The following is a 72089-nucleotide window of genomic DNA, read 5'->3' on the forward strand; positions in this document are numbered from 1 at the left end:
ATTCTTGCACAGTGTACATGGACAACACAAACAGACAATCCATAAATATGACAGTGCACTTCTGAATAACAGTGATGGATTATAAGTGACAGGGTTACACACCATTGTAAGAAAGTTGCAAGTGTAACCACTGGAGTGCAGACATGCATTACTAGATTAATTTAAGTAAGTAAACATCACTCTGAAAAACATATACCTTGGTTTCAAAATTCCATTAACATATACAGCAGTTGTATAACCCACTCACATATTTTTTTAACTTTCTCCATAAAGCACATCACTGGCAAGCTCATTTGCATGGCTGATAGCAAAGGAATAGCACATTAGTAATCATATGTTGAGGTGGTGAACTTAAAATGGGAATTAACAATAGCCTATTGTGTTCTGCACCAATTTTTGCACAAATAAGCGATATATATACACACATACAATCTTGTTTGAATTTGATGGAATACAAAACAAATATGTGTTATGGTCATGTTTTGTGTGTCACATTTTAAACATTTGATATAATAGCTGCACTCCTTCACTTCTTGTATGTATGATACAGGTGTAGTGTAAATAGTACAACAGGTAACACACAAAGGCTGCGGGCTCTATTCTCATACCAGGTAGATCAATTACTGACATTGCACTGCAACATAAGGAGGATGCTGCACTCATGAGTGTATTGTACTTTGAATGGGATATTAAACTGAGGTCCCATCTGCTTGAGTTGGTGATAGCTCAGGTGGATGTAAAAGTACCCACGACACCTATCAAAAAGAGTAGGGGCCCTTTATTTATATATAAAAAGAACTCTTATTTAAAATATATTTACATATTTATAAATATTTACAAATGTACACATAAATAGATAAACAAATACTCATACTTTTCCTTACAATCATACTAAATGTTCATCCCTATTAGAACCCCAAATCCTTTTTCCATAATCACCATCTGATTTTTACTTAATATTGTTGCTAAAATCCATTTACCATAATTTTATTTTTTCTTTAATTCCATATAACCTGTATGATATAAAATTACTGTTTGTCTATTCTTTTAACATATTGTTTACTTTTGTACTTATAATATCCATATTTAATAATATCCTTGTTTATTTTATCCAATTCTCTATATCTTAGAAAAAAAATCTTGTTTACATAGTTCCCCCATTACTTTTTTACCCATTTATGTTTCAAACACAAGTGTTCAGTAGTTTCTTCTTCTTGACAATGTAAACATATTCAATGACTTTTCTTTCTATATGGCATATTTCCTTTTACTGGTAATTTATCTATTAACAGTCTCCACAAAAAAAAAATCTTGACAAACACACATGTTTCAGTGGGTTTTTTGTGCGTGTTTGCATGGTGCACCACTGAGCTGAGCATGACCTTTCATGGGGGCATGTACACTAAGTGCTGAACACTGTCTACCTTCACTGCACGTGTCTACATGGCATGCCGCAGTACTCAGCAAGGAAGGCTGTTCAAAAAAAATTGGATGAGAAAGACAATAATATCTTACTTACTGATGGCCCCTACTCCAATAAAACTAGGGCCATTAACAGTCCTTACCGATGTACTTGGCAGATGGAATGCATCATAGGTAGCCATTCACAAAGGCTGCAGATCACTATAAAGGCTGCAGAAACCCTTCAATCTGATTTCACCCCCATACTCCGCACCAGCAGAGAATAGACTTGGGACTTTTAGCTGAAGATATGCCAGGGGCTTCTGCAGGTCTGCTACATATGTATGTGCTAGATGCTGAGGTCAATGCTGCTGTTGCTGCTGCTGACCATAGGCCTGGAGGGAGAAGGAAAAGAGTGTTCAGGCCCAGGGTAAACTTCTAGGGGCTACATCAGCTGGAGATTGTAGAGAGCTGCAGGGTAGACAGGGACATACTACAAGAACTCATTGAGCTCTGCCACCCTCAACTCAGACCCAGAGCAAACAGAGGGGAACCCATCCTGGTGGAAACAAAGGTATGTGCAGCTCTTAGGATACTTGCTAAGGGTACATTCCAAAGACCAACTGGGGACATGATGGGGGGGTCTCACAGGCATCAGCATCCAGGGTACTCCACCAGTTCTTGGATGCCATGCTACTGCATGCCAGTAGGCACATTTATTTTCCCTTCACCCATGAGGCGAGGGCCATCAGTATGCAATACTTCTACTGTGTAGCACACTGCCCTGAGGTACTGGGTGCCATAGATTGCACTCATGTACACATCAAGGCACCACCAGTTGAGGAGGGTAGAATCTACATCAACTACAAGGGGAGCCACTCCATCAACTGCCAGGTCATATGCAATGCCCAGGCATAATCATGAATGTTTAGTGTGTTGGCAGCCCTGGCAGTGATCACAACTCTCATATCTGGCATGCATCACAGCTGTATCAGATGTTTTCTAGGGAGGACATCCCACAGGGCCATTTACTGAGGGATGCTGGTTATGCACTGGAACCGTGGATGATGACACCCATCAGAAATGCACGCGCACACACACACACACACACACACACACACACACACACACACACACACACACACACACACACACACACCGAAAAATGCCATAATGAGTTACATGCACAAACTAGGAATATCATAGAACATGTGTTTGGGCTGTGGAAGTCATGGTTCTAGTGCCTCGATATATCTGGGGGAGCCCTGCAGTACTCTCCAGCCACATGGGCACACAAGTTCACAGTATGTGCCATGCTACATAATATGATCTGTGAAACTAGCTGCAGCAGGATCTGCAAAAGGAGGGGTACACAGCCCCCCACCAGTGCCTAGGCCACCACAGCCACACCCACAGGGGGATTCCGAAAAGGAAACCCCCAAGATTGTCCCTGTAGGCAGATGTAGGTATGCCCTGGCCTTCTCCAAGAGACAACACATAGCACATGCACTGACAACCTGGGGCCCTAAGGACTGACACCTTACTCCAACTTGCATACATATTAGTAAAATGATGCTAGCCAGCCCACACAACCTGTACCTAACCATGTATTGGCTGTGTACTGCATGCATCAGACAGAATCAGCCCCAAACTACAGGTCTGACAACTGCTGCAGTTGCAAGGTAAGTCAAAGATCTATTCACCACTTGTAAGGGGCTCTAGAATATGGTAGCATATGTATGTACCTGCCGCATGTATGCAGGGGACTATAGTGGGCTACTGGGCTACTTGGGAAAGAGCTAACAGCCACTTGGGACAACAGGTACTCTATCCAATAGTATGTGATCCATAATATGTGCTAGAACACATGGCTGAAAAGTCTGCTGCAATATTCAAGGAGGATGGCCAACATTGGGATATCACAACAGTCGCACAACTCTGTATGACAACAGAGCATGAGCAGGTCATCCCCCACCCCTAACTCATCAGTATACCACACAACTACTGCAGCAGTATATCTGGGGTCTATATCAGTTCAACGAAACAGCTCATCATCGAATACAACAACCTTGAACTTCTAACCACAAAGTCTAAAAGCATCAAAAGCTCAGAAGAGCAAATTTTTTTCCCTAGGAAAAAATTCACTGTTCTGAGAAACACACACACAACACAAGCACACCAAAAAAATAGCAATCCACACACATTAACTTAAAATCCTACATCTAACCCTACACTAAACTGTACATACAGTACTATCTATCTACTATCCTTAACCCAAACCTAACCCTAAGGTCTGTCACTATCGCACACTCACCTCACCCACGCCCTAACCCTAACTCACATACACTGCCCTAACCCTAAAGTATGTCACTATCGCACACTCACCTCACCCGCACCCTAACCCTAACTCACATACCCCACCCTAACCCTAAAGTCTATCAGTATCGCACACTCACCTCACCAGCACTCTAACTCTAACTCACATACCCCACCCTAACCCTAATGTCCACACAATCGCACACTTACCTGAACCCAACCCATAACTTTTCACCACAGTGCTGAAAATAGTGAAGCCACAGAAACGGACAACCAAATTCTTTCCATAGGAAAAAATGTGGTTATCTGCAGCTTTGCTATTTTCAGCGTTCACTGTTTTCAGGTCGATATTAGACCACTCAAAGTATTAACACTTCGATGATCTAATATAGACCCGTATATCTGCAATGATATATCAGCAGACCACCCAATTCCAGGACTGTGGCATACAACCTGGCCACATGTTTTATGTCTCACATAACGCAGGGTTGACAATGTATGTCTATATACTGTTGACTGTGTGATGAATTATGCATCCTTGTCTAGTAGCCTGTGTGGCTCAGTAGGCTAGGGATATTAGCATGGGTGATGGTGCTGTTGGTTTGAATCTGACAGTAGCCACATCCTTTGCATTTGAGGTAGTTGTAGGGTGGTATTCCCATAGATTGTCATAACCTCTCAATCTGTTAACTGCAAGAAAACTGGACAAATCCAGAGTGAATGGGGGGACAAAGGGCCAAACCTACAGACAGACATTATCCATGCTCTGGGTAACCTAGAAGGTGGCTAGTATAACAGCAGGTTGCAACAGGTCAGATTAGCTGCAGGATATAAAGGCCATCACTTAAATGTGCCAGTAGTTACAACAATTCAGTGACTGCATTACGCAGTATGTTGTTGTTTGTCTTTCAGCTTTTCCCGGTTAGGGGTCACCACAGCAGAACTCCAGTCCGCTAATGATTGGCAGTAGATTTTCATGAACACCGAGGTGTCAGCTTGACGTTCAACCTTCAACGAAGGCACACCCATTTACGCATGTCTTTTGAATGCCCACCTAACTTCGGGGAGGACATGCAGACTCCACACTCCCTGCACTGCAGCCGAGAATCGAGCAAGAGAACCTCTTGCTGTGAGGCAACAACGCTACCACTGCACCACCGCAGATGTCTGACTGAATTATACAGTATATTAACTGGAAAACCACAAATGTATGTGGAACAGAGCAGACATGTGGGGCAAAATGCTGGACATTCTGCAAAAACATGTACAGGCAGAAGTATGCAGAGCATGGGGCCCAAGGTCAGATGTGGCTCTAGTAGCTGATGGTGACTGCTGTCTGATGGGCTCATGTCTCCCATGGGACTTTCCAAGACCATGTGCCGATGGCCTGCCATGTTGTGGTGTAGACAGCACATTTTCATCTGTAGCACTGGAGGTACTGCCACTATGGGAGCATGAGTGTGTATGGCCACGTGGACTCTCAGGAGAAGATGTTGCTGACCTTTGTCCACGTGTCCACCTCCCAACTCCAACCAGATGTTCCAGCAAAGACAATGTGCTGTCAAAGGCAGACACTGTCACAGCCCACTGTCTGTCTACTACATTAGTGAACCTATCCAGGATATCACCAGTGCAGTGGAGGCAATCATGGATGTCAGACTCTGCTGCATACATAACCCTAAGCAGCCATCTGGTGTTGCTTTCAGAATGTGCCTGTGCCTCCATGATGGCCTGAAACATGTGGAGAATGACTTGTGTTGTGACACCTGTGACAGTTGGTGGATGGGCAGCAGTCCTCCTTCAAGCACCCCTGTCAATCTGCCTGTGTGGGACCTCACCAGCTGTCTGGCTATGGCCAGTTTCTACATTCACAGATGCCATAGTTGTCACACTGTCCTGTGCAATATCACCACCCTGTGACTATCCAATATCTGGGGTCTCTGGGGACTGGGTATGTGTGGGCATACTGACTGTGTGCAGGGTCAATGAGGTCAGAAGAGAGATGTCAACCGCTGAAACAGATTCAGCCCCCAACAACCCTACCTGTGCCTCATTATGGCCACCAGCATCCTCAGAGTGTGATGAGACACTGACATCAGGTTGTGAGGAGGACAGATGCCAACCCCCCTTGTTCACCTGTGAAAAGCAAGACAAAATCAGTACATTACCACCTGCACTATTATGTATGGTAATCCACACAGACTCATATATATGAGGATCTACAACTGCATGACACGTGCTACATCTTCTCATCTCTGATCCCATGCATAACAGACAAACTCACAACAACATACACAGACAAGCCAGGACCTTTATAACATGCACTTCAGCTACATCAAGCTAATGTTGCCAGTACAATGCATCTTTGAGGTATGCAATATGACAGTGTATATGATAGAACTACACATAAAACTCAGTACACCTATCTTGAGAATGATATGCCAATAGTAGTATCTCTCCCTATTGTGTTTGAATAGGCATTTTGGAGTAATAGCTTCAGTACAGCAGGCTGCATAGTCACTCATAACTACAAGTGCAAACATGTTAATGTTTGTACAAATACAGACCTGTGATTACCCAGTCTATGCACTCTAGTTAACTGTTCCAGAATGGAACATACAAATATTCTACCCTGGCTAAGCACAACAGTTGTACATAGGGCAAAATGGCAGCCCTTAACTTTCGTAGGGTATATATGATCCTTAGAACAACAGTATCACACTTACCAGGTACAGGATCATGGACTTCGGCCACACCTGACAGACCTATGAAAAGGTGAGGGAGAGGTATTGTCAGCACCACCAAATGTTGCAGCGCTACGAGATAATATGTCCATATATCCACATGTACAGTAGCTACTGTGATAATGGCTATATTGCTGACATTCTGAGTATGTGTGCACAGCTGTGCATAAAACCCAAACCCCCTCAATGCAGATAGACTTGACACCCATGTACTGGTATGTACAGTCTGCCACGACTGATACTGTATTACACTGATGAACACAGTAAGCTTACTTGGATGCTCCTCTTCTGTGGATGCTGTGGCACCCACCTCCAGGTTGTATGGTGTGATGGATGCCTGGGAGCTGTTGGTTGATCCTAGGTTTACCAGGAATTCCACTCTGGCCGAGAGTGGTTGTTCTGTTTAAGGTCCCCCACTGGTGGCAGCATGATCTCTGGAAACAGCAGCTGCCATTTGCCATGCAGCATTCACCATATCTGTGGCCCAGTGTCAGACCTGCTAATAGATCATGTCCTGTTGTCCAATCTGATTAACAGCCCGCACAAGTTCTGCCTACAATGCTACCTGCTGTTAACGATTGTGCTGACCCCTGGAAAGCAAGATGTGATGGTGGTGTCTGAGGCCATCCATTATGATGCCATTCTCTGCAGTTGAGAATGATGGATGTCTCCTAAGGTACATGGTTCCTGAAAGTGAACAACAGGCAAACACATTGCAGGACCAGATACATGGACGTTCACTATGTACAGATCCCATAATGGCCTGCACTACCCACTGCTCCCTCACATGTCATACTCCATAGTCTGGAAACACACTACATGTGTAGATATCATCAAGATAATAGCAATACTGGATTATGTCCCTGTGTGCCATCACTGATTCTGCTGTATTTCCCTACACCCATCACTGCAGTCTACTGTGGTGTGTCCCCTATGGGCAAATTCACACTAATATGCCATACAGCCACTGTCAGACAAATAGCAGTGTGCTATTACAACAACTATATAGAGGCAGTCCAGCAGCACCAGTGTGTCACAATGACAGAAAGCAATGCAGACCTGCTGTAGTATATGCTCCCTGTAGTCATTACACCTCTCAACTATACAGATGTTTGCAAAATGTCAGGATGTTTGCCTTATAAATGTGGTCCTTTTTACACAAACTTGTGGATGTCTGACAAATGGTTGGCCAATCATTGATGGTGGATGTCATAAAATAAAGACAGAATCTGACCTTCACATGTCATACCCCTCAGAAAATAGTTATATTACAGTAATATTGGTTAGTCTATTCATGTCCTTATTTTGTACTGGCAATATTTATACTCTGTCACTGAGTTTAGGCCTTTGGCCTCCATTAATTATGGCTTTGTCCTGATTTCTTGCTGTAGAAGGTTGACAGGTATGTTAGGTATAGCTCTCAACCAAACAGGGACAAATGTCAATGAAACAGGGACTTAGGCAGAGTACATCAGGGACATTCAATGACACTTTTACAATGTTAGAACTATTTAGTTGACACATTGATAGAATGAGAGGAGGTGAATTACAGTACATCATTTGATGTTACAGGAGTGTACACACTTAGTTATTGTCACTATGTATTAAGTGTAATCCACTAGATTTCCAACAACAGCCAACCCTTGTATGATGGTTTGACAGGAACAGAGCTGAGATGTTATTGAAAGATGGAACAATTGAGAGGCATGCCTGTAGCTGTAGGACAGCAGAGTATCAATGACATGTCAATACCATAGGTCTATGACAAGCCTAGTGCTGTAATACTTATTCCCCATACCTCCATCCTCCCATCTGCATCCCATTATATGGAGAAATCTATTACATACCAGGTGGAGTGCAGTATTCCTTTTTTAAATCTTTCCTATAGAAATGCTTTGGACATGTTCCCATAACCAGTTGCTTGCCTTCTAAAGGCAATTCTCATTTACAGATAATTGCCTCTCCACCAATCTGTGGCTCAGAATTGTTAAGTGCAGCCAAAACAGCTGAGTTGCACTATCATTAGCCAATGACTTGCCACCACAGTGTAATATACAAGGCCTTAATCTAGGCCTTGCACCCTTTCTTAGTTTGTGAGATGGACATTACTGAGGTATGAAGACTACAGCATTGCAGTGTGTAGGTACAAATACTGTCCACTGTAGAGATTTATGGCATATGTCCACAATTTTGCCTAATATGTTTGGTCAGTGTCCCATGACATTGTGGTCATCTGGCAGTTCACTGGCAAACCTTGTAGGTTGATGTCAGTAAGGGAAGAGAGACATGTGAGTGTCGCACTTCATACCCATCAGAATATGCTTGCTAATGCAGTAGCTGCTATTCTATCAATTTACAATTTTTGTAGGAGAAAACTGTTAAACATGTCCCTATCTCTAGGCCTTTGCACCCCACTATGTATGGTTGACTCCAGACCCCTTGTTCAAGGGGGTTGGGAGGTATGGTAGTTCTGCATCAGCTACCTTAACATACAGCTGTGTATGCTACAGGCTGCAGCTGCTGCTGCAGCCTAGAACACATAGCGGGAGTATGAAGATTTTGGAGGACAGCAAGCTGTACGTGTAACTGTGGCAGTTGTGGCAGCCCTGTTATTACAGCAGAGCCAGGGTAAGGGTACCCTTTACAGTCCAGTCAAGGCATGTGCTTAAGGTACATCTGTTATGCAACAGCACCAATAGTTGGTGACATATAGTTAGGCTATATGGATATGTGTAGTGTGTCCCTACCTGCAGGCCTTTGACTTAAAAAATGGGTATCAGTAAAATGTGGAGATTAAAATTGCATGACTCAGTCATTACTATCTGTCTTCACAGAATGTAATTGAAGTGCAACACAACACTGGATTTGAACCCAGGACTGTGTGGCAAAATGTACTGCATTCAAGGCATTTAACAGACTGAGCTACTGAAACACTGCACAAGGACATGTATTTGCAAGATATATATGCACATATACAGGCTGTGAGAAGGATTTCTACATCCATGAGAATTTCTGTGGCTTAATATGGATGAATTTCTGCACCAGGGTCCCAGTTGTACATGTATTTTGCCATTGCTGCCTTAGCAGGTGTCTTTCTACAAGTTACTGATGAAATGGCACAAATACCTGCTATCACAGGCCTCACTTACATCCATTAATGTATGTCTTTCTTATTATTTAGTATTGCACCAGAGTCCAGGGTACACTCCTGGTTTTCACATGAGTGTTTTATTTCAGTTACATGCATGACTGCAATTAGCAATCATTATGTTATGCTGGAAACACTTGTTTAAGCTAAGGTCTGTGTAGAATGGTGGGTTAATGGAGTTTGCTATAAGAGGGGGCCCATGGCCGACACTTGTCAGATGTGTTTATTTTCTACATGTGAGTGACAATGTAATAGACACATGTTGTTGTTGTTGTGTCTTTCGGCTTTTCCCTGTTAGGGGTCGCCACAGCGGAACTCCGGTCCGCTAATGATTGGCAGTAGATTTTTACGTGCTGGCTTGCCGGGCCTAACGCACAACCTTCAATGAAGGAATGCCCATTCACGCATGTTGCACACAGAAGACGCTCTAACTGAGACTCGAACGGGCAACGTCTAACTGTGAGGTGACAACTCTACTGCAGCACCACCACCGCGGGTCCCAATTAAATCTCTTTAAAGCTCATTAAAGCTCATTTAAGCTGAACTAAGTGAAGCGGTGCGGTGTGCTGCACCGCTCCTCACAAACCCATGCTAAAAAAATTTAAAGAAAACAAAAAGGGGGTGATAGGAAAGTGGTAAAATGGGGGCAAGCAGGGGGGAAAACAATGTGAAAGGCAGGTAGAGATGTGCAAGATGGGTGTAGGAAAGAACCATAGCTATCCATTTCTTGTACAGCATCAGCTGTGCATTTTGACAGATTTTTCTAGGTGAATTTGGACTCTCAAACCCCAGAGAGAGGGGGGTGAGGACAATATAATTGCGTTGTCAAGCCAGTTAGACCAAATTTGCTATGCCCAGTGGACACGTGTGGAAAATGGACAACTATGTACGGGGCAATATTTCTTTTTTTGTGGGACAGGTGCCCTTTTTTTAAAGAGAGAGTGGAATTTTGGGGAAGGGACATAGGTACATGTGGGGAGTATGCTGAGTAGGAGAGGATGTGATAGCAGACAGACAAGACAGCAGACAGGGATGGTGTGTGACATATGAGAGGGTAAACACCTTGAATGGGGAGCATGCTGTGGAATCAGAGTCACATGTGCCTCCAGACAGCAGAAGCATGACTGAAATTCCCACCCATTGGCAATCGACACTGCTCCTTCACTGGCCCAAAGGTGGCTGTGCTGGAGGGTGGGCACCAGGACCATCCTGTCCTTCAAGGTTGGTCAGTGTGCCCACAATTTGGCACAGGTGATGTTCATAGGACCTATGAATGATCTTGTACACCATGTCCAGCAGTTGCTCTTGGGTGACTGCAGCCCCTCCGCCACTGCTCCCAGGGGAAGACCAGGCCCTGTCCCCTGAGGTGGTTCCACCCAAAGCCACACAGGTGGTGCAGGGGCAGTGGAGGGGGGACTAATGGCCTGGGATCCATATGTGCTAACATCCCGTGCCATGGCCAGTTGAGGCAAGGTAGGGGGATCACCAGGAACCGGCATACCCTGACATGCTGTGGTGATGGAATTATAGCAATAAGTATAAGCTAGTTATGAACAAAACATACTTAGTAATAACAGCATGCCAGAACAGTGGAAATAACCCAAATACATATCAATGCATATTGTGTGAAGCACAACAATAAATAACAGAACAGTCAGTATGTTAACAGCATGCCAGTAACAGTTACTGCATAAGGTCAACATAATAGATAATTCAACAAGATATATTAATATGCAATCATTATAATACATAACAATAATAATACACATGCCCCAAAATACAGTTAAGTTAACAACATATGGTTAATAGTAAACCATAACAAATATATAGCAATAATAAATAAATGAAGATAAGGGGTGTTGAGAGAGAGAGAGAGAGAGAGAGAGAGAGAGAGAGAGAAACAGTCCATTAATATAATTTTAGGCTATTTACTTGACAACAGTGCTAATCTTTACTCTACTGGACTGTCCTTTCTTTATGTGTACAAGTCTCCTACAGCTGCTGTAGCACCTACATACCTCTCAAGCTATTTGCATGGGACAGTATGGGCCAAGCAGTAACAACTGTGGTTACACAACTGTACAGAACACTTGCACATCATGTGGACCTATATAACTAAACTACCAAGGTGTACTATGGGCTGATGTAGTGATGCTTTGCAATTTAGGTAATCATTTCAATGGTAATCCTGTGACAGGTGGATTACTCACTACTAATTACATTATGTGAAAGTGTGACACTTGAGAAACATATATATATGTGCAGTACAGAAACTAAACAACTATCATGCCTTGCTTGGTAGACATGGGTATAGAAACCAGCAGCAGTGACTGCAGAGGACATCTGGTGGAATGTATGAATTGGCTGCAGCAATGTTTAACAGACACTCCAGATATAAAGCCATGCCAAGATTACACATTTTATTTACTTAATTTTACATTATTATTATATTTCCTTTATGCTATGCTACATTTTTACATTCTTGCTAATGATTTTAACAGTTTGTAACATCTAAACACACAACTATTTGCTTATAATATGGACTACCTCACCTATTTTCCTGTACTTCCTGTGGAGATAGAATCTGTAAACATTACTTGACTGATACTGTAATATTTAGTGCTGCATAGCAGTGGATTCAAACCCTGGTATGTGTGTGGCAAAGTGTACTACAGACAGAGCATTTAACAAACTGAGCTACTGAGTCATTGCTGATCGCCAATTGACTGATATTTGCCTAGAGCTCACATGGAACCAATATATGACCTGGTAGTAGTATTACAGTTTTATACTAGACTGCAGTGACAGTAGAACACACATGCATGAAATACAAGCATAACAGAGATAGTAGGTAGTCTATACATTAGTATATAGAATGCAGGTATACACAATATATTGTTATTGGTTTGAAATATCTGTGAAGCCAATAAACAATATCAGATCATGGGGTGGGCTACCTCATCAATATACCTTTCTTACCTGCTGCTTGTGGATGACAGAGCATTATGTGAACAATAGTGGCCTAGAAACAGCCTTGAACAGTATTGCATGTGTTAAACAATGCATTTGGCAGCCATTACATTTGCATTCTACAAATATTACAGCATTATACTAGACTGTAGCACCTTACCTTACAGTCTGAATGCATACAGCTCTACTGCAATGGTTAAAACAAGATGATACTGGTGCACAAAATTTACTTTGGTGTTAGTGGTATTGGTTCATGTGTTATTGCAGAACAGTTGGCATTAATTTCTTGAAAAACAGCTCTAATTCCACACTTAATTGCACTGCAGACTTTATTGTATATATATTTTAATTCTGTTTCTCGTATTGTTTTGAGTTTTTATTGGACAACAGTTGTCATTATTTAGGTATTGCAATACAGCTCTACTTCCACAGTTATTGCACTACAGACTTTATTATATATACTTAATGGTATTGTTTCATGTTTTTAGTGCACTACAGTTGGCATTATTTATTTATTGCACTACAGCTCTAAGTCCACATTTATTGCATTACAAACTTTACTGTATATACTTTATTTCAGTTAATGCTGTACTCTTTCTTGCTTATTTCATTACAGTTAGCATAAGACATCCGTACTCACCACACTCACGGTGCAACTTGGCCAAGCACCTGGCATGGGCCTCAGTGTTGTGAGCCCTCTCCTCTGCAGCTGTTGGGAGAGAAACACACCACTATGTGTTGCAGTTTAACAGACATTCAGATTAGATAAACAGGGTAAAAGTACTTACATACTTGTGGGGCATTCCCTGCCTGAATGTCTTGGACACCCCCCTTTCATCTCTTCAGGTTATAATGGTGGTTATGACACTGCTGACCTGTGTGGGGGATACCAGTAGCACTGGTGAGTTCCCTTGCCATCCAGTCCCAGGCCTCCACCTTACAATCCAAGCCCTGGAAACCTTCTTGCAGAAACCAGTAATCATGTTTTTTTACGAGGAGTCCAACCATGACCCTGGACTCCAGAATGCCCTAACGCTGCACCCAAAAGAACAAACACTCACAGATGCCTGCCATAGTATCCTTCAGAGACAGAACTCCAACAGATTATGCTGTATACCCTCCTATTGGACATAATATAGTCAATTTTCCCACCCTTACATGCCATTGGGCAAAATTTAAAAATGCAGCACATCACTTAGCAGTGCACAAACCAACCGAGCAGTGCATAACAATTTTCAGCCTCTATTGTGTTTATGTGGTGCTTAACAGTTCTTAGTAGAGCTTAGCGGAGCACTGTGGGCCAAAATTTTAAAATAATTAGCATAATTTGTATTTCAAAAATAAACATTTACTTTACCTTCCATGTATTCAAACCCTTCACCTACTGCTCATGAGGCCATACCTCTCCCCATTTAGCTACAAGGATGCATGGAATTTTGTTATACATTTACATATACCACTAAGCTATCTATAAGCACTGCTGAGCACTGTGCCACATCGTGCAAACCCGCTCAGCTATGCTTACACATGACATTTAACTAAATAATTAAATGCATCTGGTTTCTATTTTTAGATGTGTAGCAAGTGTCTTGGCACTACGTAGCATTGCTGAACTTCATGTGGTGCCATGCAAACATGCCTTTTAAAAAAAGTAACACTGGAATAGTATGATTGGACAGTACAGGGAGTGTCTTACTCATCTACGGACACAGTTGGCACTACACTCCAAACACTGACTCAATAACCATGTTCCACAGCTCTCCCTCATCAATGTGCCATGATTAATATGTATGGTATGCTGCCAAGTGGGAACTGTGTACATGGACACGAACATTCCATGTAAGCTCTACATAGATTTTATTAAATCCTGAGGTATATATTTTCTCAGTAACATTTTTTTTCCTTTATACAATCTTTTACTCTTTTTTACCATACTCCAAAATGTATCATACTTATGTTTATATAATTTTACTACTAATCTCGTATCTTCTTCATTTATCCACTTTAACACTTTGTACAGATTTATTGAAGCAGTATATACCACTGGGTTAATTAAACCTAAACCTCCTTCCTCTTTATTTACATTCAAAACCTTCTGTCTTTGCTAGGTTTAATCTAGAACCACATATAAATGAAAAAAAAAAATCTGCAGTAAATCCTTTTCAAATACTGTCGGCAACATAAATACACTTCAAGTAAGCATGTTTTCCCATCAGAACTGAATTTAAAAAATAAGCCTTTTTTCTGAATCATAATTTATTTTTCTCCAGAAAAGACAGGTGTGTTTCATTTCTTCTATTGTTTTTTTACTCACTGAATTTTATTCACATCTTTATTCCCAAATTTTATAACTAACAGAGACATTTTATTCACTGCAAAATATATACCTATTATCTTTACTATATCACTGAAACCCTTACTTTTCTCTTGATTTAAAGCCACCTCTATCATCTCTATGCACACATTTGTGCAAATTATTTCTTTTATCCAAATGCTGTTTTTGCGATTATTATAATGTCATCTGCATATTTTTACAGAAATTGAATCCTTAACCCTTCAGGTGTTATATATCCCACTGTCTCCTTCATTTTGTAATGTATTTTACATGCTATCACATTCATAGGTAATACAAAGAGTACACAACTCATTGGGCATGCCTGTCTTACCCCATTCTTCATATGCACCTCTTGGCTTAAGCCATTTACAAGTATTTTTACTTTATTATTGTTATACATTGACATACATAATTTCCTAACGTTCTCACTTATATTATATTCTTCCATTATTACCCATAAGATTTTATGTCCACTTGAATCAAAAACCTTATTAATGTCTCCTATCATGATCTTTTCTTTTTTTTTTCTTTTCATATCATCCACAATTTCTCTAGCTATCATTAATATTCTTGAAAACCATTCCCCTTTATGCTATATATATTATCTTCCATAATATTTTCTATTTTAGTTTCAAATCTCTTTTGTATTATTTTCATAAAAAATATTATAATCATTATTATTCAATACTATCACTCTCCAGTTTTGTATAGTCTCCTGCAAAATATTAACCATGATTTTGTCAAACTAAAATAGGGCTTATAGCATGTATGAAGTGATTTTGCATGATCATCTCTGAATTATGCTGATAACACCATTAATCATTGACCTTAGTCCATGCTAAAGAGCCTGATCCTGCTCATTGCTGGACTTGTACATCATGTATAATGTGCACATGCAAAACTAGTGCAAATTCTGAACATGGTGCTGTCATTTTACATTGTGCTATTGACCGTCTGGTTCACAGTACTGTTAATGCATTATGCTGCCTTTTGGCCTGTCGATGCAAAACATGTGCTGTCCACTACATGTGGCTATGCACACCATGGTACCATTTTTTTCCTGGCTTAGATCTTAAGAGTGGACATGGCATTAACAAGCACAGGATCTTTCCATGGCTCCAACCTGATCTAGGAGATAGTGTAAAAATCTTTCTTCATCAGAGGTAGATGTACTTTCCTTTGCTGTTTTAATTTTCTCCATTTATATTCTTTTTCTGCAGGATCAGATGTGGTGCAGGCAGTAGTGAGGCTGTGGTCACCATATAGTGTACCAGTCAATGTGCCTTCTTCTGGGTCACCAGTACTCCAACTTCTATATCTCTACAGGGTACTGAAGGTCTCCATGTTAAAGTTAACCTGGAAGACCTACTAGTGGACTCTGGCCACTTCTAAGTAGTGGTAAAGTCTCTGCATCTGAAAGATGTGAGAATGTACCCTTCTGCTTCATCTGGTTGAAAGTGCTTTAGCCGATGAGGACTGAGATGGACAGGAGGCTGGAGGCCTATATTAGTAATTTGCAGTGACCTCATGTGTAGTAGATTGAGTCATGCTCCTGGCCGGCAATATCTGTTTAGCCACCAGAGGTGTAGCCTGTCTTTCATGTCATTCTTAGAGGTGCCCAATTTCTGAGTGATTTCCCCTCTGGCTCATTTGGCAGGCCACTCTCCCATCCCACCCCACCCCCATTGTCTATCATGTCTGAATACTATTTTACTTGTGTAATACTGACTGAGCCACGCTAGGCTTTATCACTTGCTAAAGTAAGACATTTTAAGTTGTATTTAACCTTTCTGTGTTGTTGTTCTTCTTCTTTCGGCTTTTCCCGGTTAGGGGTCACCACAGTGGAACTCCAGTCTGCTAATGATTGGCAGTAGATTTTTACGGTGCTGAGGTGCCAGCTCGATGCCCAACCTTCAACTAAGACAAGCCCATTCACGCATGTCTTTCGAACACCACTTGACAGTGGGGTGACATGCAGATTCCACATAGAAGGCGCTCCGGCCGAGAATCGAACGGAGATCTGTGTATTAATGAAAATAGACGACAAATGCTAAGTTTAGTGTTATTTATCACTAACTGGCATACTTACTGTAAATAAAATGTTCATTTTGTATTCAAGATAATAGACATAATTTTCGGTCAGTAATGTAGCTATAATCTGATGTTTTTTTCTGGATAAAACTAACTGCTACCCCAACTGGAATATTTATCAGAGGTCCAGTAATGATAGGTACACCAAGATGTTGGAAAAGTGGTCTAAAATGCAGTAGATCTAAAACCCCATGGTTTCTGGGTCCAAGCGGTCTGCAGGTCCCTGACATAATTTAAAATGTTTCCTTGTACATCAGATGTTCATCAGAACAAGAATCCTTGTCTGCCATCTCACTTAACTGGCTTGAATAAACTTTTTAAAAAATCTTCTACAAGGTATCTTATTCATCTTGCTGGGAGGTCATTAGAAGCATTCTTCTAAATGTAAGAGCTAAGGTGATATCTCCTGGTCTTAACCTTGATACACACCTACTCTATCATTAGGGACATTAAGTATGACAAAGTACAGATGTGACCTACACATTCTATGCCCTATATGATACAAAGAACATTGGAAAAATAGAAACAAAAAAGTGGAAGTCACAAAGTACTAACTTATGGAATTAAAGCATCTACACGTAAGTGGAAAAATCCTAAATCAGACTGATACCACCTGTATGTTTACCTTTAAGAAGCTATCCAAGGGCTTGCACAAGTGTATAAATACTGAGCACATGCAAGCCTGACTGCCATTTTGTAGTAAGCTGTTGAGATGTAAGCATGCATGTCTGTGTAGTCTGTCAGTTAATTTGTTTATATTTTGTGCTGCTGTTATCCATCCTGATATGTTTCTGTGTAATAAAGCATATAAACGAACTACCCCAACTGTTCATCGTCAATTGTAATAAATCCAAGGCAGAACAAAAGATTGTGAGAAGCAACTGTTTTATTTGTTGAAACCACTTAAAAAGAAAACAAAAACATTTCATATACATTAAGTGCTTTTGTCCCTTATTGGAACTTCATCATCATGCCTTGGATTTGTTTTGGTTTTGGAGCCTCCTGGATTTTGTGTTTTAACCATCTTCAATTGTAAACTAAGATGAGTGACATGGTGTCAGAATGGGATCTAGATTCAGGACCTGAAAGCATTCAGTTAATAGTGGAGGAATATAGAGGAATAGATCATCCCTACTGCACGTATAACTCACAAAACAGGTCAGAAATTAATTTTGGGTACCAAAACTTGCTTAAATGATTTCTTATTCAAATATAAAACACAGCACTCAGAATGAATAAATTTCTAATTAAACTAAATGCCTGAAACTGCAACATATTGATAAAAATATTCAAAACAGTTACGAAAATGTTTGAAATAAAATCTGAATCACATAAAATGTATAAAATAAGGAAAACAACTAGATTTTTTCACCATGAGCTACTTTTTCAAATTAGTTAGTGGCATTTGAGCTATCCAAAGTGTACAAAGTGTTTCCAAGTTTGTGCAGTATTACAGTACAATTATTTTACAAAATGCATCCGTTTCAAAGCTTATTTCACAAAGTACAGTATTTTGAAGAGTTTATTGTGCATTTCACTGTTATTACAAGTACTGGCTGTCTGTACAAGTTCGCATATAATTACAAGGGCCATATTTTCAATGTGTTTGGGCATACTTTGTTGGCATGACTAAAGAATTTTGAAAACAAGGTCGACTTATCTTTGATGATAATATTGCGGAAAACTGGAGACTGAGCAAGAGTACAATATTTTCATACAAGCTGCATTTTCTGATAAAGATGACCATACAAAGCCATTTATTCTGCTTAATTTAGTTGTTTCAGAAGCCATAGAAAAAAGAACGTTCATTTGTGCATGCACTTAACTGTATTAGTAGGAGAGGGAGAAAACATATATATTGATGAGTCAAGGGAAGACCCCAAGTGCTTAAAACATAAATTTAGAGAAATGTGTAACCCCTAAATGAATATTACAATGGAAGGCACTTATTTTATACAAGGGATCAAAACCCTGGTGAAACTTTTGCATCATATGTAACCGACTTGAGAAATAAAGCTAAAACATGCAGATTTGGTGATTTAAGTGATGAGTTGATAAATGATAGATGTGTGTGTGGTATTAAAAATTATGCTGTGAGAAAGATTTTGCTTTGTAACAGTGATTTAACTTTGAATAATGCCATTGAGATTTGTCAGATATATGAGCTCACAGAAAAGCACACAAATATGTTTAATAATGAGAAATGTATGCTTTCAATATTTTCTGCTGTTCATGTTAATAGTATGCAGCACGTAGTTAAAAGAAATAAGCCCAAGCACATAGCAGCAAATACAAGCCCTGTAACACTCATTGAGAAACTCCATAGCTTTCTAGCAAATTCCAGAGTGCGTACAGTCTCAGTGAAGCACAAGGGTGAGTCAGCAAATTCAAAGCATGCACCCTCACCTAACTTCATAGCCAACTGTCATAATTGTGGTGGTAATCGTGTCTAAAAGAGAAAAGTGTTTAGCTTTGGTCAGCAATGCCACAGATGCAAAATTTGGAATAATTTTCAAAGATTTTGTAAATAAAAAGAGGCTTATTCTTTTTTTAAAAGAGAACATTCAAAGAGACAAGTTGATCAATTAGAAAGCTGTGAACCTACTTTTTATGTTGATGCTGTGTCTGTGCTTAATGAACCAGTTAATTCAGTAGATTTTTGGGCAAAGAATGAACTATTTTGTACTGTTATGATAAATGGAAGACACACAGAGCTCAAAGTTGACCCAGGTTCAAAGTGCAATGTTAATGCAGCAGAAACATTTGCTAGAGTATGTGCTGGTAAGAAGCTTGATTTGGCAAAGTGTGTGAAGCTTGTTGCTTATGGTGGTGAAGAAGTTCAAACTGAAGGTTCAGTAGTGCTTTCATGTTACTCTCCTGGGGACAGCTATGACTTGCAATTTTATGTAGTCAAACGGCACATACAGTCATTATTAGGTCTCACAGACAGTTTGAAAATAGACCACTTTCAGTTAATAAAGAAGTGCACCATGTAAGCTTGAAAGACCACTGTTCTACTTTTGCCCAGTCTATTTTATCTACTTATGCTTATCTTTTCAAAGACAAACTAGGCAAACACCCAGTTGTGTACTCCATGAAGTTAGACCCTGAAGTCAGCCCAGTTGTCAGACCAGCCTGGAAGGTTCCAGTAGCTATGCAGAACAGCGTCAAAGCTGAGCAAATAAAATGGTGCAGCAAGGTGTGATTCACCCAGTAGCTTCATCTACCCCTACTGAATGGGTATCTTCCATTGTAGTAGCACATAAGAAAAGCTCAGATGATATCAGAATATGTATTGATCCATGAGATTTGAACAAAGCACTGAAATGACCTCATCATCCAATGCATACAGTTGAAGAAGTCACTGCTCTTATGCCAAATGTCACTGTTTGTTTCTGTTTTGGATGTGAACAGTTCATTTTGGCAAATTTTGCTTGATCGAAAATCTTTATTGCTAACCACCTTCAGTACTCTTTTTGACAGGTACAGATTTTTGATAATGCCATTTGGGATAAATTCTGCTAGTGAAGTCTTCCAGTATGCAATGGAGCAATTTTTTTTGGATATCTGTGCGCTATTGTAGTAGATGATATTCTAGTAAGTGGCAATGGTGAAGCCAAGCATGACAGAAACCTCAGAAAAAGTTCTGAAAAGAGGACATAAAGTGAATCTTAAGCTGAATCCTCAGAAATGCAAATTCAGGTTATGAGAAATTAGTTATGTTAGTCATTTAATTACCAGTTCAGGTTTACAAACAGATGCTTCCAAGCAAACTGCTATTCTTGAGATGCCAGCGCCAAACAATGTTAAAGCCTACAAAATTTTCTTGGCATGGTTAACTACCTAGACAAGTTCATTCCAGACTTGAGCCAACTTTCAATACCGCTCAGAAAGCTGACACACAAAGATGTATTGTGGTCATGGTGAGAACAACACCAGAGAACATTTGATGTCCTAAAACAGAGAATTGCCAGTCCACCAACTCTTAGATACTATGATGTTCACAAACCAGTTACTCTTTCTTCTGATGCTTTGAAATTAGGTCTTAGTGCAGTCATTCTTCAAGAGGTTAGACCAGTAGCCTATGCGTCCAAAACTCTAATGCAAACTGAAATGCCATATGCACAGATAGAGAAAGAGCTCTAGGCAATTGTGTTTGCATGTTCCAAGTTCCATGATTATGTTTATGGTAGACCTATCCAGATTGACACAGATCACCAACCTCTAGTCACTATTTTGAGAAAGCCTATGCATACAGCTCCTGAAAGATTGCAGCACATGATGTTAAAATTGCAAAAGTATAATTTCAATCTTGTCAATACAAAAAGCAAACTTCTTTATCTTGCTGATACATTATCCAGATCATTCAGAAATACCACTGAACAGCATGAAAATGAGAAACTTGATTTTGAAGTCATGGAAGTTAAAAAAAAATTTCCACATGTCCTGATGAGCTTAGAAGTCACACAGCCTCAGATCCAATTCTTCAGAAGCTCAACCACTTTATCAGTTGAGGATGACTGTCAAAGCAATCTTGTTTACCAGTAGACCTTCAACCATATTTTTCTTACAGAGAGGAGATTTTGTTTGACAATGGTATCATCATGAAAGGTTCAAAAGTGATTGTTCCAAAATCCTTACAAGAGTATATTACCATCTTGCATCATGGCCATCCAAGAAGTGACTCTACTCAAAGAAGGGTGAGAGAACTAGTATTTTGGCCTTCTATGTCACAGGATATTGAGAGAATACTTTCTTCTTGTTCTGTATGTAATAGTACTAAGCCACATGGACAGAATGAACCACTTTAGCTAAACCAAATTCCTGAATTACTTTGGTTGACAGTAGCTACAGACATTTTCAAATGGAATGGTAAACATTTCTTGGTGTTAATAGAGTCTTACTCAAAGTAGTTTGAGATTGACCTACTTTCTAATCTGGCATCCAGTACTGTCATTACTAAGTTGAAGCATCATTTTGCAGTCCATGGTAGTCTCCACAAAATTATTTCTGACAATGGTACACAGTTTACAAGCCAAAACTTCAAAAGATTTGCTGAAGTGTGAGACTTTACTAATGTTACAAATAGCCCTGACTATCCACAGTCAAATGGTTTGGCAGAATGTGCAGTTCAAAGTGCAAAACAATTACTAGAGAAGTTGAAATGAGACAATAATGTTGTTTTCTTGAATCTCAGAAATTTTCCTCATGATAAACATCTTGGTTCACCTGCACAGAGACTTCTGTTGAAACAAAACAGAACCACATTACCAATTAGCAGTAATCTATTGGTTCCATGTGTCAAGAACAACAGATCAGTGAAAGCCCATCTGTTGAAGAAGCACATGTCCCAGAGGTCCTATTATGATAAGTCCAGAAAACCGCTCAATCCATTATGAGAAGGGGCGATAGTGAGGATGCAGACGTCCAAAGGTTTTGATCAGATTGGTGTCATGAAAAGAGTATATCCAGAGCTGAGATCACCCATTGTGGAATCACAAGGAGTAGAATTTAGGCAGAATCAGAAACATTATTCCTGGTGTCTGAGCCTGTATTGCAGTATCATACCTGTAAGAAAGGCTCTAAATCTCAGAGTGAGTTATTCAGCATTCCAGTTCCAGTGGACGTTCCAGCAAATAGCCCTGTTCCTGAGAAGATTCACGAAACTCCTGAAACAGATTGTTCACTAATGACTGCCCCTGTTGCAAAACCCTGTTCTGATTGCTATAACACTAGATCAGGTCACATTTACAGACCATGTTCCAGATACACAGCAACTTGGACATAAGGACATAAATGTTGTGTTTATTTCTTAGTGTCTGTATAAGTGCATGTCTTTTCAAATGTCATTTTATTGTGGGCAATTCATTAAAGAGGGAGGGTTTAGATCAATATGTATGTATACTTTCCATGGGCTTGCACAAGTGTATAATTATGCAGTACGTGTAAGCCTGACTGCCATTTTGTAGTAAGCTGTTCAGATGTAAGCATGCATGTCTGTGTAGTCTGTTAGCTAATCAGTTTGTTTATATTTTGTACTGCTGTTATCCATCCTGATGTGTTTCTGTGTAATAAAGCATGTAAATGAACTACCCCACCTGTTTGTCTTCAATTGTAAACCAAGACGAGTGACACCAACAATCCTTTCACATGCCAGGTTAGGACCTAATTAAACAAAAAAGCAGAACATTGTCACATTTTGCTTCTGCAGGAAATCTTAATAATGTCATCAAACATATCCTGTTTCATAGCACCACCTACAGTTCTAGCTCTTGTCCCCTCCACTGATGTGCCTAGCACCTATGTCTCTGTTCAAGAAGTACCGTGCAAATGATGATGACTGTAACCACATGGTGTGGGCAGGAACCTGTTCTTCGCAGTGTGAGTCAATCATGCACTGAGCAGCCTAGCCAACAGTTTGCACTGCATGCACCAAGCTTTATCTTTCTAACCTGACACTGTCTCATAGTATTTGTCAAGGCCCATAGCTGTGGACTATATGTCATTGTTTCACCTGTGCTTCCATGTCCATGCATGAGCCTGTTTGAGGTAGGGCCATGCTGCTGCTGTTGGCAGTCTGTATTTGCTATCCTCACTGCTACACATGAGAGAGAGCTGCATGACCAGCTGGGAGTATTGCGGGCAGTTGTCATGGCACCAGTGTAGCAGATCAATGCACCATATTATTGTGCAGAATAAAATGTGCAGTAAACATTCTGTATGCAGTAGCAAGGACATACTAGAGAGTCACTCCAGACTCCTGTAGGCAATGGAAACAGGCTTTATGCATGAAAGCACACACTTGATTATTTAGGGCTGTGAGATGGCAATGTTTTAGCTCTACTTTGCAACTCCCTATGGATTCCCAAATGGTGTCATTAGACAGTGTCTGATTATATGACCTGTATTGCCTGAAAATATAATGAAGAGGGGAGAGGAGCACAGGGAGACAGGGTGATTATCATTATATCTTACCCATTGGTGATTTATGATGCACCTACCTAATAAATGCCCGTGGTCTATTTACCGACCAGGCACCTCAATGAAGTGTGCCAGACTGGAAAAAAGCATGCATGCAAGTAGCTCTGTTCTGTAGTGTCTGTGGGAATTTGATATTCTCATCCACGTGGGATAAAATAATGTCAAGGAACTGCTGCAGTGTCCCCAAGGCCAAAACCCAACATGTTCTTAGTCTGAAAGGGTCATGTCTCAAGTATAGTGAGAGTTATATATATAGCTTAATGTACATAGGTATGGGAAGATCATGCGTTCCCCACATTTGAGATTCTGGGCACAGAATTTCACCAAAGCCCAGATTATGACAGAGGTTAAGAACCTCCTGCTTTTCAGAATTGTAATGAATTTACCTGTTGCTGTTAATGCTTTTGTTTTGGGTGCTAAGCATCACCAGGATCACTGGGGTGGCAGCAAGCTTCACCAAGCATCTTCACCATTGGCAAAGTGACTAGAAATGGCAGTGCTTGCCTTTATATAACATAAGTACACAATGCACATTTGCATATCTTTCTGTGATTCGGAAATGCAAAAGGCAAAAAAAGGCACCCAATTAGCATACCATTAGTACAGTATATTCCTGCAGTTCCTCATTTAAATATCATGTACTCACTTCCATACAACTTTCTCTGCAACTTTTGGAGGCTTCCAATCATGTGCTATAATGCTGTATAAATCAGACTGTCCCTAGGATTCATTAACAATTGTGTAGGCATCATGCAAAGCCTACATGGAGTACAATGCTTTAGCTCGATGAACAGCAGTGCTCATTGAATATGCATGCTGCTCATTGGGATCACATGTTTCCAAGCACAGTTTTGTGACCAGCAGCAGTGCTGGTGGCAATGAAATTGTGCTGAGAGTCATGACTACACAATGTAAATAAAACTCCATCCCTATAGGCAAACATATTATGTGAGCATGCATAAACAGCTTATATAAAGTAAGGGTAAGTGAATTATAAGAATGTAGCTGCAGGGGATGGGACATTGAGAGAATGTACACAGAACACAGTGTTAATAGTGCAGAGATAATTATGACGGGAGGGTAAAAAGATAAAATGTACTCATTTAATGCAGTCAAAATGTGATGATTTCACAAAGAAACGTTTTCAACTGAAAGATGCCCATAGTGATAGTAATAATAAAAAAACCTTTTTCCAATTGTTTACCCATGTACATAACTTAAAAATAAGGATGCTAACAATGGATGTTAGAGAGACACAATGCAACATGGTAAGAAAGGGGATTAAATGTGATATAAATGTTGATAACATGCTGAGATGAGATAACAGTTAGCAAGGACAGTGCATACATTAGAGACTATTCGCATACAGTGCAGTTACTAAACATGACATCTATATACAGGGAGTGTATGTGTGATAACTGACTGTAGTGTTGTATTCTCCACTTCATCCCATATAAACAAGGCATAAGCCTTACAGGAGCTGTGTCACGCACAGCAGAAAGGGACATGCTTTACCATTTGTTGCCATTGGACAACCATATATTTGAGGTATATTACACTGAAACATGTTTTAGGCAAGCATGTGTTTTATGTACATGTGCAGCACAAACAATAATATAACAGCAATCAAAATAAAGAAGCGACAAATGATAACACTGATCTTATGACACTGCAGTAGTTCAAGGTCTCCATTTGTAAATGGAGGGCATCTAACACCGGATTATACTGGGTATGCTCATAAGACATTACAGGGAACACTGCCATAACAGCATGTAAACAACACAAACACACAAGAAAGTGACTGAACACAGGCCCAGTAACACTTTATGATGACCTGGCATCATGCCATACAGAAGACATGTTATGTAAGTCATCATGTCCTATAAAGATGTATAATGTGAAGAAAACAATTACAGTAATTCATAAATGTATGGAGGAAGACATTTAATACAGTGTATTCGTGTTTGGAAATTAAGTAATGCCAGTGAACAGTCAATGACATACTTAAGATTTGCATCTTGCCAGACTTGAACTCATGCCAGGACAGGTATCAGAAAAATGCATATTAACCTGTGACACTACAGAAATAGTCATACTGTGTGTGCATGATGAACACATTCAAAGGGCTTGCAACACGCACCTATTGTAATGGGTATGGACCATCTATTATAGAGTCTGACACCTTAAAATGTTGCTGACTGTTCCTAAACCACTCCTGTTTGACAGTTATGTAACAGACAGATGTTTCCAGATTCATCCCTCTGCCTGTCATACTGCATACTCTACAGAGCTATATACTGACTGTATATACCACAGGGGATAGCAATGGAGCTTGTCACAAATAAATTAAATTAATATGTGAAGTTATAGAGGACATTTGCAGATAAGGTGCACAATACAATTTTGTCAGAATGATGGCAAGGAGGTAACTATGTTAATGTTTACATGTGAGCAGTACAATAACAATGTTTCTTGACCAAGGAAGCTGTTGCTATTGTTTTGTACTACAACATTGTCCCAGAATTGAACCACACTCTTATCTGTATACTATACAAGTCAGCACTGAATGCATGTGATGCAGGAGGACTCACACTCTGATATTCACAGAACAATTGTTCACTGGCAGGATATTACAAAATAACTTCATATTTCTTGCTCCAAACTAAAACACGAGAAGAATAATTTCAAGTAGTACTATTCACATAATGAAAATACATTTATAGATTATTGCTCTTTGCTGGAACTGAAAAGCAAACTATATAAACCCACTGACTACTAATGTGTGAATGACATGTGGCACAGTAGAGATCTTAACAAAGCTGTAAGATTACACCTATGTGAAGCCATTACATCATATGATTGTGTTGCAATTTGCATTAGATAAAAGGTCTGAGGGAGGTTTGTCCCACTGTAATTGTACGCATTATATGATTTGTGGATGTCATTCATGCATAATAGCATTAGGAGATGCAATGCTTATGGTCAGTCAAAGTGAGTTTTGAACACCTGACTATGTTATGACAAAAACTACATGACATTGGAAAGAATGAAGATGCCACTGTGCCACTGGTGCTACAACTGTGAGATATTTTGGTATTTGAATCTGTGGCATCATGTTATTGCTGCAAGAGCTATGTGTGCCTGTATTTTCCCTAAAAAAACAATGCTAAATGTGTCTTTCTCACATAACATTGTCTGTTAATAGATATACCCAAACACACTTGATGGATAATGTTGTCTTCACTGTAATAGGAGAGTGGTAATAATGCAAAATGTATGGATAATCATGGATTCAAACACATCCCTTACTAAGGCAGAACATTGCCTCATTTCCTCACACCACAGGAAAAGCATTAGTTGTTCTCAAGGGAAAGCCAAATGTCATCCCATGGCATCATCATTATCCAATAAAACATTTGTGTGTGAAAAATGAGCAGGCATCATTGTAATATGCATCCTCAGCTATACATGTCCATAGCAGATAGCTGGCTGACAACATTGTTACCCACCTGCACATACACAGACATACTGAGAGCCTAAGGAGTAATGGCTGGATATGAACATACTACTTAAGATCACAAGATACAGAACACTGCCTGAACCACACGTCACACAACATCTTGTTTTATAGCCATGACAGTGCGTATGTTGATATCCTTCTAAAAATGTATGAAGGTCATTGAGGTGCACAAGTAGAATTACACAGCTTCATGCATTACAAGCCTTCTCTACACAGCCCAACAGACACACACATGTGCAGTAGTCAATTATTGCTGATTTCAAACCTTGTCCCTCTGAACTTACACAGTCTAGACAGCGCAGTATCAACAGCCAGTGCCACAGGATATCTCATATGTCTACTGTGATGTAGGTCACTTTTGATAGCATGATGTAAGCATTATGTTTCCAAAACTGTATTTTGTTTGGGGTAAATTTATAAGTTAAGCCTCTGCTAGAGGAAATACATCTCCTAAATTGAATTCTATATAAGGGGTGTTGTTACAGACAATTGTGCATGACAGTACATACAGTTACATTAGTTAATCAGTGTTGGATTTAAACCCTCTACCTATCAATTAACACAATCTATAGAACACAGAATTAGCCATGAGTGCCACTGGAGAAGTCCATATTGCAAGGGCAAAGTATGCATTTTTGACATGATGACCTCATTAGTGTGATGTACAAAAGATGCCTGTGGTAAAAGTGGGATAAGGGGATAGGGCATCCTCTCAAACTTTAAAATGTTCCCCTCATTGGAAGTTGGTGCAGCATGCCTGTTCAGGAAACTACATGTACTTGACATTGAAGCCACACACACAAGTTCCCCACTGTGAGAGATGAACCTTCTACTTACCTAGTTATGCAATCTAACGAACACAGTATTAGCTACAGTTTCCCAGGATAAGGCTGACTTTTCAGGAGAGATTGTACTTTTGACATGATGACCCATCAGTGTGTTGCAGAGAGGCTGCTTCTGTTAAAAGTGGCACACCTAGATTAAATGTATTCTTCTCAGGGGAAGTGGACATATCACCTTTGACAATGAGATATTAACTTTCACTAGACCCCAACCAGGCACACACAAGTTTCCTACTTTGAGAATTGAAACCTACATATCTAGTTACACAATCTAGAGAACACAGAATTAGTTGTAAGCACCGCAGGAGAAGTCTGACTTTTAAGCGGGGAAAGAGTGAACTTTTGATGTGATGACCTCATCAGTGTGTTGCAGAGAAGATGTTTTTGTTAAAAGTGGGATACAGTGTAGAGGGAGCTCTGTCCAAAATTAAATGTATTGTCAGTGGAAGTGGACACAACACATTTGTCATTGAGGTGTTACTTACCTGTCACTACCTCACCCCCCATACACACACAGGTTGTACACAGTAGGAAGTGAACCTCCTACCTATCTAATTACACAACACAGTATTAGATACAAGTGCCACAGGAGAAGTCCAGTTTTGAAGTTGTGAAACTGCACACTTGGACTTAGTAAACCTTCACTTTTGCAACAGCTGGTGCTGTGCATCAAAAGTTTTGGGACATATGCATTTGTTTGGACAGGCCAGTGTAATAGTACTGTGCTTTTCCCATGTAATTACAGCCTTCTCTGCTAAGATTTATATACTGGCATTCATGTACATTGTTTTGCTGTGAAGGACATGTTCCCATTTCACAGTATGGGATGTTAATGACAATCACAACTGTAAAAAAGTGGATTATCAATGAAGCATTTCTGCCAGTTCATTCTGGAATGATAATGGATATAGTAAACATTTATAGCATCAATGTCACTTGTTGTGTCTCATGCTTGCACAATGTGTATTGACAATATAATCAGACAGCTCTTAAATATGATAGTGCACTGCAAAATAACAGTGATAGATTATGTGTGAAAAGATTACCCACCATTGTAACACAAATGAAAGTGTAACCACTGGAGTTCAGACATACATCAGTAGACTGACTTACAACATCAGTCTGAAATCCATTAATCCATCCTCAACCCCTTTTCCCATGTCGTACAGGGGGTTGGGGTGTCACTTCAGCAATGAAGATCATCTTGAGCCAAGGTTTCCACCTCCAGGTGGCTAGGCCTGCTATGGTAGTTCATTTGTACCCCTCACTCCCATGCACACTCACATCTATGGCCAATTTAGAGTGTCTGATCCACCTACTGCATGTCTTTGGAAATGTGGGAGGAAACCAGAGCACCTGGAAGAAACCCACATGACCACAGGGAGGACATGCAGATTCCACCCAGAAGACACCCAGATGAAAATCGAACTGGCGAACCTGTTTTCCTGAGGAGACAACGCTAACCACTGTACCACCACGGCCATCTTCTGAAATTCATTTACTTTATTTTCAAAATTCAGTAAAGACATACAGACTTTGTACAACCTAAATTAAGACTTATTTGTTGTAAATATTTTTTACCATCTGCCTGAAGCACAGTGCTGGTAAGTTCAATTGTACTACTCCTAGCAAAGCACTAATGCATGGGTGGGCAATCATATCTTGAAGTTATGAACTAAGAATGAGAATTGAAACCCTAATTCTTTAACACTAACCTTTGCTTATAATCTTTCCCTTTCCTCTTATAACGTTTATTTGCTATACTCCCCCTCTTGCCTCTTAATTCCATTCCTCCTTATTCCTTTCTCCTCTCTTCTACACTTCCTTTCCCTTTTTAATCTGCCTTCCTGTCCACGCCTTCTTCTTATTCCTCCTTCTCTCTCTATCTCTCTCTCTCACCCTCTTGCCTCCTATCCCCTATTACTCCTTAGCATACTGCTGCTTACCCTTCAACCAAATAGAATTTACATCTAGTCACTGTTAAGGTCCTACCACTCTACCTTCTCTTCTTGCAGGCATCAAACAAATCTTGATTTTACTGTTTTGCTTTGCACTATGCACTGGTATCATTGTTCCCATGTACTAGAAACATGCCCATTCTTGTATGGCAAGAAGTTTGTAGCAGATATATTTCATTCTCTGTACAGTCTGTAAATTCCTTTCAAGAATATTTTATCGCTTCCTTATTGTATGTAAAGTCTATAAATTCCTTCACAAAAACTTTATATACATCTTTTGAACATTTTGAACTTTTATGCTAACTTATGTTAATTGTTTTTGTACTTGCTATGTCAATTTTGAGCTAGATCTTTTTATTTTTTTGTTGTTGCTAATTGGAGCTGTTCTTCCTGGGCCTCCACTAAAAATGGGCTCATGTTGGCCCAGTGGACTTTCCCGATAAACAAATGACAATAAATAAATAAATAAATAAATACATTAGAAGTAGTCTAAGGTGCTTTGTGCTACCTTATGCACAAATAAGCACTATACACATACAGCCATGTCTGAATCTGATGTAGTACAGAACAGATATGTTTTAGGGTCATGTTGCAGGTGTCATGAGTTACACATTTGTCATGATATTTGCAGTTCTTCAATCCTTACGTATATGCTACAGTTATATTATTATATACATGAGGGAACACAACTGTTATTGCTGCTGGAAACATGGCTCACGGAAACAGGTTTGAATCAAAGATGCTTATTTGATTGCACAGAAAGGTTGTGAAGAGGTGGACCATTGGTGACAGGAATACACACACACACACACACATACACACACACACACACACACACACACACACACACACACACACACACACACACACACACAATAAGAGAGTATTTTATGGTGCATTTCTTCACATATTTGTGCAGTGTTACTGCTTACATTATCTTCCCAATTATTCAGGCAAGATCTGTATAAGACAGTCTTCACAATAGGGAGCAAGTACACTAATACAGCAACAAGATAATGGGGTGTTAAGAAAAGGTGTAGCCAACAGTAACACTTTCAGTAGTCCTAACAATCATTCTAAAGTACTTTGGCATACATCTAGATTTGAACCTTCACAGTGTTCCAAGAAAAATCTACAGACTTGAGTATCATCTAAATGTACCACATAGGAATGCCTATTTCAAAGTTCCAATATGACTACAGATTGCACAAAAGGAGAATCATGTATCTGTCACTTATCATTAACCCGATGGCAGCTGTATACTGTACATTCAGATTTTCAGCTTGTTCAACAGATTAGCCTGACTATCTAAAGCTGAGCACAGTAATGTGAATGGCACCAGAGCAATGCAGCTGAAGGCAAATTCTCACAAGATTTTGCCATAAACTGTGCACATCCAGTTAGCCTGATTTGCAATTGGTGCTTGGCACCAGACATTGTGCAAATGTAAAGGTGGAAGACATAGTTATAATAATCCTAAGCATTTATTGTGACATTCCTTATCAAAATATTGTAATACATGGCATTCTAACGCCCCTTTGTAAAAGCACATGTCAAATGGATTTGAATCCTACATCAGCTGTCTTCATCCATTACAATCACTGCACTTAAACCGTGTACTGTCTAGAGTGCTGGTAGCCATGCACCAGTGCCATGCTCATTTACGCTACATATGGCAGCCTTTTTCACTTTTTTCTTATGGAGCAAAAGATTTTTGCATCATACTGAGCAGAGCACAATAGAAAAAGACATCAAAAAACAAAAAAGATAGTAAAACATTAAATGAAAATCACATCAATTAAATGATATAGCTAGTAATGACTAGTGGAAGGAGTGCATTGCAGTAACACATTTATCCTTCTCACATCTCCTTGACACATCAAAGCTTAAATCTTAAATTTCTGGCAGACATTCTCAGGACTGTAGGTACTGCCAAATAATGGAACAGAAAACAGCTTACATGTTGTTAGCAATACTGAGAATAGTTGCTTTGCAAACAGCAATGCAGTGATATAACAGAATGTATATAGATATCTATTCAGATCCTCCTCTTTAAAATTATCACTTAACTTGACTCAAACTCTGCATCACCTGTTTTATTTCTGTAAACTCACTGCACTTACACCTTGTGCACAGAAAGTTAACTAGTGCATTTGCTTCAGTGAGTACTATCATGACATTTGCCTATTGGTACCAGGCTCATTTATGCTACAGAAGACAGCCCAAATTATTTTTTTTCACTTTTTCTTTAAGAAGTGAACCATGTATACATGTTGCTGACTTGAACACAAGTGCAAAAGTCATTATAAAAAAAATTAAAAAAGAACCAAATTAACGTATTTCATGGATATATGTAGAAAGGAAGAAAGCTGTCATAACTTTAACATGATACAGTCACCCTTTTGACATCCTCCTGCAACATCACAAGTAGCATTTAAGTTACACTTAAGCAGCATTGTAATAGCAATTGCTCAGAAAGGGGATACACAGACAATGACAGGGGGTCATTCTTGCCACAGTACATAAAATTACTCATGGCATCAAAGTTTACAGTATATTGCATAAGTATCATGATGACAAGTTGTGATATATGGATAATTTCATCAGCATATATGAAACTTGTGTCCACATTGCTCATGTTACTACTTTTCTCTTAGCACACTGTTAAAATCTTCATGTCTTTCAAAGTCTTTCAACATTCATAGCACATGTTATTAGTAATGAGAAGAGATGAATTTACAACAAAAGAACCCATGTAGTATACATTCCATACAGTACTGGTAAGATATTTAGTATGCATCACACATTTTAGCCTGTTAATTTCATATACAGCACTAGTTTCTAATATTTATTCTAAAACCAGTAATAAAAACATTTCTGCAAACTGGATTCAAACCCTGCACTATTTGTTTTATTCCTCTACATTTGTCTTAAGTACACATTATGACACATTGGGGTCTATATTAGAACACTGAAGTTTCAAAACTTCGAATGTTCTAATATCGAACCCTATTCAGTGAAAGCTGAAAATATCGAAGCAACAGAAAACCAAATTTTTTCCTAGGGAAAGAATTTGGTTGTCTGTTTCTGTTGCTTCAGTATTTTCAGCGCTGTGGTGGAAAGTTACGGGACGGGTTCAGGTAAGTGTGCGATTGAGTGCGGGTTAGGGTAGTTAGGGTTAGGGTGCGGGTTAGGTATCTGTGCAATTGTGTGGACGTGAGGGTTCGGGTGGCTTAGGTGAGTTAGGGTTAGGGCGCTGGTTAGGCATGTGTGCGATTGTGTGGATATGAGGTTTAGGGTGGGGTAGGTGAGTTAGGGTTAGGGTGCAGGTGAATGTGTGATAGTGATGTGCCTTAGGGTTAGGAATTGGGTTAAGGTAAGTTGATAGTTAGTGGTGTGTGCATTGTTTCGTGTAGGGTTAGGTGTAAGATTTTAGGTGTATCTGCGTGGTTTGCTGTTTGTTTGGTGTGCTTGTGTTGTGTGTATGTGTTTTGGAACAGCAATTTTTTTTCCCTAGGAAAAAAAATTGCTGTTCTGTATGTTCGATGTTTTCAGCTTTCGCTGAATAGGGTTCGATATTAAAACATTCAAAGTTTTGAAACTTTGATGTTCTGATATAGACCCACCAGAGAGATACTTTCCTGACAAGTGGAATGTTTTAACTTAGTGCTATCCAGACTGCTAAAAACTGTTCATTGTTGACAAACTTGTTTGTGCTACAGAAGACAGCAAAATTTACATTTTTCACTTAGGAAGTAAGCTGTAGTTCACTGTTGGGGACAGTTGTAAGTCCAGAGTGTGTAATCCCAAATAGTGCACAAACGATAACAAGAAAAGAAAAGAAAATGTCTTCTAAAATAGAGGAAACTTTATGAAACAAATAGTTAAAATGTGCAATTATGATATTTTCTCAACTTTGTTGTCTTTTTTTATGAACATATGCTCCTTAAAAATCATTATGTTCACATAATCACAACCATCTCTTGATTAGAACCCCAGGACACCAGGGCATTCACAAGACACACTTTATATTCTTATCAGTATGTACCGCACACACACACACACACACACACACACACACACACACACACACACACACACACACACACACATATTATGAAGTTCAAAAGGAGGTTGCATATACTTGGGATATGGCATAATATTAATTAACATTATAGGTGCAGCATAACAATTTTCTGACCTTTGTCCCTTATAACTTGTAGCTAGATGGTGGATGCCTATGATAGTAGCAGCAGGGAAGCTAATTTTCCTCACAGCATACAAAATAAAAAAAAAATTGAACATTGCAGCTTTTTCTTTTCTTTATTTTCCGAACATCACTCCGTTACCTATCTTTCTCTGACAAGACTGCTACTTATTTTGCTTTGCAGTTGCTATATGTTTCAATTAATAATCTTCATCCTTAGAATTGCAGAAAAAAATGTATTTGAAGGCAGAAACTGTTGTCTTAAACAATTCATATAAATGTTAGGAATGTTGCTCTCCTAAGTCAGTCAATGATAGTCAAAAAAATTCTTGTAATTCTCTTCTCCCTGATGCACTCTCAGTAAGTGTACATCAAAGAGGATTGACTATTAAAAGCTGATTGACAATGCAGTCAGACTAATCATTCACACTTGCAAGCACTTTACAGGCAACATTTCTCAGTGCTCATCCATGCAGAAGTAGGGCTTGTGCATACAGTCATGTAGGGCTTTATACCATGTTTCTATTCCCAGCACATAGTGCAGATTGTGGAATTTATGAATGCTAATGAGTTCACACCTAATTTGCATATTCAACTTGTTGCTACTTTCATAACTGACTTGTTGCAAAGGTAGGCTGCTGTTATGAACAAAGTGGATGTATTTCACCCATACTTATGGACTGCATTTCACAATACAAGTATTGCTTTACTTTCTACTTTATTCTCACTAGCTGTTGGCATGTGCATGTATACCATAGCTATTTCTTAACCCTGCAATATTTTTCTACATAACGATGACAGTTCAATGGAAATTTTATTCTTGAAAGTTGACCACTTTGTTCAAAAGACTGTTATATTAATTATTATCAAGTTCATGGGTTTTTGTATTTTTTAGTACAGACAATTATGTTAAGGCTCTAATGTCTACCTAGCTGCCCTCCATGGAAGTGGATATCACACCAAAAACTGTTACGCATTTTTAATTGACAGGTGTACATTACTGGCGCACATTATTTTTTAAATGCTGCAGTTTACTACAGAGTTTGCCCTGCTATGAATTTATCACTGAGTTATTTCTTTCTTTTGTATTTTGGTGGGGAGGGTCTGTATTAAGTTGTGTGAACTCATATGAAGCCTTCTTTCTTCATGTACTTTGTGTATGACAGATTGATACATTCATAGGTATTTTTTGTGTTTCACAATCAAGTTATGTATTTATTTTGTGTTGGTGAGGGAGGGATCTATGTGAAGTTGTATGCACTCATATGGAGATTTTCTTTTCATGTTTTTGATGGATTTATATATATATATATATATATATATATATATATATATATATATATATATATATATATGGATTTAACAATCAGTTTTGATGCCCAAGACATATGCACCCTGCAAACTGTCTAACACTGATGCTGAAAATAATGTGATCATTCAGGTACAACATCACCAGGGGCCATTCCAATTAGAGAGATGCAGGAGTGACAGCTCTTCCTGTGACTATATCTGTGAACAAGTGGTGAATGATGTTAATGCAGTGGAAGGACATGGATGTACACATTCCAAAGTAAGACATAGGGCCAATGATATGCTTACTTTCTGTGGCCAGACCTTGGGCAGCTGAATTTACCAGTGAATGTTCATGGCTACAGGGGGTGGTACTCCTATCAAGCCACCACTGACTAAAACAGAGGAGTTCCTATCCACTATCAGAGATATAGACAGCTCAGGACAGAAATCCTGGATGTTGGGGCTGATGTGGAAGATAACCCAAGTGTGTCTAGTGAAGGACATAAATGTGCTATATAAAAGCACAACTGACATTGCGTACAATTATATACAGTATGTCATACATATAGCTTGAGGGAGATAGACAGAGACAAGTGCAGGGTAGTCGAAGATACATAGAGAGGAAGAAGGCAGGTGAAATGGGCAGGGTAGTCCGGTGAACAGTAACAATTATTGGAGAGGTGTATTTTCTGCAGCTGTAAAGGCAATTGTTTTTTGTTCCTTCTGTGATTTGCTCTATGATGTTTCATCTCCCTTTTTTATATGTGGATGCATCATTACAAACTATGTGCACATGGCAAGCACACCTTCTGTATTCTTATTAATATCAAAAACGTAGATGTATGAAAGTTATTTGACTTTGTTCCATTAGCATCTTTTAATTTGTAATACAGTATATATTTCACATAACATAGGTTTGATTGTTTATTCTAGTTTTCTTTTCTTTTTTTTTTAATGTTGTTACTTGTTATTATAGGTGATCCTGCTATTGGCACTATGGAACCCCTGTTGCCTGATATAAGAGTATCAGTAGCCTCTGATGATGATGACAGCAATGAAAAGGTACAATCTGGGGGTACAGAGGGTCAGTCTGACATTGAAATTGTGCCTCCAACATCTCCTGTTCCTATTTCAGACACAGTTTGTATGCCTTCACATACCCATGACACAGAGACCTCAGACATTGGACTGGTTGAGGGTGACACAGTTGATCATGATAGTATGGTTACTCCAGATGCAGAACTGGTTGATTCTCCCTGTAGCCATTGTAAGGGTGAGGTGGCACATTGGCAGGTTGTTATAGGTACTTGGAGAAGGCTTGCTGCCCACTCTGCTCCTCATATTTGTATGTCAGTAGGTGCCTCACAACATCTGTGTAGGGTCATCATGGAGGTGCAGGCATGTTCCACAGGTGTCTCAGAAGAGGTAGCGTGAGTATTAAACATTGCATATCTTAATGCGTGGGACTGCCTGAACCATGATGGTGACTACCTGGACAGGTTGAATGACACACTGGATTGGTCAGTGTATGCAATGGAACATCTGCTCTGGGTGGGTCAGCATCCAAATGGCTGTATCCCTGTTATATCTTCTGGTGTTTGCCAACATGGCTGTGCAAGATCCTGCTCCTGCACTGGTACTACTTCTACTGCTCCAACAGTGATTGCATATCCCCACCTAAATGTGTAGCGCACATTCTCATGGTCCTGGATGTAGTCATGATGAGAGCTCATCCAGCAGACATCACTCATGTTCAGTTAGCACCTCAAATTCTATTCAGGGCTATGGATCTAGCAGCATAGTTCCTGGCAGAAGTAGTTCTCATTGTCGAATGTGACAACACAGAATGAACTAGGCTACTATGCACAGCTCACACCTATCTGACATGGCAGGACATTGTGCTAGCACAATGCTTGATTGTGATCATGCAGATACAAATACATTCAACAAATACTTGCTCATACTTACACACACACACACACACACACACACACACACACACACACACACATACACACAAACAAGCATACTGTACTTATCTTAGAAATACTGTTGACTACTAAACATATCTTGCTATTGGCCCTGCAAATTAGATACTTAAGGAATCCATTTTTGTTTTACTTGTACGCATTCACTTTTTTGGTGTCAGCCTTGTTCTCCTTTCCCCTCCCCCACCTTGTGCAAGCGATGATGACTGTGCCCTACCATTTGTACATTTCCTTATGACTTCTGGTTGTATGCACAGTAAACGCTCAGTTAACCAGAACTCAAACAACCAGCACTCTAAAGCAACCTGCAAAAAAAAAAAATCTAAGAAATACAGTACAATTTTCATGTGCTACACTTTCTGTTTTTCCCCCTGCAGAAACATACCTTACATTTTTAGAGTTTTGGAGTAAAAAAAAAAAAGATAGGAATAAATTCCATCTTTCCCCAACCTGAGAACAAATTAAGCTAAATAAATAGTATAGGGTACAGTATTTAGTCAGGCCTGTTTTTAATAGTAACTCTCAAGCAACCAGAAACTACAGTTATCTGGCATCTACCAATCCCCATGTTTGCCAGTTAACTGAGAGTTTACTATATGGCTGGTGCACAATGTGGATAGCTAATTCTTGCTTACTCAGAAACTTCATTTACTGTTAATGTCTTCTTCTTCTTTCAGCTTTTCCCAGTTAGCGGTCGCCACAACGGATCTCCTGTCCGCTCATAATTGGCAGTGGAGTTTTACAGTGTCGAGTTGCCAGCCCAGTGCCCAACCTTCCACAGAAGGCACACACATGCACACACTCACACCTAGGGCCAATTTAGGATGTCCAATCCACCTACAGCATGTCTTTGGAAGGAAAATGGCGCACCCGGAGGAAACCCATGCGACCACAGGGTGGATATGCAGACTCCACACAGAAGGCACCCCAGCTGAGGATCAAGCTGGAGAACCTCTTGCTGTGAGACAGCAATGCTAACCGCTGCACCACTGTGGCCACCCTTCATTTAATGTTAATGTATTGCAGAATAAATAATTTTAATTCTATAGTTCATAAACAGTTGTGCATGATTGCTTCTGGAATTGTTGACCCTCACTATATTTATGTTAGCCGTCTTACTCATGGAATCAAAGTAGATGTTTTTCTTGCTTATTATTATACCTGTGCAAATGATGCTACCCTTGATCTGCTCACTGGTTTATATACAGTGGCCAATTAAATGCCTGCTGCACATTAATGGGCAAAATCCCTAACTTTGTATTGTAAACATCAATCATAAAGTGTTACTGACATTACTGTACACCTGGAACATGTATCACATTAGGGACATTTGAGAACTGGCATAACACAATACTCATTTACATAACTGTATTGCTTTTTCTATAGAGGTTCCAGACTTAACATGATAATAATGCAGATGTGAGTCATCTTCTTGGGAGGTTACCTGTGTCTGATGCTAACAGAATGTAACCTTTGCATGGTTAAATAGTGAAGGTTGTGCAGTTTGGTGAGTATCATTTTTAATAGCGGTATGTGCTAAGGCTATTATTCTTTATTTATTTTAGATATTCAGTACATGTGCAATCTTTTGCATCTTAGCCATGGCATATTGTGCACTATGACCTCTGTCGGCAGCATCTCTGGCTGGTGGTTCTCCCTCAGGCTCCTCATATTTATCAGTTCGAGCTGCTGGACCTATCTGTAGTACTGGGAACTGAGGTAATACCCCCTAGCTGGCCTTATTGAAGCTGTCTCCTGAGAATGATATTGTGCAATATGGAGCAGACTCTAAGTAGTTTAGCAGAAGTGGGTGGGTTATACTGCAGGGTGCCTCCTGAGGTGCCTAAATACCAGAACCTTGATTTGAGTAAGCCAGATATATGTTCTAAGATACTCTAAGTTTGAGCATAGCCATCATCGTATACTTGCTTGGTGGGTTTGAGTGGGTTTCTCAAGGATATCATGAGCCATGGTTTCAGGGCATAACCTGCATTGCTCACTAGATGGCTTTGTGAAAAGTCACCCCTACCAAAACGTGTGTACAGCTCACATGAAAACTGTTTGGGTTATCTGCACAGACATTGTAAATAATCCCTTGGGCATTTCAGACAACCTGACAGTTTATAGAGTGATATCATTTTCTGTTGATGCACCTCCTTCCATGTTAACTAGGTGAGGCTGCTATTCCTATGAGTGCAGTCTATGGCCCTAAAACTTTAGGGAAGTGTGGTATTGCATAAAATTCCTCCTTGGTTCTTTTTCTCTCCTGTGAGTCACGTAGGAAATAGATATGCTCCTTTACAGGTTGTAGCACTACATTTAGAAACTGATATAATATGCTCAAAGCAGATGCCTGTGATACTCCTAATATATTCTCTGTGGGTCTATGGAAAGTACCTGTATCTAGTATACATAATGCTACAAACACCTTTGTTTCCACTGGGATCTGGAATGGGTTATCTACAATTTCCCTGGGGCTTCAGGTGATGGCAGTAGCGGTTGAATATTCCCTCTAGTGTTTCTTGTCCATCTTGTGTCAGTCTATAATTTTCTGTGTCATGAAGTCCATGAGAAATCAAATGGGATCAAAACACCCTTCTTTTTCTTGGTCAAGGTCTGGCAGCAACAGCAGCCTGTTAAATTAAAGCCTGTTGTACATGCAGGTTTATGAGGACAACAGCAACTGCTAACGTAATTATGGCTGTAATCCAAAGAGTTTTGGATTTCAAGGCAAATGGCTGCACTGACTATACATGATTGCTTTATAGTTTCCTGAATAGCTCTGCCATGTTGGATTGGTTAGTTAGCATGTAGTTTGACTTCTTTGCTTTTATTTGTACATTTTGCCATTTACCTTTGTTTTGTGGCTCTGCACTAAGTGTGGAGCTATTTAATGAATAGGAAATAGCATACTAGTGTGTGTGTGTGTGTGTGTGTGTGTGTGTGTGTGTGTGTGTGTGGTGCACAGCATCACATACATGACAGCTACACTTAGTGTATGTGTGTCTTGTACTTGCACAAGGGCACACTACACACATGTAACTAACTGTGAATTCTACCTTTAATTTCATGTCAGGCTGTACTACAGGAGGTGTCTTTTAAAAACAGTCTAAGATATTAAAACATTTCAAACATTATAGCTATTTTAGCAAGCAAAATAGTTAATTTACTTCCTACACTTCCCTGTATAGTGCATTGACTTTAACACAATGCCATTTTGTTTTGAATTAAGAAGCAGCCACTTATTTATGTATTTTTGTCTGCACATTTGTATGTATATTTATTTATTTTATTTATGTATGTATGTATGTATGTATGTATGTATACATGTAAGTAGGTAGGTAGGTAGGCATTTATACATGCATATATTTATTTTAATCATTTGTTAACCAAGACGGAGCACTGATTTAGATGGACCATTTTCAGATTCAGGCTGGAGGAGTAAAACAAATAATGATAATAAAAGATATTATATTAAATCTAAGAAAAATGCACACTCATTTCAAGATGTGTCACAAAAATAAATATGTTGTAGTGACTAATACTATGATTGAGTTTATAGTCTTGAAACTGTCCTACAATCTAAATTATATAGTTTTTAAGTGTAGCTCAGAACACTTGAGTTTCACTGAAATATATATATTTTTTTATTGCTCCTGAACTGGAATACTTTTTAATAAAAAACAATGTAAATGAAATTATCCCATTCACATTGTAAGATTATGTTAATGTACAACAGTTTTGGTCTCCAGATTGAATTTCAAAGTGATGCGGCACACTTCTCTGTGACTGGAAATATTCAGAGGAAGGCAGGTTATCTCTGACTGTTATCAGTGTCAAACTAATTTCACCACTTCACATTGCTCATGAAAAGTGATGGCAAAATATCAAAGACTGCATTACCTTCTCAATTACTTGCAATATTGTGGTAGGAGAAACACCTTTGTTCATTTGAATTTATTTATGTACATTTTATGACCAGGAATTTCCAACTGGAGCGTATTCATTTTCACTTGACCCCTCGAGAGAAACATTACCAGAAAATAATGTTGAATGCACTGAAACTTAAGATACACAAAATAGCTTTTATCTGGCAAGAAATGTATTTTATTCAATTTACAATAAAAACAATAAAAATAATTAAAAACAAAAAAATGAAGAAATGGGCTGAAAGGAGATTGTACAGATAGTTATGAGTCAAGTTATATAAACGTGAAATGGATATGTTTCTCATTAAAAGGCCAGGAAAAACACAACATCTAATAGCTGGTAATGTAAAACACTGCTTTCTCTATTCTCAGATAACAGGTACAGAAATCTGAAGGATTGCTTTCATATTTTAATTGGAAAATGCATAAGAAAACAGAGAATCTTCATGTGTTTCCACAATGACATATCCATAATAACATGGATTTTTCTTTTAACCATCTACTTGGAAGAAAATTGCCACATTGCGAAAGGAAGTCTGTCCAAAGTTTCCCAAAATGGACAATGTAACTTGAGTTGACAAATCTTTTGTTGGATTTAGAAATTAAATGTGCATCGTTCCAAGACAGAAATCATTAATGTATAGTTGGTGTAGTTTAACAGTTTATGAGTGACTTTTTGCTGCATTAGAAACAGATGCTGACTAACTTTAGACCATTAAAAAGTGTGATGTAATTAACAGGAATGAGTCCTATCAGAGTGACCTGTTACGTTTAATAGCAATCTTGTATAACTTTGATCTAGATTGCGAAAATTGGGAGATTGTATATTAGAGAAAATAAGCACACAATAAAGAAGGAATGGGAGGAGATAAATGTTTTGTGTGCATACATCATTTTAAATAAACAATAAGCACACCAGTACTTTTCATATGACTTTTGGTCACACACGATATGCATCACCTGTAAAGCAGGCTGCTTTTTACAGAATTTTCACATTGATTAAAATATACAGTGTTCCCAAAGTACAGATATCTGAAATGACAAGAAACACACCTCTGAAAACTTTGTGAAAGTGGTTATCTAACTGGGATCAATAAACTGAGGTCTAGAAATATAAATCCAGTTTTTGGGCCTTTTGATATTATGGTCTTGGGATTACGATTTCTGTGCGAATTCACAGAGCAGATACAAGCATTTTCACTAACTGTGCTTTAGTCAGAACGGTTGTAAAGACATCATCACCATCGTCTCCATTTTCTTTACGCGCTTGAGGTGTAGCGTCAACTGTCATCATCTCTCTTAATTCAGTGCCACAGTCATTCCTTCTTCAGCAGATATACCTGACTGTTGTGGGTTTTCTCTTATGCAACCCATCCATTTCTTTGCCAGATGCTATTGTTTCCTCTTACTTTCTTCCTGTTTCTCCCAAAATTTCTTCAGCAGATCTTTTGCTTTGTGTACATGTGCTTAAACAACCTTAATCTGTTGTCTTTGAATTTATTTATAATTGGAGCCAACTTTGACTTCTACTCTGTCCTCATTTCTTCAGCTGTCCCACAGTATGCAGCCTATCACTCATCTCAGGCACTTCATCTCTGTCAACTTTAGCTTCGTCAACTTCTATGCTTTCACTGCCTAGTTGTTTTGTACTATGATGTGCAGAGATGGGGGGTTGGCATAAAGGTTAAGGTGTTTACCTCACAGATACAAGTTTCAAGGTTTGATTCTCACCTCTAAGAGAATTTAACTAAGTTTGAAATAGCTCACAAAAACAGATAGCCTAATGCTTACCCATGAACATAGCAAATATAAAACATCTGGATTCCACAATAAAACTTTCAAAATACAGCCCATCCCAACTTTCAATGATGAATTAAACAAAAATGATATCTACTTACCATAACACTAGACCTGTCATTGCAGCTACCGATGAAGAGACTAATAGATAGAACTTGCACCATGGGCTCTTTTTGTACTAATTGTAGATCTGAGCATGTGTATGTACCTTTAAGAAGCATTTCCAGATGTAGCACGTGCATATAAATAGTGAGCATGTGCAGGCAGCAATGCCATTTTGAGAGAACAGCCAGTGTGTTAACATGAATGAGTTTAGTAGTCAGTCTGTTTGTAAGTTTATTTACGTTACAAAGACTAATTTCTGATGTGGTTGTGTGTAATAAAGCTGCTTGAACAGCTAACGACCAGATTATTATAAACAAGAAGCCATTCTTGAGATGGCAGCTCCAGATAATGTTTGGCCTTAGAGCATTTTCTTGGTATGGTTAACTATTTGGGCAAATTTGTCCCTGACATTAGTGAGTTATCACTACCATTAGAACAACATCAGACAGCATCTGATAACCTCAAACAGCAAATTGCTAACCTGCCTACTTTAAGATACTATGATGTCCATAAACCAGTAGTTCTTTCCTGTGATGCTTCAAAGTTCGGTCTTGGTGCAGTCATTCTTCAAGAGGTCAGACTTATTGCCTATGCATCTAGAACTTTTACCCAAACTGAGATGCAGTATGTACAAATTGAGAAGGAACTTTTGGAAATTGTGATTGCATGTTCGATGTTCCATGATTATATTTACAGCTGAGCTATCCAGATAGAAACTGACCATCAACCTCTATTTTAAAGAAGCCTATGCATTCCAGTCCAGCAAGACTACAAAGAATGATGTTAAGATTACAAAAGTTCAATTTTAAAATGGTCTATACAAAAGGAAAACTTCTTTATCTGGCTGATATCTCATCCAGATCACCCAGAAATACTAAGGAACAGCTTTATGCAGAGAATTTTAACTTTGATGTCATGGAAGTGCATAATTTTTCTACCATGAGACTTGATGAGCTGAAAGATCATACAAAGACTAATCTAATTTTGCAAAAGTTCAACCACTTCATCAATGTAGGATGGCCGTCAAGGCAATCTTGTGTATCGCCAGAGGTACAGTCTTGTTTTCCATGCAGGGATGGAATGCTGCCGGAGGATGGTGTAATTTTTGGGGGTATGGGGGTTGTTGTTCCTACTTCATTGTGGCATGAATACATTCAGATTTAGCATCATGGCCACTCAGGTTCCAATTCTACCAAAAGAAGGGTGAGAAGATTAGTATTTTGGCCTTCTCTAGCAAAATACATTGATAAAGTGTTTTCTTCTTGTTCAGTGTGCAACAGTACTAAGCTACATTTGCAAAAAGAGCCACTTCAGCTAATCCGAATTCTTGAACTACCTTGGTCAGCAGTAGCAAATGACATATTTGAATGGAGCAGTCAACATTACTTAGTGTTGGTAGACTCTTATTCGAACTGGTTTGAGATCAATTTGCTACCTAACCTAACATCCAGTGCTGTTATTACTAAGTTGAAATGTCATTTTTCAGTCCATGGCAGTTCACACAAAATTATTTCTGACAACAGTTCTCAGTTTACCAGTTAATTGTTTTAGAGATTTACTAGTAATCCAGCAATGAGGTAACAAACACAACTGAAATGGAGCACATCAAAACTTTAATAAAATAAAAAGTAAAAGGTAGTAAGCGCTTTCACGTCTGTTCAAGACACTTCTTCAGACATACCAAATACACTAAGCACAGTGGTTTAAATACATCGAAAAACCTTGCAATCAATTAATTATCCAATCGTCTCAAAGAATAATGCAAAGGGCTAGACTTCAAAAATACTACAGACTAAAGTGCTGTGATATACTATGCATAAACATGTATGACAGTTCATATAAAGCTGTATCTCTAAAATAGTTTTCTTAAAAAATATGTCTTTTGAAACATCAGAAAAAATAAAGACATATAAAACATTATTATATTTGCACAATACGTTATAAGAGCATGATAAAACAACATATCATCATGGGTGTAGCAAAAACCAGTTAAAAGCATTTTCAACTCCCACGGTAAAAAACCTAAAGACAAAAGTAGTGCATCAAAACAAAATAGTTGTGATCAACTATCATTAAATAACGTAGGGAGCAGAGACAGGGTCGCTATGGTTATATGAACAAAAATGAATGTGTCAGGGGTCTGTCTATTGAGAAGGGCTTCAAGGGTACTCTATCATTCAAGCCATATCCTTTGTTGGCTTGTAATCTAATCACCCATCTCATCTTAAGTTTATCTGTGAAGTTTTTATAATTGCCTGGCCTTGCACTCCTATTCACTAATTCTAAAACTAGAAATATGAATCTATGGGATAGGTCATTGCTAAGGGCATGTCTGGCTAAGGCATTACTTTCATCCTCTTTTGCAAAAGCTCAACCACTTCATCAATGTAGGATGGCCGTCAAGGCAATCCTGTGTGTCGCCAGAGATACAGCCTTGTTTTCCATGCAGGGATGGGATGCTGATGGAGGATGGTATCATTTTTGGGGGTCTGGGGGTTGTTCTTCCTACTTCCTTGTTGTGTGAAAGCATTCAGAATTTGCATTGTGGCTATCTAAGTTCTGATTCTACCAAAAGAAGTCGAGAAGACTAGTATTTTGGCCTTCTCTAGCAAAAGACATTGATAAAGTGCTTCCTTCTTGTTCAGTATGCAACAGTACTAAGCCACATTTGCAAAAAGAGCCACTTCAGCGACGTTAAATTCCTGAACTACCTTGGTCAGCAGTAGCAAATGACATATTTGAGTGGAACAGTCAGCATTACTTAGTGTTGGTAGATGCTCATTCAAACTGTTTTGAGATCAATTTGCTACCTAACCTAACATCCAGTGCTGTTATTACTAAGATGAAATGTCATTTTTCAGTTCATGGTAGTCCACACAAAGTTATTTCTGACAACGGTTCTCAGTTTACCAGTCAATTGTTTCAGAGATTTGTTAAAAAGTGGGACTTTATCCATGTTACTAGCAGTCCTGAATATCCTCAGTCAAACGGCCTTGCTGAAAGTGCAGTACAGAGTGCAAAGCAATTACTGGAGAGGTCAAAGCATGGCGATACTGATATCTTCTGGAATTTACTTAATCTCAGAAATATACCCAGTGACAATCTACGTGGCTCGCCTTCTCAGAGATGTCTCTCTAGGCAAACCAGAACTAACTTGGCTATCATTCTAGTTTGTTGGTGCCTAATAATAAAAACAACAGAGCAATCAAAGCCCAACTTTTTAGAAAGAAATGAGCAGATTACTTCATCCATTAAAAGAAGGAGAGACAGGGAGGATGCAAAAGGCAAAAGGCTTTGATCAAATAGGTCAAATGAGAGGTATAAGTACTGAGCCAAGATCCTGCTTAGTGGAATCTGAGGGTATAGAATACAGGAGAAACTGCAGCCATCTTCTTCCTGTATCAGAAATGACATTGCAGCATCTTACCTTTGATACAGACCCTAAATCTCAGAGCAACCCAGACAATGTTCATACTGAAGAATATGTCACAGTATCCATTCCTGTTCCTGATGATGTCCCCAAAGTTGAATAGTCCTTGAAGACATTCCCCATTGCTACATCCAATTCTGACTTGTATGTTAGACAATCAGGTTGTGTTTTTAGACCTTGTGTAAAATACGCAGCAACTTGGACATAATTGTTTTATATGTGTCTTATTTTGTGACTGCATGTCAAATAATTAGTTCTGCGTAATTGCATGTCAAAAGATCATTTCTGTAAATTGCATGTCATTGAATACTATCATTTAGTATGCAGACTATTTCTCAAAGAGGGAGGATATAGATCAGAGTGTGTGTATGTAACTTGAAAAAACATTTTCTGATGTAGCACATGCATATAAATAATGAGCACATGCAGGCACCAGTGCCATTTTGAGAGAACAGCCAGTGTTAACATGTATGAATGTAGTAGCCAGTCTGTTTATAAGTTTATTTAATTTTAAGTTACAAAGCCTCATTTCTGATGTGTTTGTGTGTAATAAAGCTGCTTGAACAAAACCCACGAATGTTCATCTGTTTTATCCTGACCAGACGAGCGACACCAGTCATAATTTAATTGCAATCAGGTCATAATCATGGTTCTCCATGACACTGTCTGGTAGCATGATGTGCCACACCATTAGCAGTGAAACAATAATCTGTCTTAAAGGTATTCTTCAAGGCAAAGTGAATATTATTCTATCTACTTGGATTCAAAAAACTAAAAACTATTTAAAAGATTTCCATCAAAGAAATGTTATGTGTTTATGCATGTTATTGTACTGCGTGTCTTCTCTGGTGGATTTTTTTAACTAATTTTACATTTACATTCATAGCAGCATTACATTATCCTGCCAAAATCAAGTTTTGTTTAGAGAGATCATCTCAACTCTTGCATTACCACTATAAATGAGCTACACAGTCTGAATGGTGTGCATTCTGAAGCCGGTGTAATAATGTCTGGGTTTTGTTTCAACAGTGCTATTATCAGTGTGCCTTTTGCTCTGTTTCATCAAAGCTATTAATCAATGTATCTTTTGTACCTTGTAACTTATTCATTTATTGAATGCCTTCTGCCACTGTAATTATCCAATACGCCGATGAGTCAACCATCATCTGCACAGCTGACTCTCTTTCTGAACTCCAACTCAAAACCCAAACAGCCTTCTCCACCACTGAATCCTGACTACTTAAAAAACACCTGGCCCTTAACCCTAACAAATCCAAAATCATGCTTTCCATCTCCAAATAATCAACCTTGTTGGACAAAGCCAAGTTTAATATCTACTCCCAAACCAAAGCACGGATACAAATTGCTAATCACCCAAAACTTCTGGGAGTAATCATAGATGAACATCTAAAATTTGATATTCACCTGCAACAAAACATAAAAAACATCAAAAAGTTGGAGTGCTCTACAGGCACAACCACTTCTTCAGTGCCACTACCAGACACTTGCCTCTACTTTCCTACTGCCCTCCCTTATGTATTGCACCCCTCTACTTACCACCCTCCAAACAACTCTAAAAGCCAAGCTCAAATGTTGTTATAATAAAATTGCACAATTCGCAACAAATTCCAAAACCTGCTCCCACCATCGTACAGCTCTTCTCTCCCTAAAAGGGCTTGAACTACCAAACTGCCTCAGTTATCTGCAGCTTACTTCTGCTCACAAACTTATCTTCATACCTTCTGATTGTCCTGCCCTCAGTTCCATCTTCACTTTCTACATCCCAAATAGGCCCCTTAGATCTAAGAATCAGCAACTGTTTCAGGTTCACAAACCAAACCTGCCACCTGGCCAACTTCTCTTCTCCTAATCTTTAGCCAAGAATTGGAATGCTCTACCATATGCTATCAGAACAATCCAAAATCCTGCCCACTTCAAAACTTGTCTCCATACTTACCTTTCTTCCACCTGGAACAGTTCCTGTACTCAGCCCCCTCTAATACCCATCTCTAATTCACCCCCCCCCCATGCACGCACACTTCTATGCTGTCATTTATCTTATAAATCCTCCATGCAATAATTATCTTAAAAATAAAAAAAATATTTCACTAAATGTGCTCTCATTTTTGTAATCCAATATTGGCAGATAATGATATACTAGCAATGTACATAATTATGTTTGCATTGAATGTGTTTTCAACTTTGTTATCCAGTATTGTTAGATAATGCTATCCTACCAATGTTCAAAATTTTATGTGATTGTTCTTTTTATTGTACTGAGGAGCTTTTGTCCCCAGGCCTCCACTAAAAACGGGCTCTGTAGAGCCCAGCGGACTTTCCCGGTTAACAAATTGCAAATAAATAAAAAATAAAGAAATTATTGATGTACAATATTTCAGTTTCTTCAAAATTATTGGCAGTTTTAATTTGTCTCAAACTGATCTTAGCCCACTGTAAAAGGTATAATTTCTGCACATTTTGTTCCTGGAAACTCATATCTGTTTTAGTGTCCTAATCCCAAGGCTGACCCCCACTTCTTTTATAGACAGATGCCAGTAGTAAACATTCCTAACACTGGATGGGAAATCATTAATTTACCACTGAGCTGGCCTCCATGTCTCCTATAAACATAGACCAACAGTAAACATTCCTTAACTAACATACTCCCCTCCCCGCATACCTTTTTAGGGACCCCTTAACTAACATACCCCTCCTTATTAACATACCCCTCCTTACTAACATACTCCTCCAATTTAGATGCACATGTTGTAAGGGGATGCAATTGGTTTTGGTTGCATGGCTAGGCTTATATAGGCCCTGGTGGTGGTTAGCCTAGTATATACCTATGAACCTATGAATTATAGAATAAATCTGGTGTTGGAATCTATCAATAATCTGTCATGTCTTTGTAGATTGATTCCTTCTAGGATATCCTACATGTTCTATAACCCCTCTAAAATGTCTAAATTAAAACCTGTTTACTCCATAAAACCAAAAACATTGGTAGAGCAAGTACTGTAAGGTGCAGGTATATATGAAGCAAGTGAGACTGCAAAAAGGCACTTCTGTGCTCCTCTGTGGTCACTCCCACTTTACAGAGATAGTCACTTAGTCCTGCTAAGCCTTCATTATCTTTGCATTTTAAATTCTTAAAGTATTTTACAAATCACAATACTTTTTTGAGCAAGGTACTAACTGTAATAATTAAAAATCCATTTACAAACCATAATGCATATGAGTGAGAATTTGTTTGGGAAAATGTGCCTTTATTACATACATGACTGCTCCTACAACTGAATTGTAGAAGTGTTCTTAGTCTGAAGCTGCAAACCTGTATAATTAGTTTCTCTGTTCCTCAAATAAGCAGTTCATTGTTGCATGCATTTATGCATATATGAAAAGGTTTGTCTGACAGAAATTATCTGTCTTTAAAACAGCTGAGGCTATGCTTCTTTAACCATTAGGTTCTGGTAATATCAGGATAACTATATGTCATATGTTTATACTATTCTGATGTCTGATTATTGACTGAAATTAATACTCAGGAAAATTATAAGTGCATTGCTGCCTGAAAAATCCACATTAAAGTGCTGCATGAAGACAGTTCACAAGCTGAAAGTGCACCATTTAAATATATTCTCTATACTTACAACATAGGTATAGTATTATTTGTGGAGAATTTGGCTTGAGTGTACTCCCACTGCATTTCTTTAAGTCAGCTAAGATGTTCAGCTTCCAAGGGTATATCTGTTGTAGTTTAATGATATAAAATGTCTTGAAGATGGAACCCTCTTCTGTGAATTTAAAGTTGTTCAATTCAATGTTATACCTCTTCATGGTGAGCCAACCAAGGACATATGTCCTTCCTCAGTGAATAACTTGTGCAAAATAGATGGTTTCATACTACTTGAAATCAGAAAGACAAATGCTTTAAAAAGCAGAAAACTCATCTGAAATGGCTATTCCCTCTGGTTAATTAGTTATAATCTAATACACAAAAAGCAGATTCATTATACTAACATAACTTTTCTTTAAATAGAATTTTTGAAGCTTTTTGTCATTTTTCTAAAGTTGCCCTCCTTCTCTTTCTGTAAACTGAGCTGGTTTATAATATAGCATGCTCACTCCCCCCAAATAAATAGTTATTTTTCAGGGACCTGTCATGTGCTCTTCAGACAAATAAATGTATTTGTAGTTGCAATCAGAAATAGCTAAACAGTCATGTTTGAGAACCCTAATTGTTACAGAGGTAGACAGTTATATGTAATAATGTTATGCTCAGTCTAACAAGTACTTTATTCTGCTGTGGCCTCTAACCAAAATCATGTTACAGTTAACAATGCCATCAAAATATTGAGTAATTTTTAGTAAGAGTTTCATATATTTATTTATTTATGCTTTGTTGACTGGGTTAGTCCCACTAGGCTAGTGGCCTCATTTCTGAGGAAACCTGAGGCAGCATTTATACTACTGGGGAAATTTGTCTAGGACATGGGACAATTTCCACTTCTCTTTTTGATAAGTGCCATGGGGTCATTTTGCATTCATCTGAGCTACAACCATTTCAGGCAATGGGGCCAAGGTTTAACTTCTCATCTGATGGACTGCACACTCAGAAGTGCAGCAGCCCCTTATACTGCACTGCAGTGGCACTATTGGAAAATGAATCCATGTACCTGGCATGGTGATAGAAGCCACAGTCTTTGGCACTGAAGACAAGTGTGCTTCCTGGTGAGCTACTCAGCCTGCTTTGCTGACAGACAGATGCCCACTGTGGGCACTTCTGGGCAAAATAAATTAATTTAATAAGGTGGTTTTAGAGTTTTATGACTCAGCAGCTCCCTAATCATAGCTGTATCATCTAGTTTAATAAGAGCTCGTTGATGCATACACCAAATAATTTCATGCATTAACAATTCAATTTCTGCTTCTTGTTTAGAACTAAAAAAATAATCTGTTGTTTTTTATAAGCATCGATTAGTTTGTTTGCAAAGTTTAATAAACACAAATGCTGTGTACTTGTTTAGCACTATTTTTTTCAATTGAAAGTACAACATGGCCTAAAGCTAATCAGGTATGCAATAGTGTCAACATAGTGCCAACGTACTGAGTCAATGTCTGTATAGTAAATCAGAAGGGATGGATTATGGAGAAAGTGTCACTAACCTAATACGTTGGAAAACTAGTATGGCAGATTGATGCATGACAGGTGTGAGGTATGTTATTACAAAGGCAGTCTAGAATTGCACAGTTCATGTTCATCCATATGAGCAATGTATTGTTACACAGTAGTCACTTCAGCCTAAAGAATCTTGGCACAGCTAAGTGCCATCCCAGGGCTGATAGTAAAGCAGGAAAGGGAAATACAAGAGGAAAACAACCAATGTGAGCTATAAGATATAACAGGTGGGTGAGGTCAGTCTTTTTCTCTTTACTTCTTCTTCTTCTTCTTCTTCTTTTGTTTTAGGGTAGGAACCCTCATTTTCAATATATACAGATGTGTTGATTGGGTGGGTATGGAGAAAAAGTTGGGGAACTGATAGAGTGAGAATAGTAGCAGAGCCATATAAAATGCAGTCACAGACAGACAGGGCTGATACAAGATTGGGACGGCATGGATGAATGGAAACTGACAGAGGTTGGAGTTGGTAAAGAGGAAGAAGGATGGACAAAGAACAATGTATGGTGAATGACATATTAGAGAGGGGAACTCCTGAATGATGTTAGGGCAGGGGACATGGCCAGATATCAGACTGACTCAGAGGTGTGCATCAGTCACCTCTGTGAATGATGTCTGGGGTGGGCTGCACCTCCAGAGGATCTATCACCAGTCTTGCCTATAATGTACTTTAACCAGTCACACAAGGTGCTACTCTACTGTGCTGACATGAGTGGCTAGCTCTTATCATTCTTTTGATGACACCATCCTTTACAAGTGATGCCACAGCATGGTGAGAGGTGTCAATAAAGTGTGTTCACTAAACTCCTGATGAGTGGCCACAGAGGCCACCAAGAAAACCTCACAACTGCCTTCAACAGGGGGGCCTGGCATCTATTGGTAACCTAGCATGGGCTGGCTCATGCAAAGACAACCTCCACCACCACTGCATAGCATGCACCAAATCTGAACATGAAGAATGATGAGAAATAAAGAACACATACGTACACACAAATACAACACATACAAAAGCAGTTACACTTTGGTGTGCCACACATGCTGTGTGCACCCATTTACCAGGAAAGTCACTCTAACTTCCAGCAGCATCTTGCTGTGTTCATCTAGTGCTCTGCTGCTACAAAAGAAAGTGTGTACAACTCAGTACATGGAAACAACAGATAATACAGTAAGAGGAAGAAGGCTTACACTATGTGTCTAGCACTCTGTCTCACCCTAACCAGAGCTTCCCACTGCTGAAGTATATCCGATGGTGCTTTCATAGGTCATTGTACCAGTGCTGACAATGCTGATCAGAACTGGTAATGCTTGTGGCACCTGTTACCATACAGTCAATCACATACCAACCATTATCTTGCACTGGGAAACCACCATACTTCCCCAGCAGGCAATAAAACAAAATCCTGTAAAGAAAGAATAGAAAATCTTGTTCTCCCAAATAGCGTAAATAGGAGTCCTGGATTTTACAGTGTCTGAGGAAGCAATGACCGCTATATAGGTTCACACAATGAGCAAAATTGGTAGCTCCAAACTCAAGAATGCACATCTGGACATTATATGATACACACCATATTATGGTAATGGTGCAAAGCAAAACACTCATAGTGCACAGCCATGGCACTCCAAATGCAGACAAGCTCTGTGCTTCAGCATACTTGTCACATACTTCCATAGAACCTTACAAGCATGAAGAGTGCTGGCAAGGCTATGTAACTCACTGCACTCCTGATGCAGTCCAGAAACAGTAGCACTAAATTACTCTATTAACATAACTACCATGTTATGAGGACCTTATTAACATGATATGAAATATGAGTACCTTTTTCTGAGGGAACATTTCAGAAAAAATCAGTCGAATACAGGACTATGCATACTAACTCTCTGGAGGTAGATGTACAGGTACTAAAGGCAGAAAACCCACATAATAACATTCCCTAAAGTACATGCAACACCTAAAATATGTTGAAGGGAAGAACAGCCCAGCAGCATTGTACTGCTTTGTGCAACTATGGTGGTGGTGCAGATCTTGGGCACTAAACACAGAGTGAAAGGCAGAACTCAATGGATTTGGTGACACCTGTGCATATTTGGTAGACATGGCAGCTCAGTATTAGTGGGACTAGCTAACTAGGTGTGCTGATCATTACAGGTAACCAGAACAGGTGTGTGTTTGTGTGTGTATGTGTGTGTGTTTGTTTGTGTGTGTGTGTGTGTGTGTGTGTGTGTGTGTGTGTGTGTGTGTGTGTGTGTGTGTGTGTGTGTGTGTGTGTGTATGTGTGATTTGGGTGGGCATGACAGTATAGGATCCTGCTAACTAGCAGCATAATGGAAGGAGGAAGGGAGCCATTGGCCATAGGTGCATGATTTACACAGACTGGTTGACCAGCCCATTCACTGACAATTGTAGTCCAAATGCACAGGGCTTGTCATAGTCTCCCAGGAGACAGAATATAGCTAGAAAATTTCACAACTCAGGAGGATGTGGCTTTCCTGTATATCATGCAAATCCTGGATATAAGTACAGCAGGCATGATGTGTCAGAAAGATGTGGCAGGACATGAATGCTGTGGGTGGCCATACTGAGTCTATGCAACAGGTGCAGGAAAGGGTAGCTGATATGATATTTCATTCAAAGGTCAAGCTAATGGATATTGTCCTTGCTGTTCTGTACTTGCACAACACCAAAATAAACTACTCACTTCCTAACTACAATCAAAATTTCTCCCATGTCTCCCTCTCTAATCATCCCATAACCTTGTTTTTTTCTCCACTTCATATTTCAATTTCTGTTTGTATTATAGGTTCATAAGCTCATAGGCATATACTAGGTTAAAGACCCGAGGGCCTTTATAAACCTAACCTAGCAACCCCCATTTGCATCCTTTTGTAACATGTGTGTCTTAATTGGGGGGTATGTTTATTTGGAGGGTTATGTTTGTTTGGAGGTTGCTAATAGTTATGTGGGTTGATATGTTGATTAGGGAAAATTTACTGACAATCTATGTTTATAAGAGACATGGGGGTTAGCTTGGGGATGAATTTATGATTATCCATCCAATGTTAGTTAGGAAATTGTCAGCCTCTGTCTATAAGGGACATGGGGCCAGCCTGGAAATGAATTTGTGATTTCCCATCCAACAGTTAAGATTGCATTTGAATAGGGATATGGATGAACCTATTCCACAACAACTGGGTCTTTTGAGTCACAAACCTGTCTCACCAGCACGTTCTATTTTTTGTTGCAATCAAAGTTGAAATCCCTGGATGTACTCTTTCCAGTTCTGCTCATTTTGCAGATGTGCAAAACTCCATCAAGGCTGGATCTAAGGATGCTTTACATATGAAATACAGATCATGTCTTGACAACTTATTGGAGATCGTGTATAGAGACAGAGCTCAAAGTTGATCTGTATAGGACAGCGTGTTAATATGTCATGGATTCATGGGTGTTAACTAGCCTAATGAGTACAAGGGCCATTTTAAGTGTAGCCATACATTCCAAATCTCTGACAAGTTCTGGTACCCTTGAAAAGTGTAAGTTGTGGCTTCAGAGATAAAATATTTACAAGCAGGGGTCTGGGAGATGAACCATTTATAGGCTGCCTGTGTCCATTATTGACATAGGTGCCAAACTAGGGATGAATTTCCTGTTCCATATCCAATTGTCCAAGCCGTACATGAACTGGGTCGGGGACAAACTCTGCTTCACATGGATGGGAAGCCTGTTCCAAAGATGGTGCAGTCTCTAGGATACATACCTGTATCTCCAGCAGGTCCTATTTATATCACAGGCAAGGTTTAAGTTTTTAGAATGGGTAATTCTGGTGCTCTTTGTTTTTCAGATATGCAGAAGGTCCATTAGAGAGGGGTCTAAAAATGCCCTGTATGGCAGGCATAGATCACCTCTCAACAGACTGTAGGAGACAGAATACAGGGATAGGGCTTGAGATGGTCTGCAAAGGACATGTTACTTATGCCCTATATTCTTTTAGTGAGAAACCTCTGTGGACATTCCGGCTGTTGAATATGCCTGATTAAGTACATACCAAAGGGGGCATTGTACTCATTGATAGGTCTGATGAATGCCAAATACAGTGACACAATGACTTCCTTGGATCTAGATGCCATACCTTTGTTTATAAGTTGCTCAAGATACAATGATTTCCTCACTAATGTAGACATGGTGGTCAAAGACTAGATTACTGTTTATGTGTGTCCCTATTTCCATGACTACTGGATCAGTTGTAAGGGGTTTATTGTTAGTATGATAGTTACCAAGGTTGGATAACTTCTGGGGGATATTATTATGTATTTCTTGGTATTTAGTTTTAGTCCATAGCTCTGACACCAGTTGTTCCCTTCCTGGACAACATTTGTGTCAGTGTGGATTTCAGTGACACCTCCTAATTTGCAATCATCTGCAAATTCAGTCAGCCAGAGGCCACTGACATTGGCCTTAACTTCAGAGAAGCAAATGCCAAAATGAAGTGATCCCAGGACTGAACCATGAGGGGCTCTACTTGTGGCTGGCCTCATTGTAGTGGTGGACTACCCAATTCTAACTTCCTGTCTGTGAGTCAGTTGGCTATCCACCAGATGACATAAGGGTCTGTACCTAACCTCTTGAGTTTGTCAACAATGCCTAGTGGGGTATTGTGTCAAATGCCTTGGCCAGGTCAAGGTAGGCAGTATGAATCAATTTGACCTCATCCATTGTTTTGGTGACCTACTCAAAGAAGTCCACCAGGCTGAGTATGCATGACCTGCCCTTGACAAAACTAAATTGTGTTGGTTCCAGTGTCTGGAGGTTTACTATAACATTATTGATCATTTCCATGATAATTCTTTCCATGGCTTTGCATATAAGACTAGTGAGATGTATGGGTCTGTAGTTTCCAAGGTCTGTAGATGGCCCACCTTTGTGGCAAGGGATGACTGTTGCTATTCTCCATTCATGAGGCATGAAGCCTGTTTGAAGGCTACAGTTAAATAGCAATTCCAGAGGGCCTAATAGGTCATGTCTCATGCTATTTAGAAGACATCCTGCGATATTGTCTGACCTCACTGATGCAGTAATCTAGGCCTTAGAGAGAGCATTAAGGACCTCTTCCCTAGTGACAGTAGTGGGACTTATATTTGATGAAAAGTTACGGGGAGACAGGGGTCAAGTTGGAACTGAATTTGTCAGTCAGTAGGTTTGCTATATCATCTAGCTCAGTATAGGTGGCTCCATTTACAAGGAGCTCTGCACACAATTGTGTATTGCCTTTGAGCTTGCAGACATTAGCTAAAACATGCCTTGTGGTTTTCCTTGCCCTGGGAAGCCAAATGTACCTCAAATTTGGCTTTGGTAATCTTTATTTGTCATCTCAGTTGTTTGTTTAGTTTGATGAGAGTGCTTTTATCCTGCTGGGTACTGTACCTCGTATTTTTTGCCAGGATTTTCTTCCTTCTGTTATACAGCCTATTGATTTTGTGATTCCACCATGGTGGCTTGTCTTTTGAGTTAGTTCTGTACTTCTTCCTGATGGATACAGCTGCCTCTATGCAATTATTAACATGCTTGTATATGGATTCTGTGAACAGTTCTGCATAGGCAGCAGTGTTCACAAGGTTTATGGCGGCTTGACATTTTACCAGGTTACCACTTACTAACAGGAACTTAGCCTTATGGTAATTCCTGAATATTCTAGGGTTAGCTGGGGTCCAGGTTTTATTTTTACTTCAAAGGAGACCACTGTGTGGTCTTACTTACTTAAGAAAACATTACACTAGGGAATGTGCAGCACTCTCCCATATTAGTGAGGCCATATCCAGTATGGTTGCACCCTTGCTTGGTGTATTGAGAGTCTGGTCCAGGGAACTGGTGTTTACAAAATCCAGGAATTGCTGTACATGTATGTTTGGTGTCATATAGGATTCCCAATTAATAGTATGATAATTAAAGTCACCCATGTATATGGTATTGGGTTGGATGGTGAGTGTTTCCATTAAGTTTAAATACATGGTATGGATTTCCTGGGTGATGCAGGGGAACCTACACTTGCAATGAAGTGTTATGGGAGTTTATGTATGGTGATTTGAACATGGAGAAGCTCAAGTGTGTTGTCCTGTTTGGCCAGTCTTGAAGTATATTTATTTTTTATGTAAATCAAGACACCTCCACCTTTAGTCCATCTCTGTGTAATAGCATGGATTATGTTGGTGAGGAACTTACATGGTTGTTCCAGATGTTACATGTGCCAAGGAAGTCATTGTACTTAATGATAGGTTTGATAAGGGATGATCAGACTCGTACTGTTACTTTACCTTGACCTGGATGCCATATCCTTTCTTATAAGTTGGGAGATACAAAATGATTTTCTTACTAGCTTGTCTCTGTATTGAACAAAGGCTATATTACTGTCTACATGTGCTCCCAAATCTCTAACTACTAGGTCAATGTAATTTTCCTGGGTAGACATTTTCCTAACATATACTATAATGCACTTCTTTGCATTGAGTTTTAATCTGTCACTATAGCATCATTCATTTGCCTGTGTTAGATCCAATTGCACAATCTTAGTGTCAAGGGGAGAATTTATGATAGCTCCCAATTTGCAGTCATCTGCAAACTTGGTGAACCAAAATACCTTGACATTAACATTGACCTCTAAGAAGTAGATGCCAAACAGGAGTGGACCCAGGACAGAGACTTGTGGTACTCCAATGGTGAACTGTTTCTTGGTGGAGATGATCTCACCAATCCTGACTTCGTGGGTACTATCTGTGAGCCAGCTGGCAATCCAGTAAGTTGTGCAGGAATTTATGCCTAGTTTGGTGTGTTTGTCTACAATACCTGGGTGGTGGTCTTGTGTTGAATGTCTTAGCCAGGTCTAGTTAGGTGATATGCACTATTTTCCTTTCATCCATTGCCTTGGTTACCTTCTCAAAGAAGTCTCCCAGTTTAACTAGGCATGATCTTGTTTTGATAAAACCAAACTGGGATGGGTCCAGTATCTGTAGGTTGCCACTATCTTTGTTGATCATGTTAAGGTCCCGCCATAATAAAATAAACTTCTGTCATTGGCAGATTAAAATGCAATTTATTAAAAGAAATAACACACATGTGGGAGACAGTATTCGGGAAGTCATGTCTCCCTGAATAAAACAATTCATGGTCTTTTTATAGGAAAACTTCAACAAAGTAGTAAACTTTATCAGTCATTCCACTGCTAACATCCAATAGAAAAAAAACACTAACTAATACAGTTTGTAATACAGTTTATTCTTCAGACCATTACTAAATAACAGAAATACATCAAGTTTAGTAAAAATAGATCTGCAATTTCTTATATACATCTTTAGCTTAGTATGGAATAAGTTTCTTTTTTTCCATGTGATTTAGAAAGAATGCTGCCTCAGGGTCAGGAAGTGAAAATAAACATTCTGTACTTTTCCATGTTTCACTTGTACTGTTGCAAACACTTTAAATATATTTTTGTAAGTTTTTCCAAAACCTTCAAAAACTAACTCTTCTTTTTCAATTTCTATTTCACTTTCATTGACACAATCTGTACATGACACTTTTTTCAAAATCACTAACATGCAAATTCTGTAACAGTGGGTTTGATCGAGATGCAACGGATTTGGTTATTAAAGCTTTGCATAAAATAAAAGCAAATACACAGTCATAATAATAATAGCAATAAGCATAAGAAATTAACAAACTGTCTCCCCATACTGAAAACAGATTGGTTAACTGAGCCCATTGTGAACTATCAACTTATTTGGTATCTGACAGTTCAGCCAGTTTTTGGATGATTTCCAAGAAAAATCGTGATGAGTGAATGGGAAATAGGAAATACACCCCAGGGATCACTTATGTGTCTCTGCTCGATAGTGGCACAGGAAAATAACTTTCTTTGGTGGCGTAAGACAGGGAACCTTGTTGGCTAGGCTTACATAGGCCCTTGGGCTGATAGCCTAGTACCTACCTATGAACCTATATGACTGTGTTGCGCTCTCATTATTGGGAATAAATGAACAGCACTCCTCAAGCATGAGAGTGCATGTACCTCCCTTTGATGCAAGTACAAACTCAAGTGCCATTCGATTTTGGGGTATTACTGAATGTATGGCACTCAGCTCTAGAGTAATCAAAGTAACAGTTTCAAAATCTGAATTACTTAACACTTCTAATAGCTTAGAAAGCTTTCTCAGCTCCCAAATTGATTTTACAGTTGCATAAGCAGGTAATATACCAGGCCCAGAAATAACATTATCACCAAGGTCCATATGAGAAAGTCCTTTGAAAGCTGCTTGTTTTAAATCATGATGATAAATCCATGAAACATTAACCTTTCCAATCAGATTTTTTACAATCTGAGTAACTCGTATATTACAAATTCTACCACTGGTCAGGGCATCTACATGATGAATGGCTGAAAGAACTTTTCAATATAATAACGCCCAAACCAGTTTGCTGGCAGCCAGGGATATGCGATACTGCCACAGATAAAATAAAAGTCCTTCAGCATGACCATACCTCTTACTGCATTTCCTCTATACATTCTTTGAATAATACTGCATCTGCTCTGTCCAACTTCCACAGTCCCATTTTTCGCATGGCAACTATATCCCTTGACAGTCACTGAAAGTCTAAGTGCAGCAATTTTATTAAATGATGTGGCATTATGTCATGAAGCATTTTTACCTAGTATCATTGATTAAAAAAGCCATCCTCATATCAACTTAATTTAGAGGTACTGAAAATAATGGGATATCTCCATCATAGGCAGTAGGTATGTGGCCACTTACCCATCAGTTACTAACATTTAGAATCTTAGAATATGTATTCAAAGCGGCATGGAATGTATTGAAATGTGGATGCCAATCTGCTGATTTCTGTCTAGATTTTTATCAAGCATTTTATTTTTCTGTTAAGAAATTGAACAGTACTTACAGTTTCAGGAGGGATCAGGAAATGTAGTAGTAGAGCAAAAATAACAATTGCAGTCATCATGGCAACAATTAGACATGAATGGTGAGTTGGGCAGGGTTGGAGTGGGTTTTCAAAAATGTCCAGGCCAAATTTGTTTTATGATGAATAGCTCACTGCTGCAATCCAAGGTTGCTGTTGTAGTTTAGCTCCCATGATTGGTGCTTTGTTGCCTGACTCAGGGAAAATTTTTCCTTCTGATGTCCCCACAGTATCAGTCATTGGGTTTGTTCTCAGTGTTTGTTTTTTTCTTCTGGTATGAGAGGAAACCAGTTCATCATCAGACATGGATGCAGAGGGTAGGTTGAAAGGAATGGGTTGGCTTTCCTCATTTGTGACTGCTTTTTGAATATGGGAGATATGGATCCATGTTGGAGACCCTTCATGTCTAACAGGTGTAGCTGTGATGAGGAGCACCAAATGGACCTTTCCATTGAGGTTGGAGGGTGTGTTGTCTGGAGAAGGGACAAACACCCAATCCCCTGGATTGACATAATGTGTTGCATCAGGATCAGGTGTGAGCTGGGCAGAAATAACCTGTGAATGAAGATGCTGCAGAACAGAATTAAATTGTTTATAATAAGTAAACATTGTTTCATCAGCTACCTGCAGATCACTATTTGTGGGTTGGAGGTGTGGATGGCATCCTCACAGGGTGTCCCATGAGAATTTCATGAGGGGAGAACTTTCTAGGTGCACTGATTGCACTGCATATAGTAAATAAAACTAATGGTAAAGTGTCTGGCCATTTTTTACCCATTTCTGCAGAAAAAAAATGATAACGTGTTTTTAAAGTTTGATTCATTCTTTCTTCCATGCCTGAAGCCTGAAGTCTGTGTGGACAGTGATAATACATCTAAATATTTAAAACTTTACAAATTTGTTAAATAATCTGACTTATAAAATGAGTAGTTCTATCTGACTGAGTGCAACATGGTACTCCAAAATGGAATATAAACTCATACAAAATCTTCTTGGCCACTGAGGCAGCATGGTTTTTGATGTGTGGGTATGCTTCTACTCAACCAGAGAAAACATCAGTCAAAATTAGTACATATTTAAACCTTGCACTCATTGATAATTCTACAAAATCAAACTTCATACAACAAAAAAGGCCCCACGACTTTTTAATATGCTCTGTGGGAATAGTCACAGACTGAGAAACATTAAATTGAAGACATATATTTCATGCTGAACAACTTCTGAAGCATAAGGGGCATATCAGTTAGTCAAAATCTGTCTTATTAAAGCATTTTTCCCCAGTGGGATGGCAAATAGTAAGCCTCTGCCAACTGAGGTAAAACAGTTTGTGATGCTACTAACTTTCCATCCAGATGGTACCAAAGTATGTTTGGGGAATGACAACAGCAGTCACAGATTCACCTTACCCCTTCAGAGTCAGCTTGATTCTGAAAAGATAACACTTCTTGCAATGATCACAGGTGGTTACTAGGCTAATGGCCCTAGGGCCCTTACAAGCCTAGCTAAATGCAACCCCTGTCCCCAAGAATACACAGGTATTAAGCTGAACTAATTCTACAACTACTGCCTTTGTCCAAGAGGGACACAGGTGAAACTACAAGGATGAATTGACAGTTTCACATCCAATCATCCAAATTATGCATAAATAGGGTCAGAGATGGGCTCTGCTTTACCTGAATTGAAAGTTTGTTCCAGAGGAGAGGTAACCTCTGTGAGACATTTCTGTATCTCCAGCAAAGTCCTGTTGATGTCACATATTAGGTTGAGCTCCCTAGAGCAAGTGTATCTTATACCATTTGATTTATGAATGTGCAGCATTTCCATTCAAGCAGGATCTGAGATTGCTTTATATGCAAGGCACAGGTCAACTCTGAGTAGTCTGTAAGACACAGAGTATGGTGACAGTGATTTCAGCCTGTCAACATATGACATATGCTGAAGGCCCTGAATTTTCTTTGTAAGAAACTTTTGAGGTCTTTCCAGTTGCTGCAGTTGTGTGGTAAGGTATATAGCAAAGGTAGCATTGTACTCTATTATTGGCTTTATTACTGAGGAGTAAAGGAGGGTTATAACCTCTTTTGTTCTGGGTGTAAAGCCTTTACTTATGAGGTGGGTAATGTAGAAAGCCTTTCTTTCCACAGTGAAGACATGGTGATCAAAAGAAAGTTTGCTGTCAACCTATGTGGCTAAATTTCTCACCACTGATTACCACATTAATAACACCATCCTAAGCATGCAATATGCAGGGACATTGCCCTTGCTGAAGGTGATGATAAAGCATTTTTTGCATTTAGTTTTAGCCCATGACTTTGGCACCAGACTGTGTAAGTCCCTCTTGTAGGATGTTGACATTGTTTGAGGACTCGGTGACTGCAGTCAGTTTGCAATCATCAGCAAACTCTGTCAGTCATAAGTCTTTTGTTTTAGCCTGTACATTTGAGAAATAGATTACATGCAATACAGGTGGTACAATGATCACACATGTTAGTGAACACCAGCTCCAGAGTGTTTGGGCCACTTTTGGGGGTATCAACCAACTGGTCCATGGCACTGAAGTATGAAGTCCTGCAGAAGTAAGGAAATTGTTAGGGAATTTTTATAGATGATTGCTATACCACCTGTATGCTTGTTTTGTCTGTCATGCCTGAGTATATTGTATCCCTGGGGGGGTTCATTATTCTTTATTTCTTTTTTAACCAGGTTTCAGTAGATATGACTTTATCAGGGGTGTATGTGGCAAGACAGGCATGTAGTTCATGGATTTCATAGCACATACTTCAGGTTCCTATTTAGTAAGATGAGTTTGGGTTCTGTTTTTTTTTTTTTTTTTTGCTGAGATGTATCAGGTGACTGGTTTATTTTAGGGTTTGAAGTGATGGTTTTATGAACACTAGGTTGGGGTTGAACTGATATTTTACAGAGGGAAAAGTGTGGCCAGTTATATTTTGGTCTTGCTTTGATCATAACTTTGAATGGTTAGTTTTGAGATATTTATAGAAAGATAAATCAGATATGGTTTGTTTGTAGCGATAGAGTGTTATTTTGAAAGACAGGCTTCTAAGTTTTAAGAGACAGGCTATATTATATATACTATATAATATGCTTTAGCCAAGCATATCAATGCTAACCCAGGTCACAGTTTCCATTTTCAAGCTATTGATCAAATCCCTCTTGACATCAGGGGTGGCCCATCATCCCTTTTATTGGAAGTCCGAGAGCTTGAATGGTAACTGACTTTATATGCGTTTATTTTGGCTGGCCTCAATGAAAACTGTAATATAGCTTGTCTCTTAAAACTTAAAAGTTCTCTGAGATAGTTCCCATTTAGCCATAATACATTAAACATATTATAAGAATTTTCTTGATGCTTGCTACAATATTTTATTTGTATTCTAGTTAACTAACATGGTGATTAACACATGAAAGTGCATTATTTATGAAGTAAATATAAATATTACTTAGTAGGTTTTCTTATTGATGTAAATGTATTTAGGAAAGAGGTTTCCTATTGTTTTTATCCTATTTTGTATTTATTGTAGTACTGGGCCTTTGTTTTTTATATTTAATGACAGTTCGGTGTTCTAATATTCAATGACAGTTTGGTGATTTTTAACCATGTGTTTACCATTTTTATGTTGATTGATGAGTTGTGATTTAATTCCAACTTTTAATTTTCAACTAAGTGTTTACTGATGTAATTACGCCAGTTAGTTTAAATTTGGCGCCTTATTGTACTCTTGTCATATTCCTCTGAAGAAGTTACTTGAGTGGTTGTAACGAAAACGTATTGTGTTTTTTAAAATAAACCGTTTATGTTCAGGACATTATTTTCTGGCTGCCGTGTTTTGGTTTGAGCTTTCTTTCTTCTTGTTGATTGGCCCATATACTGGTATACAGGCCAATCAAAAATCACTAAACACGGAGCTACTTCTGTTTAATGCGGAACATCGCAGTTCCGCATTAAACAGAAGTAGCTCTGTTTTGCGATGTTTTGATTGGCCCGTATGCTAAACATGGAGCTTCATGTGTTTAATGCGGAAGTTCCTCATTAAACACAAGAAGCTCCATGTTTAGCGATATTTGATTGGCCCGTATGCCGGTATACGGGCCAATCAAAAAAAAAAAAAAAACAAAGCGGATGCTGCCCAGGATTTAAACCGGCAGTGCGGGACTCGGGATCAGGCTGCTGATCTTGGGACAGTCCCGCCCAAATAGGGCATCTGGCAACCCTGGTTACAAGTCATACTTAGAAGATACAATTACAGGTAGAAATTAGCTTCAGCAATAATGTCTGCAAAACACCAGTTAGATAAACAATATCAATTGGTAAAGTATAACATAAACTTCAAACATTCAATTGTCTTTTATCATTTCCCTGTAACTCCCTTGCACTCTGCTAGAGACAAAGAGGGAAGGAAGGAATGATAGGGTGTGGGGAGGGTGAATTATAAACCACAAAAGAAGGTGGAGCATAAGAAAGAAGATACATGTAAATTACCCCAGAAACAAGTAACAGACTATGTGTAATTAGCTTAGGTTACCCATCCCCCCAAAGATCAGCAAAACAATTAGAATACAGTAAGTTAAGTAGTTCAGCTCTGGAAAAATTCTGGTTGAGAACTCAAAAGTGGTTACACAAGAAGAGACAAAAAATTAAGGGAGAGAGTGGACTGCTAAAAACAATTAATTGAGCACAGTTAAAGGAGAAAGTACCAATAGGACTGCTGTGGTATAAGAAAATGGAGCTACTATAGTGGACAAACACACTCACTATGAAGACTACCACACCTATTGCGGGCTTGGCAAGCCTAACACCTGCCCTCCCCAAGGCATACCTTTTGCATACTACCCCTTCTCTGAGGGGACGTGTACATTATTGATACATTTTCAATTTGAAGAAAATGCAAAAAAAGAAACTCAAACAGGATTTAACATAGCAGCCTGCCTTGCCGCTCTCTCAGGAAAGGTATTTCCTCATACCTCTCAACTTTACAGATTTTCACAGAATGCCCAGACTGATTTTTGCCTCATATTTTTGGTCTGTTTCTCATAAATATGTGGCTTTCTGGCAAATCACTGGCTAATCACTGAGGGTTGAAGTCATAAAAATAATGACAGTCATTTGAGTTTCAGACTTCATACTCCAGAAAAGTAATGCTAATGCAACACATGTTCTATCTACTTTTTACATTTTTAAGAGCAATATTTAAAAAGTGTCACTATTTTTGGGCCTCTGCCCCCCCCCCCCCGATTATTTATGGTATTGTCCAGATTTCTTGCTCTAAGAGGTTGAGAGGCATGTTTTTCCTACTGATTTAAATGAAGTATCTGACGTATGAGTGGCATATTTAACAACAGCTATTTCCCTACAGGGAAGCAGGGTATCTAATAACTCATTTACAAAAACTGCATTTGTAATTTTTGTCCCCACAGAGGTTAAATAACCTCTTTTTCTCCAAAGGTTTCCAGAATCATGAACCATTCCACAAGCATATTTGGAATCACTGTACACAGTAACAGTCTTTCTCTGTGCTGGCTAGCAGGCTTCAGTAATAGCTACTATTTCAGCCACTTGAGCTGAAACATTTTCCCTGCAAGGTCCTGTCAATAATATTTGATCAATACTACAGACAAGAAAAGCGGCTTAAAATTGTCCGTTTTCCCTTCTGATGCATGATCCATCAACGAACAAAATTAAGTCAGGGTTCTGCAGAGGAATATCTCAGAGTTCAGGTGTAGGATGAAGCACATTGTTAACAACGAAAACACAATCATGAAGTTCACATTCATCAGCAGTAGGGTTAAGAAAGGCTAGGTTCAACAGAGGGCATCTAATAATTTGCAAAGAAGGATTATTAAGTAGAGCTAGCTCATATTTGGAAAGTCTAGAGGCAGAAAGATAATAGTCTTTAGTAACAAAGCATTAGCAGTATGTGGAAGTGCAACAAAAGTATCATGACCCAGAGTAAGTGCCACTCCCATATCAAGTAACTGGACAGTTGTGGCTACAGCTCTAAGGCAAGGGGGAAGTGCAGCTGCTACTTGATCAATATTTATTCTGTCATAAGCAACTGGTCTAAAGCCATCATTTCTTTTCTGTGCTAATAATTCTAATGCTACCTTGTTGCATTCACAACAGAAAAGAAAGAACACTTAGAATAGTCTTGCACTCCTAATGCTGGAGGATTTGAAAGAAGTGATTTTAACTGAGTAAAAGCTTGTTCATGTCATGGTTGCCATGAGAGGGGCTTGGGGTGCCCGTTTTCAATAGTTCTAGTAAAGGTTTAATTATTTCAGTAAAGTTGGATTGTCACTGTCTACAATAGCCTGCTAAACCAAGAAATGCTCTAAGTTGTTTTAGAATAGTAAGCTTCAGTGCTGTCTGTATAGCTAAAGTAAAACAGCACCCACTCAATAGAGCAAAAACATATATTTCTATGGAAAAATAATAAAACACCACCAACAGTGATGTGACCACACTAAATACAGAATAAACTTTATTCTAAAATCACTGAGCACTTTCACCCTGCAATGTATCCTTAAGTTCAGTTTTAAAAGTAAGAGCTAGGCAAATTTGACTGTATTGTTCTGGGTATACAAACTATGAGCACTTGCTTACAACTTATATACAGACGGATTTTAAATGTAACTTTAAATATGGGATTTTGAAAAATTTTCATATGTATCAAGTTGAATTTTATATAATATTATTTATCTATTGAACTTAGCACAGTGTTTTTAACATAAATTATTAGTGCAGTGCATTTGATAACATTTTTAATTAATTAATTGATTTGAGTAGGTGACACTATTTCCTGTATTTAAACAAGATGGTTGACGAGTTCTGTTACTCTGATGAAGCCCTGAGGTTGCAGGATGAAAGCATTCAGTGATTTTAGAATAAAGTTTCTTCTGTGTTTAGTGTGGTTGCATCACTGTCTGTATAGCTGCAATTCAAGAATACAAAATGTGTTGCACATTTTCAGAGATTAGATGTCCTAAATACTGGATTTGTGGTTGCCAAAGCAAAACTGAAGCTTAGATTGGTTTACTTTAAATCCTAACTCAGCTAGTTAAGTTTATAAGCACACACTATCAGTTTCACAGTCAGCAAAAGTATTAGACGCTATGAGAAGATCATCTATGTACTGTAACAAGACAGACCAGTAAGGTAACTGTATTTTATGTAACTGCTTTTTCATTTCCCTTGAAAATAAGGTAGGTGATTCCACATATCCTTAGGGTAAGCATGTCCATGTCTATATGTAAATGCAAACAAATACTGACTATCAGGGTGTATTGGTATACAAAAGAAAGCTGAGGAAATATCAATAACTGAAAAGGTGGTAGCAGAAGAGGGAACTGAGCTAAGAATAGTTGCTTGGTTAGGTATTAGGGAACATCAGGCACAACTACTGCATCCACAGCCAGATCTTGGACAAATCTAGAAGTGTCTTTGCCAGGTTTCTTTACTGGCAAAATGGGTACATTACAAAGACTCCTAGTAGAAATAATTATGCCTTGTTGCAGAAATGCTAAAATAACTGGTTCAATTCTTGCTTCTTCTCCTACAGAAAGTGGATACTGTGCTATCATGGGCAGAAGTTCATGAGGTTTTAAAGTAATTTGTACTAGTGTAGCCTCTGTAATAAGTCCTACCGCATTTTCATGGTTTGTCCATAACTGTGAAGGAACTGTATTTAGTAAGTTATTGTCTGATGGCTGTACAGGTTCTATGTGAATAAGAAAAGAGCATTTCCTCATCCAAAACACTTGAAACAGCACACATCTGCATCACTGGAGACTCGTTGGGAATATTTAAATATATTCCAGCTTGTGTACAGAATATTGTACATTGCAACTTACAGAGAAGATACCTACCTAAAAGATTATGGGGTGCAGATGTTCCAATGACAAAAGCATGGTGGTCTGTCAACGGTCCCAAGTGAATGGGAACTGAAACTCTCTCAGAGTAGTGTAAAGAAACTCCTGATACCCCAATTCCTCGCACTGAGTTGCAGGACTCAGGGAGATTCTTGGATGCAGAAGCATTTAACATTGACCAAGTATGCATTAGAAAGGGAATATTGCTATCTTGAACTTTAATGCTAATGAATGGTCCTTTCTGGTATAGAGGTATAAAAGGAAATAGCTGTGATTCCTGTTCATGGCTATCCTATTTTTCTTGTTGCCAAGCTGGTGGCTCCCAAGGAGTGCTCCATGTAGGAGGAGGTTGTTGCCTCACATTTTGGTGGACATTTTGCTGACCTTGTAGTGGTAGCTGATTATCAAATGGATTGTTAGACTGCATTGGAGCATCTACAAAAACCTACCTTGGATAACCATAGATGCTAAATCTCTCATTAAACAAATGGATGTAGAGCCTGTACTGCTTATCAAACCTCCAAAACCTAAGAAAACCTCGCCCCTTACAAACAACTAAGAAACCAAACTAAAGAACAAATATTATCTGACAAAAAAACTTATTTTCTAGCCTGTCAACAAAAACACATAAATAACCCACAAAAATATTGGCAAAACATTAACTACCTCTTCAACCCTTGCAAAACCTCTAACCCTGCACCATTGACAACAAATAGCACTGAATGCTTAGTATCCCAATTTAACTCTCATTTCATCACAACTATCACCTCACTTTTAAACAACAGAACTAACCAACCATTACAGTGCCTATCTCCACTACCTCTATATCCAACTGCTTCTCTTTTAAATGCATACAAACCTCTTATAGAAAAAAAAACCCTATCAAAACTAAAACCTACCTGTCTAGCAGCTGACCAGCTCTCTGTTGACTTCTTAAAAACTGCTGCAAGCTCCATTGCCTATCATTTGTCTACTCTAATCAATTGATCCATCACAGAACAATATGTCCCCATACTCTGGAAAATATCCCATATAATCTCCCTCCACAAGGGAGGCCCATCTAAAGATCTCTGCAATTATCGGGCTATGGTCATTCTCTCATCCTTAACCAAAATCTTACAGAAATGTATCCATAAGTAGCTCCTAGACCACCTCACTACAAATAACCTCTTATCCAGTTTACAGCATAGCTTCCATCCAAAACTCAGTACCTCCAAAGCCCTCATGAGTTTCACTGACTATATCAACCTCCTCAAAAACAATGAACTAGTCTCTACTATATTCCTTGATATGTCCAAAGCTTTTGATGTGGTATCTCACCAACTGCTTCTCAACAGTCTAGTCTCCTTCAACTTCAAGTCTACAGCTCTCAGCTGGTTCTTTAGCTAACTTACTAATCAACAACAGGCAACTAAATGGGATAATAAACTCTCCACACTCATCCCAGTCTCCATTGTTGTTCCTCAGGGTTCCATCCTTGGCTCTCTCTTTTTTAATATATTCACAAATAGTCTAAACACTGCTACTAAAATCTATTATTCAACATGCTGACAAAGCTTCTCTTATTTGTTCTATTTTTCTCAAGACCTCCAAGATAAACTGCAAAAGTAATTTCTAGATATTGAAAATTACCTAAATGAACTTCAACTCATCCAAAACCCAAACAAAACAAAATTAATGATTTTCTCCAACAGGAAATCCAAAGCAAATCCACCTCCTCTCTCTATCTACTCCATTAACGTCACTATAATAGAACCAGTTAACCAAACAAAACTACTTGGGTGTCACAATAGACAGCAATCTAACATTAGATAAACACATATCACTCATAATTATAAAAGTTCACATCAGACTTGGTGCACTATATAGGGCCAAACCTTACCTCACTCAAAATGGCAGACTAGCCACAGCCAGATCCCACCTGCTATCTACTCTCCTCTACTGTTCTCAAATTTTCACTAACCTGCACGTCTGATTTACATCTACTTGATTCCTGCTATAATAAAATAGCTAATTTGCTGCTAATATACTCAACAGGATCCACCATTGCCTTGCTCTTCAAATATTTCCCTGGCTTGAATTTCTCAATCTGTTATTGCTCAAACAGCTCACCACTGCACACTGTATTATCCACAAACCTGAAAACTGCCCTGCACTGTCCAACCTAGTGCAACTAAATGCCAACCCCCGGACCCTTAGATCATCTGATAAGGTTATACTTAAAGTAACTAAGTACATAATTACTTTGGTGACTCCCTCTTCTCCTTTAAAGTAGCCAAACAGTGGAACAATACCCCAGAATATCCTAAAAACACAGATAGCCATAACTTCAAACAATTCCTAAAGCAATGCATTACTCAACAATGACTGCACCTGTAATAATCCTCTCTAGTTTCTCATGCCATCAATCAAATGTTTTTTTTCTGCTATCTTTCTCCTTGCCTTACTTATACCAAATAAAAACACCACCATGGTTTATTTTAGTTATGGATCTAATGAGTTTCATATTACTGTCTTTAGCAAGGCTTAGGAAATGTAATGTTTTCTGTTTTGCATTCTCTTTTTGTAAATTATGATTGTAGGCAACTGTTGAACTTTTTGTACATTCTTTGTAAATATTTGTAAAAAAATATTGTAATCTTTTGGTACTATTGTTATGGAGCTTTTCTCCCTGGGTCTCTGCTAAAAATGGACTACTTGCCCAGCCAGCCACTACCCAATTAATTGTAAAATAAAATAAAATAGATAGATAGATAGATAGATAGATAGATAGATAGATAGATAGATAGACAGACAGATAGATAGATAGATAGATAGATAGATAGATAGATAGATAGACAGACAGATAGATAGATAGATAGATAGATAGATAGATAGATAGATAGATAGATAGATAGATAGATATTGGCTGCAGGAAAGGGCAACTATCCCTCTAATGACTATTTTGGACACAACTGAAACACAGATTTGAATTTGATCCCTGTCCCTGATCTTGTGAATTTGGATTATTAT

The sequence above is a fragment of the Protopterus annectens genome, chromosome 1.part2, assembly GCF_019279795.1.
Source record: "Protopterus annectens isolate FY-2018-M chromosome 1.part2, PAN1.0, whole genome shotgun sequence".
In the NCBI taxonomy this organism is placed as follows: Eukaryota; Metazoa; Chordata; order Ceratodontiformes; family Protopteridae; genus Protopterus; species Protopterus annectens.